The sequence below is a fragment of the Homo sapiens genome, chromosome X (genome assembly GCF_000001405.40).
Source record: "Homo sapiens chromosome X, GRCh38.p14 Primary Assembly".
NCBI classification, from domain to species: domain Eukaryota; kingdom Metazoa; phylum Chordata; class Mammalia; order Primates; family Hominidae; genus Homo; species Homo sapiens.
Genome location: NC_000023.11, coordinates 135,147,238 through 135,199,275, shown reverse-complemented (window position 1 = coordinate 135,199,275; position 52,038 = coordinate 135,147,238). Strand labels below are relative to the sequence as shown.

The following is a 52,038-nucleotide window of genomic DNA, read 5'->3' as shown; positions in this document are numbered from 1 at the left end:
TGATATGCAAGAGAACCCAATTTATTGGACGATTTTTGTTATAAGTTGCTCCTGTGGTCAGACTCCTGGGGACAGGTTGCAAAGCCAGGAAACAGCTGAGTTGAGCCGGGATCTAATGTCTTCTGAACTACAGCTCTTATGTTTACAGCCAACTGTAACATTATCCTGAATGAGGCCAAATCCTGTTTAGATAGATGCACGTAGGAAAGCAAAGTATTCAGATTTGGTGTGAATTGCCTTAAAACCAGATCCTTTCTCAGGTTGCCTGGAATGGTTCGGGATGTTACCCTTTTCTGATTCAATTAATTGCTGTGGTATTTATTGAGAACCTACCATGTGCCCAGCACTGTTCTAGATGCTGAAGGCCCAGAAGATGAAAAAAGCAACAACGTACAAAAGCTCTTCAGTCATGAAGCTGACATATAAGTGGGAAGAGACAGACAATAAATACTCTGATAAGCATATGAATAAGTAAGAATTTCTGTATAGCAGTTAGTGACAGAAAGAAAAGTAAGCAGGTGTTTGTGATAGGAGGTTTTTGATGGCAGTGACCACGGACTGATTGTTTTCAATATTTTCAGTCGGAGTCAGTCTCCCTGATTTGAGGGTGAAACATGCAGGTCATTAGAAGCCAAGAAGGCGAATCACATGTTTATATCTTTGCTGGAATCTGGCACTGAATGATTGCTTCATGGATACTTGTGAAGGTGTGCATTTTGTTCATGGGAGACAGTTAAAACATGAGAAGATTTAATGGGGTGCATGGCATCCCTGTTCAGAATTGCTGTTAATCTACTTTGTGTCCAGCCCTTGTATATGCCAAGCACTGGGCAAAGGGCCTTGGGACACACACGTCATTTAATGCTCACAAAGAATCCTATGAAAGAAGTCCCAGTAGCGTCGTGTCCATTCAACAGCCAAGTCAGGGACACAAACAGGAAAGAGGGGGCGCACAGCTGCTCTGTGGCCCAGTGGAATTCATCCCCTGGCATTCAGGTCCAGCAGCCATTTCTTATCTGATGTGTTCCGGGCCTCTGGAGGCACCTCCTACCACAAAGATCATTCACAGTGTTTCCAGCAGGTTGGTATAGAAGAGCCCCTTCTTTGTTCTGCAGTATTCTCTCAGCAGGGACCTGTCTTCCTGGTGCTGGAATCTACCTGTAGGTTGTCTGCCAGAGAAGATAGATTCCTACCTGAAGCTTCTGTTTGCAGAGAAGGCGATTTCTTAGCTCTTTCTAAGGCTATTCCTTAGCAGCAATCTCTCACTGCGGCATCCTTTATTAGCTCTATTTCTGCCAGCAGGGACACATGGAAGGGTTTTGGGCATATTTTTAAGTATCTGAGTGGCTGCTGTCTCTTTGGTTCTTTCTGCTTTCTTCTCTGCCATGATGGAAACTAAAAAATTTCACCCAGTGATGTTGTTTCAATCATTTGTTTTAGGTGCTGAGACTACAGGTATGTTTTCAAGGGATTGATAGTTTTTGCTGATGGATGGCATGGAGTGTGTAAAGAAAATGGAGAAAACTAAGGGTTATGGCAGGGATATGATGTTACCCACTGTGTGAACTGAGCTGACATCATCTGAGATGGAGCAGATTAAGGGAGGTTCAGGGGTTGGGAGAAGTTCCGGACATGTGAAATTTTGGACACCTTACCCTTGAGATGTCTACAGGACAAATATATGTGTGACTCAGTATATATATGGGATTGGGAGTTACCTGCATTTAGATGCCATGGGGCTGACATGTGGATAGAGAAGCCATTCAGGGCCTGGGCCCTGGAGCACTCCTGTGGGATCGTGATAGAGGGAAGAGCTCACAAAAGAGGCTGAGAAGGAGCCTTTCTGGGAGAGGGTTGTCACACAGAAGACCAAAGAACTTATTTCAAGAAATGGGGAGTCTACAACTGGGTCAAACACTAAGAGGTTGAGTGATGCGAGCCTAGTATATTGACCACTGGATTCGGTGACCTGGAAGTTTCCTGTCATCTTAAGAGCAAATTAGGGACATGATGTGGGTTAAAGCCTGATGCCAGAGGAATAAAGAGGGAATGGGAGCTCCGGAAGTGAGCAGAGGTGATTCTTGAAATAGCATTTGCTGTGGGGGGCAGGATGCAGAAGAATGGGACTGAAGGGGAAATGAGGCCAAGGAAGCTTATTTATCTATGTACATTTTTAAGATGGGAGTTATTTGTCTGTGAAGTTTTTAAGATGGGTGATTCTTGGGTATGTTTGCATGTTACTCCATTAGAGCCAAAGATAAAAAATGATTGTTGACACAGGAGGAAGAGAGGCAATAGCAATAGAAGCAACATCCTCAGAGAAAATGTGTCAAGAGAATGGTTCCATGTGCTCAGTGGAGGGTCAGCCCTGGGTAGGGGCTGAGATATCCTTCCATTGTTACAAGAGAGAAGGAAGAGGAAGCCAGGATGGGTGCCAGGAGGTTCACAGAGGAGCTCCTGTCTCACAGACTTTCTTTTCCCAGGAAATAAGAGGAAATGTCTGCCTATCTGTGTGTCTTAATTTTTTATTGACAATCATAGAATATTGGAGTAATCAAAATGTACAAGAGCAGTTGTTGTGGGTTGAATTTTGCCCCGAAAGAGATATGCTCTAGGTCTGAGTACCAGTACCTGTGAATGTGACCTTATTTGGAAATAAGGTCTTTGAAAAAAAAAATCAAGTTAAGATGTGGTCCTACAGCATTAGGGTTAATCATACACCCCTAATCCAGTGAGTGGTGTCCTTATATGAAGAGGGATATTGGTCACATAGACACACAGAGAGGAGCACCATGGGATGAAGGAGGAAGAGGTAAGACTGATGCATCTACAACCCAAGGAAAGCCGACCAATGACTGCTGGCAACCTACGGAATCTTGGAATAGATTCTCCCTCAGAGCTCGCCAGAAGGTACCAGCCTCACTGACACCTGGATTTCAGACACGTAGCCTGCAGAACTGCCAGAGAATAAATTTCTGTCATTTTAAGCCACCCAGTTGTAGTAATGTGTTGTGGCCTCCTTAGTAAATTAACACAGCTGTGTTATATTTTGAGCCATAGATAACCTTCAACTGATCCCTTCATCCAGATGATCATCTTTGGCAAAGATTTTGCCTGTGCTCACTGCAGGATAGGAAAGACAGGGTTTCACCCACAGTGCCCATGTATTGCATCAGAATCATCCAAACTGTTCTTCTTGTTTCATGCCCTGACTTCTTCCATCCTGTTCACAGCCAAGCACCTGGAGTGATCCCTGGAAGGCTCCAAACCCTTCAGGGACTTTACACATCATGGACAATAAAAGCCAGAGATATTCCAGTGCCCCACAAGGCCACACGCAGCCTGAACATCTATTACCTGTCTGTCCATAATTCCTACTCTTCTAGCTCTCACTGCCTCTGCTCCAACCACTTGGCGTTTCCTTGAACACATCAGGCACAGTCTTGCTGTACGGCCTTTGCACAAACTAAGCCCTCCATCTGAATGACTCTCTCCAAAATAGCTGCCAGGCTAACTCCAACATCTTTCTCAGCTATTGCTTTCCAATGAGGGCTACTCTGACCATGCTACTGTAAAGTGCAATCCAACCCACCATGCCCAGCACTGTGGATCCCTCTTGTCTTGCTATATTTTTCCACGGCATTTGTTGCCTTCCAACGTATCATATATTTTATTATGTGATGTTTGGTGTCGCCCTTTTGTCATCCTGTGAAAATACTACCCTCACAGGGCCAAGATTCTTGACTCTTTCATTCACTAACAAATTTTAAGAACACATAACAGTGTCTGGCTCACAGTTAGTGCTCTATAAATTTTTGCTGAATGAATGAATAAGGGTAATGTGTATAGCAGAATAATGTAGGTATAACTAGGTAAGCGATGAGTACATGGTAGCAATTATTATAAAAGGATTCGACTATAAATTATCACTGGACTCAAAACGGGAGTCCTAGTACAAAAGACACGTACTTGACATCACTAAAACATTGCATACCCACATGATGCCCTCTCTCCACAAAACTGATCCCTGCTGAGCAGTAACTATTAACCACCCACTGCCTAGTAAGTCCTTATGCTAAGCACCATGAATACAAGGGCAAGAGCAGGATTTTTGGTTGCACAGCTGGTGTTTCAGGCACCCATCCTGCCAGGGAACCTCACAGAAGTGCCCCGTGTCACCCGAGTACGCAGAACCCAAGCCCCCAAGCCATTTTCCCCATGCCATCCTAATGGCGCCCTCAGCCTTGATGGGAGAAGCCACGATGTTCCTGCCCACCACCTCTTAGTGGCGACAGGAACCTGCCCGCTCACTCACTGCATGCCCATTGGCTGGACAGTGGTAGAGGCAGGCCCTGACAAGCGCATGCCCAGAGGGAGGAGCCAGAGGGACACCTGCCAGCTCCTTGGGTGCCTGCGGTGTCCCTGGCTTTCCTGAGGGGGGCTCACTAACGGCTGGGTCCCGTCCCGCGGAGGCTGAGGAGAAGCAGGAGGCGAGTCCCTGAGGAGACGCCGTGACCTGAGGGCTTCCCTTACTGAGGAGGCCTCGTGCTTCATCTGTCACAAGCGGTGTCCAGGCCGGTGGTGACAACAGAGGCAATGCTCAGGCTTCTGAGACGTGCTTTGGCCTTCTTCCATAGTACAGCCCACCCCACAGAGCAGCAGCGCCCACAGCAGCAGGGCCCACAGCAGCAGGGCCCACAGCAGCAGGACCCACAGGAGCAGGGCCCACAGCAGCAGGACCCACAGGAGCAGGACCCACAGCAGCAGGACCCACAGCAGCAGGACCCACAGCAGCAGGACCCACAAGGAGCAGGGCCCACAGCAGCAGGGCCCACAGCAGCAGGACCCACAGGAGCAGGGCCCACAGGAGCAGGGCCCACAGGAGCAGGGCCCACAGCAGCAGGGGCTCCCAGAAGGTATTCCTCTGTGTGTTCCCTTGGCCCCCACCCCAGAAGCCTCCTAATAGGGGCTCTCCTCACCCCCGGTATGAGGATCTGGTGGCTCTGGCGGGTACAGCACGTGACGGCGGCTCCATCTTCTGTGCGTGCATGGGTAGGCGTCCTGCGTCCCCAACAAGTCCCTGAGAACCAACTCCCAAACTCTCCTGTCCATCTAAAGCGGGATGGTGTTGACAGAGACCACCTTGGGGGCTGTACCGCCTGTGGTTTTCCCCAACATGGATGTGCAGCACATGCCTATTTATATTTCCAGTAGGCAAGAAACTCCCTAATTGCGAGTGAATTTAGGCTTGTATCCCAAGCAGAAATTTAATTTGAAGCCAAGTGGATGCCTCATACATATCCGGTCCTGTAGGAGAGCAGAGAACCCGTTGTGCGGGCCAACTGCTGAGGTCAGATCCATAAATATTGCTGGTCAGCTAGGCTTGTGTAGAATTAAAAAGAGAGAGAGAGAGAGATAAAATGAAAAGGAGAAGGAGACCTTTTGGATGCCGTTTTGGGCTGGCCATCAATCTCCAGATATCTTTTAGTGCTTTGTCTGCTGAGATGGTTAAGTATCTATACAAGGTACTAGTCATTATGTTGGTGATAATGGTGGAGTGATATAGTAGGAGCAGAAGCTAAAAGACTCTCACATGTAGATATGGTGATAACAAGTAACATTTACACTCTCTTGTGCAAGACACTCCACAGCTCTCGACAGTTGATGTGCATGTGTCAGTTAATACAAGGCGGGCGCAGTGGCTCATGCCAGCTCTTTGGGAGTTCCAGGCGGGTGGATCACTTGAGTCCAGGAGTTTGAGACCAGCCTGAGATAACATAGTGAAACTCCGTCTCTACTAAAAACACAAAAATTAGCCGGGTGTGGCGGCATGCACCCGTCATCCCAGCTGCTCGGGAGGCTGAGACATGAGAACCACCTGAACCTGGGAGGCGGAGGTTGCTGAGAGCCGAGATCGCGCCACTGCACTCCAGCCTGGGTGACAGAGCCAGACTTTGCTCAAAAAATTAAAAATTACTTGAAAATTAAAAAATTTTTAAATTAAAAAAAAGAAAACTGCAACAACCCTATTAGGTGAAAATTTGATTGTTGTGGATTGACAGAAGAAAACAAAGTCAGAGACGTTAAAAAACTTCTCTGCCCAAGTTTATGCAGATGGTGAGTGTAAGACATATTTGTAGTAGATGTTTGCATTTGAGGCTAATAATGTGACTTTTGTTTCTTTATCTTGTAGGTGACACCCAGTTGACAACTGTGCAGGGAGTTGTCACAAGTTTCTGTGGTGATTATGGCGTGATTGATGAGTCGATCTACTTCAGTAGTGATGTTGTGACTGGCAACGTGCCTCTAAAAGTTGGACAAAAAGTTAATGTGGTTGTGGAAGAAGATAAAATACTTTATGGATTGAGAGCAATCAAGGTGAGATGTGCATGAGTCTGGGAATTGTGTCTTATCTCAATGGGTTTTCTTTCTCCATCTTTCTATTCTTGTATTAATGCAACATCTCTACTGTGATCCGTAGAGTGGATGTAGACTGCAATTTGAAGCCCCACCCCTCTGAAGCTGTAGGTTCTTGTGTTCTAATATTTGTAGTGATATCTGCTTTAAAACATAAAAATTACTCATCTATTATTCTAATCTTTAAACAACATGGGTAACAATAATAATTATTGAACTCTATACAATCCTTCAACTTCCCTTATCAGGTAAAAAACCATTTTCTGTAGTGTGCATTCATAGCAGTGGAATTGCTATGTGAAACCATGTGCCTTGTAAACATTTTAAAAAGAGCTTCATGGAGGTATAGTTCACAAACCACAGAACTCTCTTAAGGGTACAATTCAGTAACATTTGGCAGATTTACAGAGTCCTGAGAATATCACCTGAGTCCAGATATTTACCCATTCAGTGGCTATTATGAAATTATTCTTTAGGTCTACTGTACTAATTGATTCTCTCAGCAATAGGCAGTAAGACTGCCCATCTGCCCATATAGGCAAGGACAACAATATTATCAATCTGAAATCTTTGCAAATATGAGAAGGGAAAAGCAGTCTCATCATTCGTTTGGAATTATTAAGGATCTTAATGAGATTACAGCAAGTTTCCTTTCTTGGACTTATTATACAATAGGGATATTTATGGCTATCTCTATGGTAGGAACATTAGATTTGTAATAGGAAAGTTTGTATATGACGTCCTTGTGGCATTTCCTCCGATACCATCTTTTTTCTTTGCTTTATATCTTTCATTCTTTTACAGCCTTATTGAGATATAGGTCACGTGATTCACCATGCAATTCCCCCATCTACAGGGTACAATCCAGTGGTTTCTAGTTTGTTCACAGTGTTAGGCAACAATCACCACAAACAACTTTAGAACATTTTCATCACTCAAAAAGGAAGCTCCATAACCATTCATAGTCTTTTCCCATTTCTCCCTGATCCCCCAACTGTCCCCTCCCCCTGCAACATCCAGCCCTAGGAAATCACTTATCCATTTTCTGTTTATATATATTTGCCCATTCTGGACAGTTAAAAAAGGTTCCTTCTATATAACTGTAATGATATGTCCTTTCACCAACATCTCCTCATTCCTCCATCCACCCTAACAACCCAAGCATCTGGCAACCACCATTCTACTCTACACTGCTATGAGGTAAACTTTTTTTATATTATGCATGTGAATGAGACCATGCAGTTATTTGTGTTTATGTGACTGTCTTAGTTCACTTACATATCATTCTTCAGGTTCATCCATGTTGTCCCAAATGGCAAGATTTTATTCTGTTTTATGGCTGAATAGTATTCCATTGTGTATTTATACCACATTTCCTTTATCCACTCATCCGTAGATGGACACTTAAATTGCTTTTGTTTCTTGGCTGTTGTGAATAGGGCTGCAATAAACATGGAAGTGCTAACATCTCTTTGACACACTGATGACACTCTCTTTGGATACATGCTCAGTAGTTCATGGATTCATGTGATTCATGGATTCATGTGATAGTTCCATTGTTAATATTTTGGAGAACTTCCATACTGTTTTCCATAATGGCTGTAACAACTTACATCCCACCAACCGTGCATAAAGTTTCCAATTTCTCCACATCCTTGCCAATACTTGTTATCTCTTTTCTTTTTAATGTTAGCCATTTTAACATGTGTCAGGCAGTATCTCTGTGGTTTTGATTTGCATTGTCCTGATGACTAGAAAAGGTGAGCATTTTTTTAATATGCCTGTTGGCCATTTGTATGTCTCCTTTTGAAATATGTCTATTCAGGTCTTTTGCTCATCTTTAATAGGATTATTTGTTTTCTTGCTATGAGTTGTTGGAGTTACTCATACATTTTGGAAACTGACCCCTTACTAGATGTATAGATTGTCAGTGTTTTCTGCTATCCTGTAGATTGTCTCGCCACTCTTTGATCATTTCCTTTGCGGTACAGAAGCTTTTTAGTTCAAAGTAATCCTATTGTCTGTTTTTCCTTTTGTTGCCTTTGCTTTTGAGGTCCTATTTTTAAAATGTCATTGCCCAAAACAATGTCATGGAGCTTTCCCCCTATATCTCTATCTAGTAGTTTCATAGCTTTGGGTCTTCATTTTAAAGCTTTAAATCATTTTGAGTTGATTTATATACATGCTGAGAGATAAGGGTGGAAACTCATTTTACTCAGATGAATATCTAGTTATTTTCAACATCATTTATTGAAGAGAGTGTACTTTCTCAACATTGTGTGTTTTCGGGCCTTTTGTTGAATATCAGTTGACTGTAAATGCACGAATTTCATTCCGGGCTCTGTATTCTGCTCCATTCGTGGATGTACCCACTGGTACTATGCTGTTATGCTTACTATAGCTTTGTCATATGCTTTGACATCAAGTAGTGTGATGCCTCCAGCTTTGTTCTTTGTATTCCAGACTGCTTCGACTACCTGGAATCTTTTGCGGTTCCATACACATTTTAGGAGTGTTTCTTTTATTTCCAAGAAGAATGTCATTGGTATTTTCATAGCAGTTGCATTGAATCTATAGATTGCTTTAGGTTACGGACATTTTAACAATATTTATTCTTCCTGTCCACGAACACATGATACACTTCAATTCGTTCCTGCCTCCTTCAATTTGCTTCATTAATGGTTTATAGTTTTCGGCGTTGCAATCCTTCACCTCCTTCGTTAAATTTATTCCTATTTATTTTTTGAAGGTGTTTTAAATGGGATTGTTTCTTGATATCTTTTTCAGATAGTTCCCTATTGGTGTATAGAAATGCTACTGATTCCTGTGTGTTGGTTGTGTATCTTGCCACTTTCCTGAATTTGTTTATTAGACCTTGTAGGTTTTTCATGGTGTCTTCAGGGTTATTTATAAGTAAGAGCTTCCCGTCTTCAAACAGGGCCAATCTAAATTCTTCCTTTTGAATTTAGATGCCTTTTGTTTCTTCTTGCCTAGTTTCTCTGACTAGTACTTCCAGAACTATGTGCGATAGAAAGGGCAAAAGTGGGCATTTCTGTCTTGTTTTAGGTCTTAGAGGAAAAAAGACTGCAACATTTCCCCATTCAGTATGATGTTACCTGTGGGTTTATCATATATGACCTATATTGTGTTGAGGTGCACTCCTCCTATATCTAAGTTGTGGAGTTTTTATCACGAAGGGATATGGAATTCGGTTAAATGCTTTTCCTGCTTAAATTGGAATGATCCTATGGCTTTTGTGCTTCATTCTGTTCATGTGATATAGCACATTTATTGATTTGTGTATGTTGAAACTTTTTTGTATCCCAGGAATGAATACCTCTGGAACATGATGAATGGTGTTTTTAATGTGCTGTGGAATTTGGTTTACTAACACCTTCTTAAAGATTTTTGCAACTGTGTTCATCAGGAATTTTGGCATGTAGTTTTCTTTGCTTTTTTCTTTTTTGTGTTTCCTAGTCTGGGTTTTCTACCAGGGTAACGCGGGTGTGATAGAATGCATTTGGAAGCGTTCCTTTCTTATCATTTTTTTGGAATAGCATTAAAAGTATAACTATTAATTCTTCTTCTTTATATATAAATTTTGGTAGTATTACGAAGGGAAGCCATTCTGTCTTAGACTCTTCATCGATGGGAGATTTTTTATTACTGAATCACTTTCCTTACTTGTTAATGGTCTGTTCAGAATTTCCATTTCTTCATCATTACATCTTGGTAGGTTGCATGTGTCCAGGAATGTATCCATTTCTTCTAGCTTGTCCTGTTGTAGGTAGATGATTGTTCATAATAGTTCTTATGATGCGTTTTATTTTGGTGATGTCAGTTTTGGTTTCTCCTTTTTCAACTTTGCTTTTATTTATTTGAATTTTCTCCCCTTTTTCCTTTAGTCTAGCTAAGGTTTTGTTGATTTGGTTTACCTCTTCAAGAAACCAACTGATTGTTTCATTAATATTTGTATTGTTCTTCTCATGTCTATTTGATTTATTTCTGCTCTGCCCTTTATGATTTCTGTCCTCCTACTTTTGGATTGCATTTTTTTCTTCTTTTTTTTTCTAGTTCCTCAAAGTGTGGTGTGGGGTTGTTTATTTAAGATGTATCTTTTCTTTTGAGGTAGGCTTTATTGATGTAAACTTCACTTTTAGAATTGCTTTTGCTGTATTTCATGGGTTTTTGTATGTTGTGCCTGCAGTTTCCTTTATCTCAAGAAATGTTAACACTTCGCTTTTAATTTCCTCATTGACCCATTAGTTATTTAAGAGCATGTTGTTTAATTTCCATCCACTTCTAAAGTTTCCAAAGTTCCTAATTTTATTGATTTCTAATACTTTACCGTTGTGGTTAGAGAACTGATTTGATGTTATTTCAAATTCCTTTAATTTGCTAAGACCTGTTTTATGGCCTGCCCCATAATCTATCCTCGAGAATGTTCCACATGCAGTTGGAAAGAATATGTGTTTTGGAGTATTTGGATGGAATGTTCTGTAAATGACTGTTAGGTCCATTTGGTCCAGAGTGCAGATAAATCTCACTTTTTGTGGGGTCAGTGTTCTGTCTGGACAATCTACTCATTGTTGCAAGTTGGGTGTTGAAGTCCCCTACAGTTATTGCATTGCAATCTGTCTCACCATTTAGACCTTAATATTTGCTTCATATATTTAGGTGCTGCTATGTTGGATGCATATTTTTGGAAATCATTATATCCTCTTGATGAATTGATCCCTTCATCGTTATATAATGATCTTCTTGTTCTTTTTACCGTTTGTGATTTAAAGCCTATTTTATTTGAAATTAGTTTAGCTGCTCCCCTTCTCTTTTGGTTTCCCTTTACATGGAAGAATATCTTTTTTCATGCCTTCACTTTCAGTTTACGAATGTCCATTAAGGAGAAGTGGATCTCTCATAGGTTTGGTTGTTGTTGTTGTTGTTGTTGTTGTTGTTGTTTAAATACATTCAGCTACTCTGTGTATTTTAGTTGAATGTCATCCATTTCTATCAAGTTAATTATTGATAGGCAAGGATTTACTGTTGTCATTTAGATAATTTTTTCTACTTATTTTATAGGTAATTTCTTCCTTTCTCTTTTACTGTCTTTCTTGATGAATAAGAGATTTTTCTCTATTAATATGTTTTGTTTCCTTGATATTTTAAAATGTGTCAATTACATGATTTTTTTCTTTGTGGTTAGCATGAGGCGTACAAAAACATAATCACAACAGTTTATTTATTGATAATATAACTTTGATCACAAAACACAAACACTCTACCATTTAACTCCACCCCCAGATTGAGTTCTGTATTTTACACTTTACAACTTTTTATATTTTATATCCCTTAATGAATTATTGTACGTATTTTATTTTTACTAGTTCCTTTTTTAACTGTTACATGAAAGATATACATGATCTGGACACCACTGTTACCTTAATAGAGTATTGTGAATGTGTGTGGTTACTTTTACTAGTGAGTTTTATACCTTTAGATATTTTTGCATTACCCATTAGCGTCCCTTATGTCAGTTGGAAGAACTCTCCATAGGATTTCTTGTAAGACAGTTGTGGTGGTGAGGAAGTTTCTCAGCTGTGATTTCTCTGTAAAAGTCTTTTTCTGCCCTTCACTTCTTGGTACATTATTCTTGGTTAGTCATTTTTTTCCTTGATCTCCTTGAATGTATCATCACACTCTCTCCTGGCCTGTTATGCTTCTGCTGAGAAGTCTTCTGGCAGGCATATTGGAACTGCATTATATGTGATTTGCTTCTTTCCTCTTGCTGCTCTCAGGATTTTTTCTTTATTTTTCATCTTTGAGAGTTTGATTTTAATATGTCATGCGTAATCTTATTTGGATTGTATCTGAATGCAGAACTTTGGTCGTCCAGTACCTAGACGTTTATAACTTTCTCTGGGTTTGGATGGATCCCCATTATTAATTTTTAAATAATCTTTCTACCTCTTTTTCACTCCTCCCTCTTGAACATGAATGACTCATACTATTGCTCTGCTGATAATTGTCCCAGAAATTCAGTAAGTTTTATTTTCATTCCATATCCTTCCTTTTAATTTTGTCTCCTGTGACTGTATATTTTTAATGAAGCTGTCTCCAAGTTTACAGATTCTTCATTTTGCTCGACAATTTTCCTGTGGATGTTCTCTATTGTATACTTCCTTCATTGTATTTTTTGACTTTTGTATTTGTTTGGTTTTTTAAAATTCTTTCAATATTTCTTTCAATTTACTCTGATAAATTCTAATCATTTCTCTGTAGTTGTTTTCAAGGTTCACAGAGCATGTGGAAAATAGATATTTTGAATTATTTATTAAACAACTCAAACATTCCTATCTCTCTAGGGTCAATTACTGGCACCTTGTTTTGTCAGTTTGGTGATGTCATGTTTTCCTTATTGTTCTTGATCTTTGTGGTAATGTGTTTATATCTGCGTATTGAAGAAGTAGGTATCCATTTCAGTCTTTGCAGTCTAGCTTTTAGGGGACATCCTTTAGCAGTAAGCCTGTCCGGAAACTCTATATAGGTCTCTTTTGGTCCTTATGCTTATGAACACTACAGCTATTGAAGCACTAGGGGGCCTCCTAATCCCAGGGACACAGCGACAGATGCTGCAATGGCATGCATTCCCTTAGCTGTTGAGACTGGTGCCTTGCAAGACTGGAATCCAAGGCTCCACTCATTCACAGAGGACTCCCTGTTGCTGTAGAATATTCTGAGCATAAGGCCACTGGAATCACTCGGCAGAGATGTGGGACAGGTATTGAGTTTGTTTTGCTGTGGCTGTGGCTTCCTGTCTGTTGCCAGGGTGGGTCTAGAGACTCGGTCCACAAGTACCATCTCAGAGTCTGGGGCCATGGGCCATGGGCGTTTGTCAAGTGGTGGCATATAGTGTGGAAGGCCTGATATTGGGTTCCCAGGCAATGTCCTATGCTTGCTACTCTCTCTGTCCTCCGGGTGGATGGTATCTCTCTCCATGCTGTGCTGTTGAAAGTCGGGGAAGGAGTGATGTGGGTAATGTAAAACTGTCTTTACTACCCTCTTCAATGCATCTTTTCTTATTTTCATGCTATAACTGGGTACTGCGGTCTCTCACCTGGTTTCCTTCTCTCAAGTGATGGTATTTTCATACAAGGATAGTTTTTCACATTGATGTTTCTGCAGGAGGACAATCACTGGAGAGTCCCATTTCTCCATCTTGCTCCCCTCCTCCTCCATCTGTTTAATTTTTACATACTATAAATATGTCCATCTTGTCCATGTGGCTTCTGGGTTCAGGAAGTTTCCTTAGGCTAATTCTAACACATAATTTACACGAGTATTCACTTAGTTTTTCTTCTGAAAGTCATTCATTTATTTATATCTAAACGTACAGTCAGCCTGTGTTTACTTTCCATGTATAAGACTGAGAGAAGGATCCGCGTCTTGTTTCACTACTGGCTATTCAGTTGCCCTAAACGTTAATTGTATAATCCACTTTGCCCCTATCGTATTGAAATGCCACTTCTGTCATACAACGCATTATTGCAAACATTTCAATCTGTCCGTACCTGCTGTTGTGTTGGTGGTATTTCCAAGGCATAAGAAACAGAGTTGGGAGCCATGAAACATGGGCAAAGCTTTAGTCTGCATATGTCTGTGAGTTGGCGTGGAGTCAAGGAACAGAGAGGTCCGAGGGTGCTGTGGATCATCCACTGGGATACTGACGGAAGTGGTGGTAGACACATGGATGGGAGGCTAATGCCTCATTCCTTCATGACAGTAAGTGAGGGGAAAATAAACATCAGATTGGTATTGACAGCTGGAAAGACACCAGTTAAGAAATGAGAATAGCAGCAAACTAGGCTATTTTTAAAACCATGAAAAATTATTTACAACTCAGTGGCTCAAGTTTCCATCAGAAGTCTTTGATCTGCAAATTCCAACCCTAGGAGTTTATCCTATAGTTAAGTCAAGCAAGTAGTACAAATTTTAAGACAAAAGCGAAATGTCTAATTACGTGGAATTGGGTTAGTAAATTACGGCACATCCATTAATTGGGATTCTCTATGAGTGTTTCTGTCCTCTCTTGTTATTTGAAAAACTTTGTGTTCATTTAATGTGATACTTTACTACTGAATACCATGCTAATTTGCTTTTAAAATGAGTATTTACATATGTATATATATTTGTGCACAGACAAAAACATCAGGATGAGTGTTACTGAGAAAATGTAGTCCCTGGTGGTCTCTTGGTAATGGAATATGGATTATGGTGTAACCGCCTTTTGCTGTCTGCATATCTGTTTTTTTTTTCCCCTACTTTTAGTACAATGAACTTGCATTATTTCTGTAAGTTTTAAGGATTATAAAATAAGGACTATTACACTTCCAATAAGGAAAAAGGTTTGTATGCCTCTCTATTGTAGATAAAGTAAAGCCCTAATTTGACTTGGTTTATTGAACCTCCCCCAGTTGAGGTTATTGTTCCAACTTTAACTTGAACTTCTGTCTCCTAGACCTGGATCTGGAATGTTAGGGTTTTGCTCCCTAGGCTTCTAAATTGTGTTGTTTTTCCTCTCTGCCTTCCTGCTCCTCTACTCGTGTTTACAAGTTTACACCTCTGCCTTCTTTCACAACCCAGCACAAATCTGACTTCCCCCAAGCAATGCCGCTATTTTCTCCCTGTCTGAAATGTTCTCCGTTTAGGTAAGTCACAGAAACTATCTTTAAACTAGTCTTATATCATTCATCACAACCTGCTAAGACTACATATCTTTCCATTTTACCGTCATTTCACTGTGAATTCCTTTAGGTGAATGACGGTATTTTTTAAATCTGGGAATCTAATGGTACAAGGGCATTAAACTTGGGTATGCAATTAATGTTTTGGGATACATTTCACAATTCATGAAGCACACACATGATTTCTACCATCATCTCAAGTCTATGGTCCATTTAGCACGTGAACTATATTCACCAGTGTTAAGGATGGTTTTTGAAAATATTTTGGAATACCAGTGTTTTAACCATGTAAGTTCCTGTGTTTAAATTTGTATTATTTTTGAAGTAACTCTTTCCTAAATCTTACAGGTGGATGTTGTGCCTCACCCTCTTAACGATGATGGACCCTCAGACTCAAAAATCAGAGTTTTAAATGGATGTGTTACTTCTATAAGTGAAGATACTGTTTATATTAGTAACATCATTTATTTCCCTATGGACATTGTTTCTGAAGGTATGACTTACATTTTGTGATATATGATGTAATTCTTAATTTTTTGAGTGGATTTTAGTCCTAGAACAAATTTTACAGTGTACTTGGCTTCAGCCAATGGCTCTTCAATATTACAGGTAGACCTTTCCAATTGAAATTATGTACAATATAGGGGCAAATAGGAAGTATTTTAAAATGTCTGCTGTCGTCTATTGTGCGTTCATTTGTTCAATGCCCTCAGTAATGCCTGGATATATTTTTCATTCACATAAGAATTTAGTTTCTAATCATGGAAACAATCCTACAAGTACACAGAGACACTATTTTTAATACCCTTCAAAGACTATACTTGCAGGGATCATTTCTGTAGTTGGTTACTAGAGAAGTTTCTGTGACAGGGCACAGTACCAAATTTTAAAAGAATGCACTTCAAATCTTCAAAGTTAGGATTGGAGATAGTGCTTTGTGGCTGTGTGTGTGTGTGTGTGTGTGTGTGTGTGTGTTGTGGAATTCTGTTTGTAATCAGCCGATATGTTCTAATATTTCGCTTATAACCAAAGATACACTTTTTTTTTTTGCTATTTTTGTCCATTGCAACAGTCATATAGCTTGGGTATGAAAGGGGAGATTAGCTCCACTTCCCCAGGCAGCTTGCTAGTTTGTTTCCTTGGATGCAAAAACAGGACCCTGACCTGAATTTTGTTTTCAGATGTTGACTCTATCTGCTTTGTCGAGAAGAGACTATGAGGGAAGGGTGGAGTCAGGAAATTGGTCAGGAAACCGTTGTAATATTCCTGGTGAGAGATGATGGAGATGTGAATGAAAGTGGAGAAGTGGAGGACCTGAGGATTGAGTTGACTCTGGATATATTTTGAAGTTAGAGAAGAACCCAGGAGGTAATGGATTAGATCTTTGATGTGGAGGAAAGATGAGTCCAAGGTACCTCCAAAGTTTTTGGTTTGAGCAGTGGTGAGAGTGGAGTTGCCAGTTTGTGATGCAGACGACTGAGGCAAACAAAAGTTGGTGAATATGAAGAATACCAACAACTCAGCTTTGCACACATTAGATTGGTGTAAGCATATGGATAATTGACCCTGAGGTTGGTTAGAGCTGGAGGCATATACATTTTGGAGTTATTGGCCCATAGATATACAGTAAACGCACACAAAAGAAATGTATGCAAATTAACAGAGACAGACAGAGAGACAGAAGTCTAACACTGTGTCTTGTATCAGTCTACAATGCTGGGTCCTAAGGTGAATAAATATTTCACTTTGTTGATATTGCTAGTTTTCTGGAGTCACTGTGGCAATTTACGGTCTCAGTTGCAGTTGGGATTTCCATTTGCTCCAGATTCTTTCACGTACATTTGTTATCCTGTGAGTCACTTTTAACTTATCGTAAACTTCTGTTTCAACCTCGATGGTCTTAACGGTAACCCTTAAGGCACAGACTTAAGACACCGCATGTTCTCACTCATAGGTGGGAATTGAACAATGAGAACACTTGGACACAGTAAGGGGAACATCACACACCCGGGCCTGTTGTGGGGTGGGGGGAGTGGGGAGGGAAAGCATTAGGAGATATACCCAATGTAAATGACGAGTTAATGGGTGCAGCACATCAACATGGCACATGTACACATATGTAACAAACCTGCACGTTGTGCACATGTACCCTAGAACTTAAAGTATAATAATAATAATAATAATAATAATAATAATAATAAAAAGAGTTCATCAGCGGAACACAACACTAGGGGAAATTGATTCATTCTGAAAGTAACAACATTTCCTAGTGGTACTGCTACCACTACTACCAATCAACAGTTATTTGGTGGTTACTATGCACCAGTGATGATTCTGTGTGTATCAACGATATCTATTAAGTGTCACAGCAGCTCAGTATCTTGAAGGCTACTTATCGTGCTTCTCATTTTATAAATGAAGAAAACGAGGCACAGAGAGATTAAACATCTTGGCTAAGGTTACAAACTGAGTGAGTGGCAGTGTCAAGATTCAAATGCACATGGCCAGGTTCAAACTTGTGCTCTTACCTACATGTTTGACTGCCTCTCACTAAGGAGTTGTGAACACGAACAGTTGTTTAGTAAATCCTGTGCTGTTCCCTCAGATTGGCTGTGATGCACAGTTCACACTTTGCTCCATTTGACTTTGTTAAATCAGTAGAGGAGAGTCAATGCCTAAGGATTATAAACTTCTTCTTGAACTTACCGATTTACAGTGTGTCTGTTTAAATATGTGCAAAAATGACTTTAGGTGTTGCAGAACTGACTTTAAAGTAGTACACTATCAAATAACGTGTGCAATTCAAGATGACCTAGTTAAGAGATCATGACACTCACATTTCTCCATGGCTGTTTTAGATTTTGTGCCTTATAAGGGCAACTGGTTAAAAGTTGAATATTCCACTGAACCAGGCTTCTTAAACTTCAAGGCAAGCTCTGTGAAGCCCACTCGTTGTATTCATGCGGAAGCGGTAATTTCTTTCCTGTTGCTCCCATCATCGGTTTCTGTGAACCCTTCCTTTCGTGATAATTTTCGTGCCCAGGATTCTGTTGGGTGTAATGGGAATTCCAGAAAATATGAAGAAATACATTCTTTGCCAACAAAGGAGCCACTTTTCTTACTGAAAAGGCAGGACTTCCCAAAGGAAATAATTAGAAAATTATGTAGAACAAGCATATTAATCGATTAAGTTCTAAATTGTGCATTTTACTCAATACCCAAATTTTATTAGAATCTTCCAACAACAGGAGGAAGAAAAACAATCTTTGTGTCAGAAAATTGTAGGGAAAGAATGAACGGAGTGCGTTGTGGGACTTGAGCTTAACAGTAAATGTTGAGAATGATTTGGGTATTGGAGCCTGAACATGACCAGCAAATTCAGGGCAATAGAGGGTAATGGACATATTTTGGTAATATTTAGAGCTGGATTTCTCATCAAAGACCCATGCCTCATCCCTGGAGAGCCTGTTTTAATTGGTCTGTGGTGGAGTGTGGACATGGGTATTCTTACAAAGCACCCCTGGTGTTAGCAATGGGCCAACCAGGTTGGAAATCAATGATTTGCATTGAAGTGACCTGCACTCATGCAGGACCCAGAGTGAGGAGGTGCAAAGCTGGTTACAGTGATTATCGGGCTTTCTCATAATCATTTCCATTATTTATACTCACAGGTCCGCATTACTCACATACGTGGAAGAAGTGGGGTGATAAAGAATACTATCTTTTTCACCTTGGATTCTGTGAAACTTCCTGATGGATACGTACCTCAAGTAGATGATATCGTCAATGTGGTCATGGTGGAGAGCATTCAGTTCTGCTTTAAGTGGAGAGCGGTTTCTATCACCCCAGTACAAAAATCATGACAAAACATTTTTATTCTGTTTATATTTCCTTTTAAGAGCAGTAAAGGGGCTGGTTTAACTGAAAAGGTTAGCTTAGTAAGCCTAAATACTATTTTACATATGACTTTTCTGGCAAATCTAATTGAGATACTGGCTAGTTCAATTGGACCATGAACCCAGCTTAGGGAAGTGCCTTATCAATTAAAAGCATGCTAAATTAGCTTGCTAGTAGTCACTGGAGGAAAGGAGTTCTTAATTAAAATGAACACTGCCATTAAATTTGAATTCCATATTTCCTATTAGCAGCAGCAGATTCCAGGATGACAGAGGCCTAGGACGGCCCTAAAGGGAACATCAGAGCCAAAGTATTTAACAGAAAAGGCATCAGGGACAGCATGTTAAAGGCATGATTTAAAGTTACACTTCAGCTTTGAGTCCCCCTTATGCTGTCTGTACAACCTGTATTGTTCCATAGCCTCTTTCATCTTCTGTCATTCACATAATTTGCAATGTTTATTATTCCTTATGTTCCTTCTTCTCCATGCTAGAATGTAAACTCCACAATGGCAGGATGTCTTTTGGTCGGTTTTGTTTTTCTTTCTTTTTTTTTTCTTTCATTAAAGCATCACCAGCACTTAGAGGAAGGCGTGACAGACTCACTGAGCAGATAAAATGTTATTAAGTTCAATGACTGAATGATTGGGCCAGCAATGATATTTAGCTGTGGTTCATTCATCACTGGTTCCTTAGGAATAAAATTGTTGAGCAATGCACTAAGACCTCTGTTGATTTTTTTAACAACACCAACAACCATAGAAAGCAGACTCTGCTGTAAATGGGCCTCCATGAGCCACTTTGTTGCGGGGGTGCAGCTCATGTGCAGTCATGAAGAAACATACAAACACAGAGCTTTTGAAGGAAGGACAAGCTGCTTACCCGCTGGGAAGGGTTATAATAAAATCCAACAAGTACATCCCATGAAATTTCATGTTTTTGTCTAACAGAACATTTAACCATGTAGCTGTGACCTAGGGGAAGGGATGTATTCAGACCTATGAGTGTAGCTTGAATGTGGTTGGGAACTTACCCTGACTCCTCTGATTCATAATTCCACCATTACCCCCAGTCCTTGAATAAACAGGGTTGTGTTTTGACTTTCCACTACAGATCCAGTGAGACCTCCCAATCATCCAGGGATTTGTTTCCCGCTTGATAGGAACAGTGAAGGTATTATAGAGTTCCCATTTTCACTCATTGGTTCACTCTACAAAATCCTACTGACTCTCTTTGATGTGCCAGGCACTGTTGAACCTCTAGAGTTATACCCTTAACCAAAAGGACAAAATTCCAGGCCCTAATGGAACTTGTGTTCTTTCAATGCCCCCACCCCCCAACCATCCTCGGCTTCCTGACCCATGCAGCAGTAGCTCCTATGATTGAAAGGGGCAAGTGGGAGCTGTGGCAATACCAGGTCCCTGTGAATGTCGTCATTCAAAAGCAGCCCCACACCCTGTGGAATTACAGAGCAGTCCACGTTGGACTTGAGAGATGCAAGGGTCATGACTTTCACTACCTCCCCATTTAATTCTCCAGTTTGGTTGATGTAGAAGAATGTTATTTGGGAGCTATAATGCATTATGATAAGCCCAATCAGCTGGTGATTCAGTCACAGCTGCTGTTTCACAAACTTCCTCACTGGACTGAGGATCACCTGGGAGGCGGCAGTTCAGCTGGGCAGGGGGGCAGGGATTGGATACATTTCCTCTACCTTCTTTCAAATAGTAAAGCCCAGAACCACTTTGCTTTCATAAGGCAGACCAAGTGGCGGTATTTTTTGAATATTTTGCCTCAAGGATGTGTTAACTCCAAGGTTCTTTCCCACAGTTGAGAATGAATTGTGTTTGATCATCTCACCCTCATCACATCTGTGTCCCTAAATGTACGCCCTCACGGCACAAGGACAGAAGGGCCCAGGGAGCAGGAAATAGTGGACTCTGTCAGAAATGTGCTTTTCCCACGTGGGAAAGAATTGGCTTGAAAATACAGGGACCTGTCACCACGAGTTTCTGGGGCGCCAGTGTTCTGCCACGGAGCTTCCAACTGGCCCCACGCCATGAAGGCGTTGCAGATGTGCTGATATCAGATGCCTCTCAACTCATTTAGTGATACATGCAATGAAGAACATGAAATAAGATAATGATCTTTAGCCGGGTTTGGCAAACTATGGCCCTTCTGCCATTTCTGGCCTGAGGCCAGCAATGGTTCTCAAAACATAAAGTTATACTTAGGTACCCGGAGCTTAATCATGGCCCAATAGATTGAACCTAGTGTTCTCGTTGTCATGATTATGCATACTGTTAATCAGAGGGGTACATTGAAGCCTCTCATCGTGATTGTGGTTTCATCCTCTAACCACTTGTAGCTTTCAGAGGTTCTAGTTCATCATTTCACTCCTCTTGTGAGACGCATAAATCTTTAACTGTACATCTGCCAAAGGGATATACTCTGTGAATGTAAACAACTCCTCTTTGTTATGCTTAGGGTGTAGTTCTCTGTTTTGTCAAAATTTCAAATTCTACTTAATCAGCACCATTTACAAGGATCCCTGTTCCCTTGGTGTTGGAGAATACGATGTTTTGAATTGAAGTTCTTATATCTATTGGCAAACTTGAGGTTGCAAGTACACCTCCATTACCAGCCCAGGAATACAGAGTTTATTCTATGTTTTCTTCCCTTTCCACCTTTCCACGTGTATTGTTTCCTTCTCAGCTTTGGAGAACCCTACCTTCCATTATCCTCTGTGTATTTACTTCTTTGCACAATCCTGCTATATATGCTCTCCTACTGTGGACAGCCTTCCATCTGTTCTCTAACTCCCTCTTCTCATGCACCCTGGCTTGCAGGAGGCCTCCTTGGAACTGTTTTTTGGCAGGCTCCATGCCTGCCTTCCTAAACTTGGGTGCCCTGCTCTACAGGGATGGGAGGGCTAGATAAAAAGGCTCTCTGTTGCCTTTGGAACTCCTCACAGAACTGGTTTTTAGTCACCACTTCATTGTAATAGTCACCTAGGACAGCCTGGGTTAAGGGCTTCATGAGATTCTTTCCAGAGCTGCTGGCCTGGCCAGAAGAGTGAAGTGTTGGGGTTGGTTAAGGGCTATCAGTCTAAACATCCACAACTTAGGACTCAGATTAGTTAGCATTCTTGTTGGTCTCATAAGGTGGAGGAAGAGAGTTCACCCTGCTGGGGCAACGTCATCCTACAGTGGTTTCACTTCCTAAGAGCATTGCCCCAGTTGACCCTAAATGATGTGGATTAGAAACTTCATTCCCCCAATCCTATGGATAGTTGAAGGCCTATTGTATATACCAAAGATGAGAAGCATAACCTTATTATTGAAGTTCCATTGAAAGGAAACAAAATGTGGTTGGGCATGGTGGCTCATGCCTGTAATTTCAGCATTTTGGGATGCCGAGGCGGGCAGATCACCTGAGATCAGGAGTTTGAGACCAGCCTGGCCAACATGATGAAACCTCATCTCTACTAAAAATACAAAAAAAAATTAGGTGGTCGTGGTGTCGGGTGCCTGTAGTCCCAGCTACTCGGGGTGGCTGAGGCAGGAGACTCCTTTGAACCCAGGAGGCTGAGGTTGCAGTGAGCCAAGATCATGCCAATGCAGTCAAGCCTGGGCGACAGAGGGAGACTCCACCTAAAAAAAGAAAAAAGAAAAAAGACAAAGAAAGAAAAAGAAAGGAAACAAAAGGTACAAGTTATTTTGATAGTATAATGAACATACCTCACAGTGGTTAGGGGCACTGAACATCTGTGTTCCCCTAAAATTCCTTTGTTGAAGCTGTAATCCCCAATGTGATCTATATGGAGATGGGGCCTTTGGGATGCTATTAGGCTTAGATGGGATCATGAGAGTAGAGCTCCATAATGGAATTAGTATCCTTAGAAGAAGAGGAAGAGAAGCCACTGTTTGCTCCCACTCCTCCATGGGAGGAAACAGCCAGAATTTGACAATCTTTGAGCCAGAAAGAGGGCCCTTGCCCCGAACCGAATCAGTCAGCACCTTATTCTTGGACCTGCCAGCGTCCAGAACTGTGCAATATAAATGTCTGTGGTATATTGTTATAGCCGACAAAGCTAAGACAACGGAGAGCTGACATTGACATTCTGTAACAAATAAAAGCAATCCAAACACTTATTGTGTTTTGAAAAACAAAGATATGAATTGGAAAAACTCCCATCACATGAGGAAACCAAAATTCCCATCGATGGGAATTGTCCCTATCCATTAAATCATAATGAATAATATACTTATTGATACATGTCATTTAAAGCCTTGTCACTCTATTCTTATAGAAATATTTGTCTAAACACTAGTCCAACACTTATTTCCAGTGTAGCTTTTGTAATGAAAGGAGTAACATTTTACTCCATGGTGCAACTCATGTGCACGAGGGAGGCTGGATCACTGATCTGCAAGAAAACTCAATTTATTGGCTGATTTTACTTACAAGTTGCTGCTGTGTCAGACCCTGAGGACAGGTTGCAAAGCCAGGAAACAGCTGAGTTGAGCTGGGATCTAACGTCTTCCGAACCACAGTTCTGACGTTTACAGCCAGCTGTAACATTATTCTGAATGAGGCCCAGTACTGTTTAGATAGATGCACAAAGGAAAGCAAAGTATTCAGATTTGGTGTGAATTGCCTTAGAACCAGATCCTTTCTCAGGTTGCTGGAATGGTTCAGGATGTTACCCTTTTCTGATTCAATTAATTGCTGTGGTATTTATTGAGAACCTACCGTGTGCCCAGCACTGTTCTAGATGCTGAAGGCCCAGCAGATGGAAAAAGCAACCACGAACAAAAGCTCTGCAGTCATGAAGCTGACATACAAGTGGGAAGAGACCGACAATAAATACTCTGATAAGCATATGAATAAGTAAGAATTTCCGTCTAGCAGTTAGTGACAGAAAGAAAAGTAAGCAGGTGTTTGTGATAAGAGGTTTTTGAGGGCAGTGACCACGGACAGATGGTTTTCAATATTTTCAGTCGGAGTCAGTTTCCCTGATTTGAGAGTGAAACATGCAGGTCACTAGAAGCCAAGAAGGCGAATCACATGGTTATATCTTTGCTGGAATCTGGCACTGAATGATTGCTTCATGGATACTTGTGAAGGTGTGCATTTTGTTCATGGGAGACAGTTAAAATGTGAGAAGGTTTAATGGGGTGCATGGCATCCTTGTTCAGAATTGCTGTTAATCTACTTTGTGTCCAGCCCTTGTATATGCCAAGCACTGGGCTAAGGGCCTTGGGACACACACGTCATTTAATGCTCACAAAGAATCCTATGAAAGAAGTCCCAGTAGCGTCGTGTCCATTCAACAGCCAAGTCAGGGACACAAACAGGAAAGAGGGGGCGCACAGCTGCTCTGTGGCCCAGTGGAATTCATCCCCTGGCATTCAGGTCCAGCAGCCATTTCTTATCTGATGTGTTCCGGGCCTCTGGAGGCACCTCCTACCACAAAGATCATTCACAGTGTTTCCAGCAGGTTGGTATAGAAGAGCCCCTTCTTTGTTCTGCAGTATTCTCTCAGCAGGGACCTGTCTTCCTGGTGCTGGAATCTACCTGTAGCTTCTCTGCCAACAGAGTTTGAACCCTGCAGAGGAGGCTGAGTCTGACTTAGTGAAGTTTGCCAGAGAAGGCTATTTCTTACCTCTTTCTAAGGCGATTTCTTAGCACCAATCTCTTGCTGCAGCATCCGTTATTAGCTCTATTTGTGCCAGCAGGGACACATGAAAGGGTTTTGGGCATGTTTTCATATGTCTGAGTGGCTGCTGTCTCTTCGGTTCTTTCTGCTTTCTTCTGTGCCATGATGGAAACTAAAACATTTGACCCAGTGATGTTTTTTTTCAATCATTCTTTAGAGGTGGTGAGACTACAGGTATGTTTTCAAAGGATTGATAGTTTTTGCTGATGGATGGCATGGAGTGTGTAAAGAAAATGGAGAAAACTAAGGGTTATGGCAGGGATATGATGTTAACCCACTGTGTGAACTGAGCTGACATCGTGTGAGATGGAGAAGATTTATGGAGGTGAAGGGGTTGAAGGAAGCTCAGGACATATGAAATTTTGGACACCTTACCCTTGAGTCGTCTATGGGATAATCACGTGTGTAACTCAGTATACATATGGAATTGGGAGTACGTGCACTTAGATGCCATGGGGCTGGTGTGTGGATAGAGAGGCCATTCAGGGTCTGAGTCCTGGAGCACTCTTGTGCAATCCTGATAGGAGGAACTTCTCACAAAAGAGGCTGAGAAGGAGTCTTTCTAGGAGAGAGTGGTCACACAGAAGACCAAAGAACTTATTTCAAGAAATGGGGAGTCCTCACCTGCGTCAAACACTGAGAGGTTGAGTGATGAGAGCTTAGCATATTGACCACTGGATTTGGAGACCTGGAGGTTTCCTGTCATCTTAAGAGCAAATTAGGGGCATGATGTGGGTAAAAGCCTAATGCCAGAGGAATAAGGAGAGAATGGGAGCTCAGGAAGTGAGCAGAGGTGATTCTTGAAATAGCATTTGCTGTGGGGGACAGGATGCAGAAGAATGGGACTGAAGGGGAAATGAGGCCAAGGAAGCTTATTTATCTATGTACATTTTTAAGATGGGAGTTATTTGTGAAGTTTTTAAGATGGGTGATTCTTGTGTATGTTTGTATGTTATTCCTTTGCAGGCAAAGATTAAAAAAAAAAAAGATTGTTGATGCAGGATGAAGAGAGGCAACAGCAATAGAAGCAACATCCTCAGAGAAAATGTGTCAAGAGAATGGTTCCATGTGCTCAGTGGAGTTTCAGCCCTGGCCAGGGGCTGCGATGTCCTTCCATTGTTACAAAAGAGAAGGAAGAGAAAGCCAGGATGGGTGCCAGGAGTTTCACAGAGGGGCTCCTGTTTCATGGCCTGTGTTTTCTCAGAGAAATAAGAGGAAATGTGTGCTTACCTGTGTGTCCTAATTTTTCATTGATAATCATAGAATATTGGAGTAATCAAAATTTACAAGAGCAGTTGCTGTGGGTTGAATTTTGCCCTGAAAGAGATATGCTCAGGTTCTGAGCTCCAGTACCTGTGAATGTGACTTTATTTTGAATAGGGTCTTTGCAAAAAAAAAAAAAAAAAAATCAAGTTAAGATGAGGTCCTACAGGATTGGGATTAGTCATATACCCTTAATCCAGTGAGTGGTGTCCTTATAAGAAGAGGTGTATTGGACACACAGACAGATGGAGAAGAGCACCATGATATGAAGGAGGAAGAGATTGGAGTGATGCATCTACAACCGAAGGAAGCCAACCGATGACTACTGGCAACCTACGGAATCTTGGAATAAACTCTCCCTCAGAGCTTGCCAGAAAGAACCAACCTCACGGAAACCTTGATTTCAGACTCATAGCCTGCAGAACTGCAGAAGAATAAATTTCTGTTGTTTAAAGCCACGCAGTCGTAGTAATGTGTTGTGGCCTCCCTAGGAAATTAACACAGTTGTGTTACATTTTGAGACATAGATAGCCCTCAACCGATCCTGTTAACCAGATGATAATCTTCAGCAATGCTCTTACCTGTTCTCACAGTAGGAGAGGAAAGACAAACAGGTTTCATCCACAGTGCCCATGGATTGCATCAGAATCATCCAAACTGTTCTCCTTGCTTCCTGCTCTGACCTCTTCCAGCCTGTTCACAACCAAGCACCTGGAGTGATCCCTGGAGGCTCCAAATCCTTCAGGGACTTTACGTGTCATGGACAATAAAAGCCAAAGGACTTCCAGTGCCCCACTATCCCACATGCAGCCTGAACCTCTATTATCTCTCTTACCATACTTCCCACTCTTCTAGCTATTCACTGCCTCTGCTCTAATCACTGCTTTTCTTTGAATACATCACGCACAGTCTTGCTGTATGGTCTTTGCACAAACTGTGCCCTCCGTCTGAACGGCTCCTCCAAAAATAGCTGCCTGGCTAACTCCAACATCTTTCTCAACTATTGCTTTCCAATGAGGGCTACTCTGACCATGCTATTGTAAAGTGCAATCCAATACCCCATGCCCAGCACTGTGGATCTCCCTTGTCCTGCTATATTTTTCCATGGCATTTATTGCCTTCTAACATACCATATATTTTATTATGTGATGTTTAGTGTCACCCTTTCGTCATCCTGTGAAAAATCTACCCTCACAGGGTGAAGATTCTTGACTCTTTCATTCATTAACAAATTTTAGGAACACAGAACAGTGTCTGGTTCACAGTTAGTGCCCTACAAGTTTTGCTGAATGAATGAATAAGGGTAATGTGTATATCAGAGTAATGTAAGCATAACCAGGTAAGCGATGAGTACATGGTAGCAATGATCATAAAAGGATTCTATTATAAATTATCACTGGACTAAAAATGGCAGTCCTAGTACACAAGACACGTACTTGCCATCACTAAAACATTGCCTACCCACATGATGCCCTCTCTCCACAAAATTGATCCCTGGTGAGGAGTAACTATTGACCGCCCACTGAGTGGTGACTCCTTATGCTAAGCACCACGAATACAAGGGCAGGAGCAGGATTTTTGGTTGCACAGCCGGTGTTTCAGGCACCCATCCTCCCAGGGAACCCAAGAGAAGAGCCCTGTATCTCCTTAGTAAATGCAGAACCCAAGCTCCCAAGCCATTTTCCCCAGGCCATCCTAATGGCTCCCTCAGCCTTGATGGGAGAAGCCACGATGTTCCCACCCATCGCCTTTTAGTAGCCACAAGAACCTGCCCGCCCACCCACTGCACGCCCATTGGTTGGACAGTGGTAGAGGCGGGCCCTGACGAGCGCATGCTCAGAGGGAGAAGTCAGCGGAGAAGCTGGGAGCTCCTTTGGAGGCTGCGGTGTCCCTGACTCTCCTGAGGGGGGCTCACTAACGGGTGGGTCCCATGCCACAGTGTCTGAGGAGAAGCAGGAAGTGAGTCCCTGAGGAGACGCCGTGACCTGAGGGCTTCCCTTACTGAGGAGGCCTCGTGCTTCATCTGCCACAAGCGGTGCCCAGGCCGGTGGTGACAACTGGGACGATGCTCAGGCTTCTGAGACTTGCTTTGGCCTTCTACGGGAGGACGGCCGACCCTGCAGAGCGACAGGGCCCACAGCAGCAGGGCCTCCCACAAGGTATTCCTCTGTGTGTCCCCTTGTCCCCCACCCCAGAAGCCTCCCAATAGGGGTTCTCCTCACCCCCGGAATGAGGCTGTTGTAACTCGGGTGGGTACTGCACGTGACGGTGGCTCCATCTTGTGCGTGCATGGGGAGGCAACCCGAGGCAACCCGAGTCCTCAACAATTCCCTGAGAACCAACCCCCAAACTCTCCTGTCCATCTAAAGCGGGAAGGTGTTGACAGAGAAGACCTTGGGGTCTGTACCGCCTGTGCTTTTCCCCCACGTGGTCGCACAGCACATGCCTATTTATATTTCCAGTAGGCGAGAAACTCCCTAATTTGCGAGTTAATTTAGGCTTGTATCCCAAACGGGAATGTAATTTGAAGCCAAGTTGATGCCTCATACTTATCTGATCCCAAAGGAAGGCAGAGAACCCCTGCCGGCGACTGCTGAGGTTTGATCCCTAAGTATTGCTGATCAGCTAGGCTTGTGCAGAATAAAAAAAAAAGAAGAAGAAGAAGAAGGAGAAATAAAGAAAACCATTCAGATGCCGTTTTGGGCTAGCCTTCAATCTCCAGATATCTTTTAGTACTTTGTCTGCTGAGATGGTTAAGTATCTATAGAAGGTGCTACTCATCATGTTGGTGATAATGATGAAGGAATATAATAGGAGCAGAAGCTTAAAGACTCATATGTAGAAATGCTAACAGGTAACATTTACACACTCTTGTGCAAGGCACTCAGAGCTCTCGACAGTTGATGTGCATGTGTCAGTTAATATTCGTAAGCTGGGCGCGGTGGCTCACACCTGTAATCCCAGCTCTTTGGGAGTTCCAGGTAGGTGGATCACTTGAGGCCAGGAGCTGGAGACCAGCCTGGGCAACATGGCAAAACCCCGTCTCTATTAACAATTCAAAAATTAGCTGGGTGTGACGGTACACACCTGTAGTCCCAGCTACTGGGGAGGCTGAGACATGAGAACCACCTGAACCCAGGAGGCAGAGGTTGCCGCTAGCCCAGATTGCGCCACTGCACTCCAGCCCCGGCGACAGAGCCAGACTCTGCTCAAAAAATTAAAAAATAATTAAAAATTAAAATTTTTAAATTTTAATAAATTTTTAAAAATATTTTAAAAACCTACAACAACCCTATTAGGCGAAATTGTGATTGTTGTGGATTGACAGATGAAAACAAGGTCAGAGACGTTATAAAACTTCTCTGCCCAGGGTTATGCAGATGGTGAGTGTAAGACTTACTTGTAGTAGGTGTTTGCATTTGAGGCTAATAATGTGACCTTGTTTCTTTATCTTGTAGGTGACACCCAGTTGACAACTGTGCAGGGAGTTGTCACAAGTTTCTGTGGTGATTATGGCATGATTGATGAGTCGATCTACTTCAGTAGTGATGTTGTGACTGGCAACGTGCCTCTAAAAGTTGGACAAAAAGTTAATGTGGTTGTGGAAGAAGATAAACCACATTATGGATTGAGAGCAATCAAGGTGAGATGTGCATGAGTTTGGGAATTGTGTCTTATCCCAGTGGGCTTTCTTTCTCCATCTTTCTTTTCTTGAGTTAATCCGACATCTCTGCTGTGATCCGTAGAGTGGATGTAGACTGCAATTTGAAGCCCCCCTCCTCTGAAGCTGTAGCTTCTTCTGTTGTAATATTTGTAGTAATTTGTGCTGTAAAACATAAAAGCTTACTTATCTATTATTCTAGTCTTTAAACAATATGAGTAACAATAATAATTATTGAACTCTTTATAATCTTACAACTTCCCTTATCAGGTAAAAAAACATTTTCTGTAGTGTGCATTCAAAACAGTGGAATTTCTATGTCAAGCCATGTGCATTGTAAATATTTTAAAAAGAGCTTCATGGAATTATAATTCACCAACCACAAAACTCTCTTAAGGGTACAATTCAATAACATTTGCAGATTTACGGAGTCCTGGCAACATCACCTGAGCCCAGATATTTGCCCATTCAGTGGCTATTATGAAATTATTCTTTAGCTCTATTGTACTAATTGATTCTCTCAGCAATAGGAGGTGAGACTGCCCATCTGCCCATATAGGCAAGGACAACAATACTATCGATCTGAAATCTTTGCACATATGAGAAAGGAAAAGCAGTCTCATCATTCATTTGGAATTATTAAGGGTCTTCATGAGATTACAGTAAGTTTTATTTCTTAGACCTACTGATACAATAGGGATATTTATGGCTATCTCTATGGTAGGAAAATTAGATTTGTAATAGGAAAGTTTGTGTATGAAGCCCTTGTAGTATTTCGTCTGATACCATCTTTTTCCTTTGCTTTATGTCTTTCATTCTTTTACAGCATTATTGAGATATAAGTCACGTGACTATACAATTGGCCCACTTAGAGGGAACAATCTAGTGGTTTTTAATTTGTTCACAGAGTTATGCAATCATCACCACAATCAACTTTAGAACATTTTCATTACTCAAAAGGAAGCTCTTCGTGCTCCCCCAACTGTCCCCTCCCCCAACAACATCCAGCTCCAGGAAATCACTTATCCACTTTCTGTTTGTATATATTCTGGACAGTTAAAAAAGGTTCCTTCTATACAACTGTAATTATATGTTCTTTCACCAACATCTTCTCATTCCTCTGTCCACCCTAACAACACAAGCGTCTGGTAACCACCATTCTACTCTACACTGCTATGAGATCAACTTTTTTATCTTCTGCATGTGAATGTGACCGTGCAGTATTTGTCTTTGTGTGACTGGCTTATCTCACTTACATATCATTCTCCAGGTTCATCCAGGTTATTTCAAACGGCAATATTCTGTTCTGTTTTATGGCTGAATAGCATTCCCTTGTGTATTTATACCACATTTCCTTTATACACTCATCCGTAGATGGACACTTAGATTGCTTTCATTTCATAGCTATTGTGAATAGGGCTGCAACAAACATGGAAGTGCTGACATCTCTTTGACACACTGATGACACTCTCTTTGGATACATGCTCAGTAGTGGGATTCATGGATAGTGTGATAGTTCCATTGTTAAAATATTGGGGAATGTCCATACTGTTTTCCATGGTGGCTGTAACAATTTACATCCCACCAACCGTGCATAAAGCTTCCAATTTCTCCACATCCTTGCCAACACTTGTTATATCTTGTCTTTTTAATGTTAGCCATTCTAACATGCGTGACTCGGTATCTCTGTGGTTCCGATATGCATTACCCTGATGATTAGAGAAGGTGAGTGTTTTTTCACATGCCTGTTAGCCATTTGTATGTCTCCTTTTGAGAAATGTCTATTCAGGTCTTTTGCTCATTTTTAATAGGATTATTTGTTTTCTTGCTATTGTGTTGTTGGAGTTACATTTTGGAAACTGACCCCTTACTAGATACATAGATTGTCAATGTTTTCTCCTATCGCATAGATTGTCTCTCCACTCTTTGATTGTTTCCTCTGTGGTGCAGAAGCTTTTTAGTTCAATGTAATCCCATTTGTGTATTTTTCCTTTTCTTGCCTTTGCTTTTGAGGTCCTGTTTTTAAAATATCGTTGCCCAGAACAATGTCATGGAGCTTTCCCCCTATGTCTCCTTCTAGTAGTTTCACAGCTTTGGGTCTTCATTTTAAAGCTTTAAATCATTTTGAGTTGATTTATATACACGCTGAGAGATAAGGGTGGAAATTCATTTTTCTCAGATGAATATCCAGTTATTTTCAACATCATTTATTGAAGAGACTGTACTTTCTCAACATTGTGTGTTCTCGGGCCTTTTGTCAAAAATTAGTTGACTGTAAATGCACAGATTTAATTCCGGGCTCTGTATTCTGCTCCATTGGTTGATGTGTCCGTTTTTATACTGGTACTGTGCTGTTATGCTTACTATAGCTTTGTCATATGTTTTGACATCATAGTGTGATGCCTCCAGCTTTGTTCCTTGTATTCCAGACTGCTTCAGCTGTCTGGAATCTTTCATGGTTCCATACAAATTTTAGGAGTATTTCTTCTATTTCCAAGAAGAATGTCATTGGTATTTTCATAGCAGTTGCATTGAATCTATAGATTGCTTTAGGTTACGGACATTTTAACAATATTTTATTCTTCCTGTTCATGAACACATGATATATTTCCATTCATTCCTGCCTCCTTCAATTTGCTTCGTCAATGGTTTATAGTTTTCAGTGTTGCAATCCTTCACCTCCTTGGTTAAATTTATTCCTATTTTAATTTTTTTGAAGGTGTTGTAAATGGGATTGTTTCTTGATATCTTTTCCAGATAGTTCCCTATTGGTGTATAGAGATACTACTGATTCTTGTATGTTGGTTGTGTCTCATGCCACTTTCCTGAATTTGTTTATTAGACCTAGTAGCTGTTTGGTGGTGTCTTCAGGGTTATTTATAAGTAACAGCTTCCCGTCTGCAAACAGGGCCAATCTAAATTCTTCCTTTTGAATTTAGATGCCTTTTGTTTCTTCTTGCCTAATTTCTCTGGTTAGCACTTCCAGAACTATGTGCGATAGAAAGGGCAAAAGTGGGCATTTCTGTCCTGTTCCAGGTCTTAGAGGAAAAGCCTGCAACACTTCCCCATTCAGTATGATGTTATCTGTGGGTTTATCATATATGACCTTTATTGTGTTGAGGTGCACTCCTCTTATACCTAATTTGTGGAGTTTTTAGTCACGAAGAGGTGTGGAATTCAATCAAATGCTTTTCCTGCTGAAATTGGAATGAACCTATGGCTTTTTTCCTTCATTCTTTTCACGTGATATAGCACATTTATTGATTTGTGTATGTTGAAACTTCCCTGCATCCCAGGGATGAAGTCCTCTAGAACATGGTGAATGATTTTTTTAATGTGCTGTGGAAATTGCTTTACTAATACTTTGTTAAAGATTTTGCAACTGTGTTGATCAGGAATTTTGGCATGTAGTTTTTTTTGGTTTTCTCTTCTTTCTGTTTCCTCATCTGGGTTTTCTACCAGGGTAATGCGTTGTGACAGAATGAGTTCGGAAGTGTTCGTCTCTTGTCCGTTTTTTTTTTTTTTTTTTTTTTTTTTTTGGAATAGGTTTAAAAGTATAGCTATTAATTATTCTTCTTTATATATAAATTTGGTAGTATTAGGAAGGGAAGTCATTCTGTCTTGGACTCTTCACTGATGGGGGATTTTTTATTACTGAATCACTTTCCTTACTCATTAATGGTCTGTTCAGATTTTCCATTTCTTCACCATTACATCTCGGTAGGTTGTATGTGTCCAGGAATGTAGCCATTTCTTCTAGCTTGTCCTATTTGTAGGCAGATGATTGTTCATAATCTTCCTTATGATACGTTTTGTTTTGGTGATGTCATTTGTGCTGTGTCCTTTTTCATCTTTGATTTTAGTTATTTGAATCTTCTCTCTTTTTTCCTTAGTCTAGCTAAAGTTTTGTTGATTTGCTTTACCTCTTCAAGAAACCAAGTCATTGTTTCATTGATATTTGTATTGTTCTTCTCATTTCTATTCATTTATTTCTGCTCTGACCTTTATGATTTCTGTCCTAATTTTGCATTGCATTTTTTTCTTGTTTTTCTAGTTCCCCAAGGTGCAGTGTGAGGTTGTTTATTTAAGATGTATCTTTTCTTTTGAGGTAGGTTTTATTGATGTAAACTTCACTTTTAGAATTGCTTTTGCTGTATTTCATGGGTTTTCGTATGTTGTGCCTTCATTTTGCTTCAACTCAAGAAATGTTTACACTTTGCTTCTAATTTCTTCATTGACCCATTGGTTATTTAGGAGCATGTTGTTTAATTTCCATCCACTTCTAAAGTTTCCAAAGTTCCTACTTTTATTGATTTCTAATACTTTACCGTTGTGGTTAGAGAACTGATTTGATGTTATTTCAAATTCCCTTAATTTGCTAGTACCTGTTTTATGACCTGCCCCATAATCTATCCTCGAGAATGTTCCACATGCAGTTGGAAAGAATATGTGTTTTGGAGTATTTGGATGGAATGTTCTGTAAATGACTGTCAGGTCCATTTGGTCCGGAGTGCAGATAAATCCCACTTTTTGTGGGGTCAATGTTCTGTCGGGACAATCTGTTCATTGCTGCAAGTTGGGTGTTGAAGTCCCCTACTATTACTGCATTGCACTCTATCTCACCATTTATACCTTAATGTCTGCTTCATATATTTAGGTGCTGCTATGTTGGGTGCATATTTTTGGAAATCATTATATCCTCTTGATGAATTGACCCCTTCATCATTCTATAATGATCTTGGTCTCTTTTTACAGTTTGTGATTTAAACTCTATTTTATTTGAAATCAGTTTAGCAGCTCCTGCTCTCTTTTGGTTTCCCTTTACATGGAAGAATATCTTTTTTCATGTCTTCACTTTCAGTTTACGAATGCCCTTTAAGGAGAAGTGGGTCTCTCATAGGTTTGATTGTTTTTGTTGTTGCTTTTTAAATGTATTCAGCTACTCTGTGCATTTTAATTGGGGGATGTCATCCATTCCTATCAAGGTAATTATTGATAGGTAAGGATTTATTGTTGTCATTTAGATAATTTTTTTCTATCTATTTTGTAGGTAATTTCTTCCTTTCTTTCTCTTTTACTGTTTTCATTGATGGATAAGAGATTTTTCTCTATTAGTGTGTTTTGTGGTTTTGTTTGTATTTGTTTTAGTGTGTCTATTACAGGATGTTTTTCTTTGTGGATAGCATGAGGCTTACGGAAACATAATCACGGCAGATTATTTTACTGATAACATAACTTTGATCACAAAATACAAACACTTTACTATTTAACTCCACCCTGGGATTTTGAGTTTTCTATTTCACACTTTACAATTTTTTATATTTTGTATCCCTTAACAAATTATTGTACTTATTTTATTTTTACTAGTTCAGTTCTTTAACCTTTACATGAAAGATATAAGTGATCTGGAAACCACCATTACCTTATTAGAGTATTCTGAATTTGTGTCGTTACCTTTACTGGTGAGTTTTATACCTTCAGATGTTTTTGCATTACTCATTAGCGTCCCTTACGTCAGTTGGAAGAACTCTCCCTAGCATTTCTTGTAAGACAGTTGCGGTGGTGAGGAAATTTCTCAGCTGTGATTTCTCTGTAAAAGTCTTTATCTCCCCTTCACTGCTGGGTACATTATTCTTGCTTAGAGATTTTTTTCCTTGTGTTCCTAAAGTATACTATACTACTCTCTCCTGGCCTATTATGCTTCTGCTGAGAAGTCTTCTGGTAGGCATATTGGAACTGCCTTATATGTGATTTGCTTCTTTCCTCTTACTGCTCTCAGGATTCTTTCTTTATTTTTCATCTTTGACAGTTTGATTTTAATATGTCATGGGGTAATCTTATTTGGATTGTATCTGAATGCAGAACTTTGGTCTTCCAGTACCTAGACGTTTGTAACTTTCTCTGGGTTTGGATGGCTCTCCATTATTATTTTTTAAATGATCTTTTTACCTCTTTTTCACTCCTCCCTCTTGAATGTGAATGACTCATACTATTGCTCTTCTGATATTGTCCCAGAAATCTAGTTTTTTTTCATTCCGTGTCCTTCCTTTTAATTTTGTCTCCTCTGACTGTATATTTTCAATGAACCTGTCTCCAAGTTTACAGATTCTTTCTTTTGCTCAATCAATTCTTCTTTGGATGTTCTCTATCGTGTACTTCCTTCACTGTATTTTTCAACTTCTGGATTTGCTTGGTTTTTAACAATTCTTTCAATCTTTCCTGCAACTTACTTTGATAAATCCTGAATCATTTCTCTGTAATTGTTTTCAAGGTTCACAGAGCATGTGGAAAATAGATATTTTGAATTATTTGTTAAACAACTCATATATTCCTGTCTCTCTAGGGTCAATTGCTGGCACCTTGTTTTGTCAGTTTGGTGATGTCATGTTTTCCTTATTGTGTTTGATCTTTGTGGTAATGTGTTTATATCTGCGTATTGAAGAAGTAGGTATCCATTTCGGTCTTTGCAGTCTAGCTTTTAGGGGACATCCTTTAGCAGTAAGCCTGTCCAGAAACTCTATATAGGTCTCTTTTGGTCCTTATGCTTGTGAACACTACAGCTATTGAAGCACTAGGGGGATGCCTATTCACAGGGACACAGCGGCAGGTGCTAGGATGGCTGGGATTCCCCTAGCTATTGAGGCTGGTCCCTTGTGAGACTGGAATCCAAGCCTCCATTCACTGAGAACTCCCTGTTGCTGTAGATTATTCTGAGCATAAGGCCACTGGAATCACTAGGGAGAGATGTGGGCCAGATATTGAGTTTGTTTTGCTGTGGCTGTGGCTTCCTGTCTGGTGCCAGGGTGGGTCTAGAGACTCTGTCCACAAGTACCATCTGAGAGTCAGGGGCCATGGGCATCTGTCAAGTGGTGGCCTGATATTGGGTTCCTAGGCAATGTCCTATGCTTGCTACTGTCTCTCTCCTCTGGATGGATGGTATCTCTATTTATGCTTTGCTGTTGAAGGTCGGGGAAGGGGTGATGTGGGTAATGTAAAACTGTCCTTACTACCCTCTTCAGTGCATGTTTTCTTATTTTCATGCTATAACCGGGTACCATGGTCTCTCACCTGGTTTCTTTATGTCAAGTGACGATATTTTCATACAAGGATAGTTTTTCACATTGATGTTTCTGCAGGAGGACAATCACTGGAGAGTCCCATTTCTCCATCTTGCTCCCCTCCTCCTCTATCTGCTTAATTTTTACATACTATAAATATGTCCATCTTGTCCATGTGGCTTCTGGGTTCAGGAAGTATCCTTAGGCTAATTCTAAGACATAATTTACACAAGTATTCACTTAGCTTTTCTTCTGAAAGTCATTCATTTATTTATATCTAAACATACAGCCAGCCTGGGTTTGCTTTTCATGTGCAGGACTGAGAGAAGGATCCACATCTTGTTTCACTACTGGCTACTCAGTTGTCCCTCAACATTAATTGTATAATCCACATTGCCCCTTTTTATTGAAATGCCACTTGTGTCATACAACACATTATCGTAAACATTTGAATCTATTTGTACCGGCTGTTGTGTTGGTCGTCTTTGCAAGGCATAAGAAACAGAGCTGGGAGCCATGAGACATGGGCAAAGCTTTAGTCTGCATATGTCTGTGAGTTGGCGTGGAGTCAAGGAACAGAGAGGTCCGAGGGTGCTGTGGATCATCCACTGGGATACTGACGGAAGTGGTGATAGATATGTGGATGGGAGGCTAATGCCTCATTCCTTCATGACAGTAAGTGAGGGGATAATAAACATCAGATTGGTATTGACAGCTGGAAAGACACCAGTTTAGAAATGAGAATAGCAGCAAACTAGGCTATTTTTAAAACCATGAAAAATTCTTTACAACTCAGTGGCTCAAGTTTCCATCAGAAGTCTCTGCTCAGCAAATGCCAACCCTAGGATTTTATCCTATAGTTAAGTCAGGCAAGTAGTCCAAATGCTATGACACAAGTGAAATGTCTAATTATGTGAAATTGGGTTAGTAAATTACGGCACATCCATTAATTGGGATTCCCTATGACTCTTTCCGTCCTCTCTTGTTATTTAAAAACTTTTGTGTTCATTTAATGTGATACTTTAACACTGAATACCATGCTAATTTGCTTTTAAAACAGGCATTTACACATGTATATATATTTGTGCACAGACAAAAACATCAGGATGAGTGTTACTGCCAAAAATGTAGTCCCTGGTGATCTCTTGGTAATGAATTATGGATTGTGGGGTAACTGCTTTTTGCTGTCTGCTTATCTGTTTTCTTTCCTACTTTTAGTATAACAAGCTTACACTATTTTTGTAAGTTTTAAGGATTATAAAATAAGGACTATTACACTTCCAACAAGGGAAAAGGTTTGTATGCCTCTCTATTGTAGATAAAGTAAAGCCCTAATTTGACTTGGTTTTTCGAACCTCCCCCAGTTGAGGTTATTGCTCCAACTTTATCTCATGCTTCTGTCTCCTAGGCCTGGATCTCGGATGTTAGGGTTTTGCTCCCTAGGCTCCTAACTTCTGTTGTTTTTTCTCTCTGCCTCCCTGCTCCTTTACCCCGTCTTCTTTCCCAACCCAGCACAAATCTGACTTCCCCTAAACAATGCTTCTATTTTCTCCCTGTCTGAAATGTTCTCCCTCTAGATAATTCACAGAAACCATCTTTGAACTAGTTTTATATCCTTCATCGCAACCTGCTTATGACTATATACCTTTCCACTTTACCGTCATTTCACTGTGAATTTCTGCAGGCGAAGGACGGTATTATTTTAATCTTGGAATCTAATGGTACAAGGACATTAAACTTGGGTATGCAATTAATGTTTTGGGATACATTTCACAATTCTTGAAGCACGCACATGACTTTTACTGTCATCTCAAGTCAATGGTCCACTTACCAAGTGAACTATATTCTCCAGTGTTTAGGATGGCTGTTGAAAATATTTTTGAATACAAGTCTTTTAATCATGTAAGTTCCATGTTTAAATTTGTATTGTTTTTGAAGTAAACTCTTTCCTAAATCTTACAGGTGGATGTTGTGCCTCGCCATCTTTATGGTGCTGGACCCTCAGACTCAGGAACCAGAGTTTTAATTGGATGTGTTACTTCTATAAATGAAGATAATATTTATATTAGTAACAGCATTTATTTTTCCATAGCCATTGTTTCTGAAGGTATGATTTATATTTTGAAATATATGATGTAATTCTTAATTTTTTGAGAGGATTTTAGTCCTGGAACAACTTTTACAGTGTACTTGGCTTCAGTCAATGGCTCTTCAGTGTTAGAGGTAGACTGTTCCAATCGAAATTAAGTACAGTATAGGGGCAAATAGACAGTATTATAAATTGTGTGCTGTTGGTTATTGTGTGTTCATTTGTTCAATGCCCTCAGTAATGCCTGGATATACTATTCATTCATATGAGAATTTAATTTCTAATCAAGAAAACAATCCTACAAGTGCATAGAGACACTATTTTTAATACCCTTCAAAGACTATACTTGCAGGCATCATTTCTGTAGTTGGTTACTAGAGAAGTTTCTGTGACAAGGTAGACTACCAAATTTTAAAAGAATACACTTCAAATGCTTCAAACTTAGGATTGGAGATAGCGCCTTGTGGTTGTCTGTTTGTGTGTGTGTGTGTGTGTGTGTGTGTTGTTGTTGAATTCTCTTTGTAATCGGCAGATATATTCTAATATTTAGCTTCTACCCAACGATATTTTTTTGTCTGTTTTGTCTACTGCAGCTGTCGTATAGCTTGGGTATAAATGGAGAGATTAGCTCCGCTTCCCCAGGCAGCTTGCTAGTTTGTTTTCTTGGGTGCAAAAGCAGGATTCTGACCTGCATTTTGTTTGACGATGCTGACTCTGTCTGCTTTGTTGAGAAGAGACTATGAGGGGAAGGGTGGAGTCAGGAAATCAGTCAGGAAAACGTTGTAATATTCCTGGTGAGAGATGATGGAGATGTGAATGAAAATGGAGAAGTGGAAAACCTGAGGATTGAGTTGACTCTGGATATATTTTGAAGTGAGAGAAGAACCCAGGAGGTAATGGATTAGATCTTTGTTGTGGAGGGAAAATGAGTCTAAGGTACCTCCAAAGTTTTTGATTTGAGCAGTTGTGAGAGTGGAGTTGCCAGTTTGTGATGTAGACGACTGAGGCAAACAAAAGTTGGTGAATATGGAGAATACCAACAACTCAGCTTTACACACGTTAGATTGGTGTAAGCATATGGATAATTGACCCTGAGGTTGGTTAGAACTGGAGGCATATACATTTTGGAGTTATAAGCATATAGATATATGTCAAATCCACACAAAAGAAATGTATGTAAATTATCAGAGAGAGAGAGAGAGAGAGAGAGAGAGAGAGAGAACAGGTCTAACACAGTGTCTTATGTCATTCTACAGTGTTGGGTCCTAAGGTGAAGAAATGTTTAACTTTGTTGATATCACTAGTTTTCATTGTGGCAATTTACTGTCTCAGTTGCAGTTGGGATTTCCACTTGCTCCAGATTCTTTCACGTAACTTTGTTATCCTGTGACTCACTTTTAACTTATTGCAAACTTCTGTTTGAAACTTGATGGTCTTAACTGTAACCTGTAAGGCACATACTTAAGAGTTCATTAGTTGAACACAACACCAGGGGAAATTGATTCATTCTGAAAGTAACAACATTTCCTAGCGGTACTGCTACCACTACTACCAATCAACAGTTATTTGGTGGTTGCTATGCGCCAGCGATGATTCTGTGCGTATCACACATATCAACTAATTCTCAAGGCAGCTGTGTACCATGAAGGCTACTTACTGTGCTTCTCATTTTATAGATGAAGAAATCGAGGCACAGACAGATTAACCACCTTGGCTAAGGTTGCCAACTGAGTGAGTGGCAGTGTCAAGATTCGAAGCCACATAGCCAGGTTCAAACTTGTGCTCTTACCTATATGTTTGACTGCCTCTCACTAAGCAATTGTGAACACTAACAGTTGTTTAGTAAATCCTGTGCTGCTCCCTCATATTGGCTGTGATGCATGCTTCACACTTTCCTCCATTTAAATTTGTTAAATCAGTAGAGGAGAATCAATGCCTAAGGATTATAAACTTCTTTTTGGACTTAGAGATTTGTAGTGTCTGTTTAAATATGCACAAAATGGACTTTAGATTTAGCAGAACTGACTTTAAAGTAGTACACTATCAAATAACATGTGAAATTAAAAGTGACCTAGTTAAGAGATCATGACACTCACATTTCTCCATGGCTGTTTTAGATTTTGTGCCTTATAAGGGTGACTTGTTAGAAGTTGAATATTCCACTGAGCCAGGCATCTCAAACATCAAGGCAACTTCTGTGAAGCCCATCCGTTGTATTCATACGGAAGAGGTAATTTCTTTCCTGTTGCTCCCGTCAGCAGTTTCTGCTAACTCTTCCTTTGGTGATAATTTACGTGACCAGGATTCTGTTGGGTATAATGGGAATTCCAGAAAATATGAAGAAATACATTCTTTGCCAACAAAGGAGCCACTTTTCTTATTGAAAAGGCAGAATTTTCCAAAGGAAATAATTAGAAAATTATATAGAACAAGCACATGATTAAGTTCTAAATTGTGCATTTTACTCGATACCCAAATGTTATTAGAATCTTCCAAGGACAGGAGGAAGAAAAACAATCTTTGTGCCAGAAAACTATAGGGAAAGAATGAACGGAGTGTGTTGTGGGACTTGAGCTGACCAGTAGATGCTAAGAATGATTTGGTTATTAAAGCCTGAATATGCACAGGCAATTCAAGGCAACAGAGGGTAATGGACATATTTTGGTAATATTTAGAGCAGGATTTCTCATCAGAGACCCAGGCCTCATTCCCAGAGAGTCTGATTTAATTGGTCTGAGGTGGAGCGTGGACATGGGTATCCTTACAAAGCACCCCTGGTGTTAGCAATGGGCCAACCAGGTTGGAAATCAATGATTTGCATCGAAGTGACCTGCACTCATGCAGGACCCAGGGTGAGGAGGTGCAAAGCTGGTTACAGTGCTTATTGGGCTTTTCCATAATCATTTCCATTATTTATACTCACAGGTCTGCATTACTAGCGTACATGGAAGAAATGGGGTGATAGATTATACTATTTTTTTCACCTTGGATTCTGTGAAACTTCCTGATGGATACGTACCTCAAGTAGATGATATCGTCAATGTGGTCATGGTGGAGAGCATTCAGTTCTGCTTTATTTGGAGAGCGATTTCTATCACCCCAGTGCATAAATCGTAATGACAAAGCATTTTTATTCTGTTTATCTTTCCTTTTATGAGCAGTAAAGGGGCTGGTTTAACTTAAAAGGTTAGCTTAGTAAGCCTAAATAGTATTTTATATATGACTTTTCTGGCAAATCTAATTGAGACACTGGCCAGTCCAACTGGACCAGGAACCCAGCTTAGGGAAATAACTTATTAATTAAAAAGCATGCTAAATTAGCTTGCTAGTCACTGGAGGAAAGGAGTTCTTAATTAAAATGAACACGGCCATTAAATTTGAATTCCATATTTCCCATTAGCAGCAGCGGATTCCAGGATGACGGAGGCCTGGGACGGCCCAAAAGGGAACGTCGGAGCCAAAGCATTTAACTGAAAAGGCATCAGGGACAGCATGTTAAAGGCATGATTTAAAGTTACAATTTGACTTCAGTTTTGAGCCCCGTTATGCTGCCTGTACAACCTGTATTGTTCCATAGCCTCTTTCATCTTCTGTCACCCACATAACTTGCGGTGTTTGTTGTTTTACTTGTTCCTTCTTCCCCATGCTAGAATGTAAACTCCACAATGGCAGGATGTCTTTTAATCTGGTTTTTTTTTTTCTTTTTTCTTTCTTTTTTTTTTTCTGTTGTCATTAAAGCATCACCAAGCACTTAGAAGAGTGCCTGGCAGACTCAATGAGCAGATAAAATGTTATTAAGTTCAATGACTGAATGACTGGGCCAGCAATGATACTTACCTGTGGTTCATTCATCACTGGTTCCTTAGGAATAAAATTGTTGAGCAATGCACTAAGACCTCTCTGTTGATTTTTAAACAACACCAACAACCATAGAAAGTCGACTCTGCTGTACATGAGCCTCTGTGAGCCACTTTGTTGCAGGGGTGCAGCTCATGTGAAGTCACGAAGAAACGTACAAACACAGAGCCCCTTGAGGGAAGGACAAGCTGCTTACCCACTGGGAAAGGTTATACTAAAATCCCACAAGTAAACTCCAGGAAACTTCATGCTTTCTTCTAATAGAATATTTAACCAGGTAGCTGTGACCTAGGGGAAGGGATATATTCAGACCTTTGGGCATAGCTTGAGTGTCGTTGTAAACTTACCCTGAGTCCTGTGATTCATAATTCCACCATTACCACCGGTCCTTGAATAAACAGAGTTGTGTTTTGACTTTCCACTACAGATCCAGTGAGACCTCTCAGTTATCCAGGGATTTGTTTCCCGCTTGATAGAAACAGTGAAGGTCTTGTAAAGTTCCCATTTTCACTCACTGGTTCACTCCACAAAATCCTACTGATTCTCTTTGATGTGCCAGGCACTGTTGAGGCTCTAGAGTTATATCCTTAACCAAAAGGACAAAATTCCAGGCCCTAATGGAATTGTGTTCTTTCAATGCCCCAACCCCACCCCCCCGGCACCCCCACCGTCCTCGGCTTCCTGACCCATGCAGCAGTAGCTCCTATGATTGAAAGGGGTAAGTGGGAGCTGTGGCAACACCAGGTCCCTGTGAATGTCGTCATTCAAAAGCAACCCCACACCCTGTGGAATTACAGAGCAGTCCACGTTGGACTTGAGAGATGCAAGGGTCATGACTTTCACTACCTCCCCATTTAATTCTGCAGTTTGTTTGATGTGGAAGAATGTTCTTTGGGAGTTACAATGTATTATGATAAGCCCAATCAGCTGATGATTCAGTCACAGCCACTGTTTCACAAACTTCCTCACAGGACTGAAGATCACCTGGGAGGCAGCAGTTCAGCTGGGCAGTGGGGCAGGGATTGGATACATTTCCTCTATCTTCTTTCAAATAGCAAAGCCCAGAACTGCTTTGCTTTCATAAGGCAGACCAAGCGGTTCATTTTGAATATTTTGCCTCAGGGATGTGTTATGCCAAGGCTCTTTCCCACAATTGATAATGAATGGTCCTTGATCATCTCACCCCCATCACACCTGTGTCCCTAAATGGATGACCTCACGGCACAAGGACGGAAGGACTCAGGGACTAGGAAATAGTAGACTGTGTCAGAAACGTGCTTTCCCCACGTACAAAAGATTTGGATTGAAAATACAGGGACCTGTCACCACGAGTTTCTGGGGCGCCAGTGTTCTGCCACGGAGCTTCCAACTGCCCCATGCCGTGAAGGCGTTGCAGATGTGCTGATATCAGATGCCTCTCAGCTCATTTAGTGATACATGCAATGAAGAAAATGAAATAAGATAATGATCTTTAGCCGGGTTTGGCAAACTATGGCCCTTCTGCCAATTCTGGCCTGATGCCTGCAATGATTCTAAAACATAAAGTTATACTTAGGTACCCGGAGCCTAATCATGGCCCAATAGATTGAACCTAGTGTTCTCGCTGTCATGATAATGCATACTGTTAATCAAAGGGGTACATTGAAGCCTCTCATCGTGATTGTGGTTTCATCCTCTAACCACCTGTAGCTTTCAGAGGTTCTGGTTTGTCATTTCACTCCTCTTGTGAGATGCATAAATCTTTAACTGTACATCTGCCAAAGGGATATACTCTGTGAATGTAAACAACCCCTCTTTGTTATGCTTAGGGTGTAGTTCTCTGTTTTGTCAAAATTTCAAATTCTACTTAATCAGCCCTATTTAGAAGGATCCCTGTTCCCTTGGTGTTGGAGAATATGATGTTTTGAATTGAAGCTCTTATTTCTGTTGGCAAACTTGAGGTTGCACGTAAACCTCCAGTATCCAGCCCAGGAATACAGAGTTTATTCCATGTTTTCCTCTCTTTCCACCTTTCCATGTGTATTGTTTCCTTCTCAGCTTTGGGGAACCCTACCTTCCATTATCCTCTGTGTATTTACTTCTTTGCACAATCCTACCGTATATGCTCTCCTACTGTGGACAGCCTTCCATCTGTTCTCTAACTCCCTCTTCTCATGCACCCTGGCTTGCAGGAGGCCTCCTTGGAACCATTTTTTGGCAGGCTCCATGCCTGCCTTCCTAAACTTGGGTGCCCTGCTCTACAGGGATGGGAGGGCTAGAGAAAAAGGCTCTCTGTTGCCTTTGGAACTGCTCACAGAACTGGCTTTTAGTCACCATTTCATTGTAATAGTCACCTAGGACAGCCTGGGTTAAATGCTTCATGAGTTTCTTTCCAGAGCTGCTGGCCTGGCCAGAAGAGTGAAGGGTTGGGGTTGGTTAAGGACTATCAGTCTAAACATCCATAACTGAGGACTCAGATCAGTTAGCACTCTTGTTGGTCTCATAAGGGGGAGGAAAAGAGTTCACCCTGCTGGGGCAACGTCATCCTACCGTGGTTTCACTTTCTAAGAGCATTGCCCCAGTCGACCCTAAATGAGGTGAATTAGAAACTTCATTCCCCAAATCCTCTGCATAGTTGAAGGCCTACTGTATATACAAAGGGTGAAAAGCATAACCTTATTGTTGAAGTTCCATTGAAAGAAAACAAAAGGTGGCCAGGTGCATGGCTCACACCTGTAATCCCAGCATTTTGGGAGACCGAGTTGGGTGGATCAACTGAGGTCAAGAGTTTGAGACCAGCCTGACCAACATGGTGAAACCTTGTCTCTACTAAAAATGCCAAAAAATTTAGGGAGTCGTGGTGGCGCGCGCCTGTAGTCCCACCTACTTGAGGTGGCTGAGGCAGGAGAATCCTTTGAACCCAGGAGCCCGAGGTTGCAGTGAGCCAAGATCCTGCCACTGCACTGCAGCCTGGGCGACATAGGGAGACTCCATCTCGAAAAAAAAAAAAAAAAAAAGATAAAAAAGAAAAGGAAAGGAAACAAAAGGAAAGGTACAAGCTATTTTGACAGCATAAAGAACATACTTCACAGTGGTTAGGAGGACTGAACATCTGTGTTCCCCAAAAATTCCTTTGTTGAAGCCGTAATCCCCAATGTGATCATATATGGAGGAGGGGCATTTGGGAGGCTGTCAGGCTTAGATGGGGTCATGAGACTAGAGCCCCATAATGGGATTTGTATCCTTAGAAGAAGAGGAAAAGAAGCCAGCATTTGCTTCCACTCCTCCATTGGAGGAAACAGCCAGAAGTTGACAATCTTCGATCCAGAAAGAGGGCCCTTGCCCCGAACCAAATCAGTCAGCACCTTATTCTTGGACCTGCCAGCCTCCAGAACTGTGCAATATAAATTTCCGTGGTATCGTGTTATAGCAGACCAAGCTAAGACAACAGAGAGCTAACATTGACATTCTGTAACAAATAAAAGCCATCCATACACTCATTGTGTTTTCAAAAACAAAGATATGGATTGGGAAAACTCCCATCACATGAGGATCCCAAAATTCCCATGGATGGGAATTGTCCCCATCCATTAAATCATAATGAATAATACATGTATTGATACATGTCATCTAAACCTTGTCACTCTATTCTGATAGAAATGTTTGTCTAAACACTAGTCCAGTGTTTATTTACACTTATTTCCAGTGTAGCTTTTGTAATGGAAGGAGTAACATTTTACTCCATGGTGCAATTCATGTACACAAGGGAGGCTGAGTCACTGACATGCAAGAGAACCCAACTTATTGGCCTATAATCGTTATAAGTTTCTGCTGTGGTCACACTCCTGGGGACAGGTTGCAAAGCCAGGAAAAAGTTGAGTTGAGCCGGGATCTAGTGTCTTCAAAACTACAGCTCTTACATTTACAGCCAGCTGCAACATAATTCTGAATGAGGCCCAATACTGTTTAGGTAGATGCACAAAGCAAAGCAAAGTAGTCAGATTTGGTGTGAATTGCCTTAAAACCAGATCCTTTCTCAGGTTGCTGGAATGGTTCAGGATCTTACCCTTTTCTGATTCAACTAATTGCTGTGGTATTTATTGAGAACCTACCATGTGCCCAGCACTGTTCTAGATGCTGAAGGCCCAGCAGATGGAAAAAGCAACCACGAACAAAAGCTCTGCAGTCATGAAGCTGACATACAAGTGGGAAGAGACCGACAATAAATACTCTGATAAGCATATGAATAAGTAAGAATTTCCGTCTAGCAGTTAGTGACAGAAAGAAATGTAAGCAGGTGATTCTGATAAGAGGTTTTTGATGGCAGTGACCACGAACAGATGGTTTTCAATATTTTCAGTCGGAGTCAGTTTCCCTGATTTGAGAGTGAAACATGCAGGTCACTAGAAGCCAAGAAGGCGAATCACATGGTTATATCTTTGCTGGAATCTGGCACTGAATGATTGCTTCATGGATACTTGTGAAGGTGTGCATTTTGTTCATGGGAGACAGTTAAAATGTGAGAAGGTTTAATGGGGTGCATGGCATCCTTGTTCAGAATTGCTGTTAATCTACTTTGTGTCCAGCCCTTGTATATGCCAAGCACTGGGCTAAGGGCCTTGGGACACACACGTCATTTAATGCTCACAAAGAATCCTATGAAAGAAGTCCCAGTAGCGTCGTGTCCATTCAACAGCCAAGTCAGGGACACAAACAGGAAAGAGGGGGCGCACAGCTGCTCTGTGGCCCAGTGGAATTCATCCCCTGGCATTCAGGTCCAGCAGCCATTTCTTATCTGATGTGTTCCGGGCCTCTGGAGGCACCTCCTACCACAAAGATCATTCACAGTGTTTCCAGCAGGTTGGTATAGAAGAGCCCCTTCTTTGTTCTGCAGTATTCTCTCAGCAGGGACCTGTCTTCCTGGTGCTGGAATCTACCTGTAGCTTCTCTGCCAACAGAGTTTGAACCCTGCAGAGGAGGCTGAGTCTGACTTAGTGAAGTTTGCCAGAGAAGGCTATTTCTTACCTCTTTCTAAGGCGATTTCTTAGCACCAATCTCTTGCTGCAGCATCCGTTATTAGCTCTATTTGTGCCAGCAGGGACACATGGAAGGGTTTTGGGCATGTTTTCATATGTCTGAGTGGCTGCTGTCTCTTTGGTTCTTTCTGCTTTCTTCTGTGCCATGATGGAAACTAAAACATTTGACCCAGTGACTTTTTTTTCAATCATTCTTTAGAGGTGGTGAGACTACAGGTATGTTTTCAAAGGATTGATAGTTTTTGCTGATGGATGGCGTGAAGAGTGTAAAGAAAATGGAGAAAACTAAGGGTTATGGCAGGGATATGATGTTAACCCACTGTGTGAACTGAGCTGACATCGTCTGAGACGGAGAAGTTTTAAGGAGGTGCAGGGGTTGAAGGAAGCTCAGGGCACGTGAAATTTTGGACACCTTACCCTTGAGTCGTCTATGGGACAACCATGTGTGTGACTCAGTATATATATGGGATTGGGAGTTACCTGCCGTTAGATGCCATGGGGCTGGCGTGTGGATAGAGAAGCCATTCAGGGCCTGGGCCCTGGAGCAGTCTCGTGGGATCCTGATAGGAGGAAGATCTCGCAAAAGAAGCCGAGAAGGAGCCTTTCTAGGAGAGGGTGGTCACACAGAAGACCGAAGAACTTATTTCAAGAAATGGGGAGTCCTCAACTCCGTCAAACACTGAGAGGTTGAGTGATGAGAGCTTAGCATATTGACCACTGGATTTGGTGACCTGGAGGTTTCCTGCCATCTTAAGAGCAAGTTAGGGGCATGATGTCGGTAAAAGCCTAATGCCAGAGGAATAAGGAGGGAATGGGAGCTCAGCAAGTGAGCAGAGGTGATTCTTGAAATAGCATTTGCTGTGGGGGACAGGATGCAGAGGAATGGGACTGAAGGGGAAATGAGGCCAAGGAAGCTTATTTATCTATGCACATTTTTAAAGATGGGAGTTACTTGTCTGTGACGTTTTTAAGATGGGTGATTCTTGTGTATGTTTGCATGTTATTCCATTAGAAGCAAAGATTCAAAAAGAATGGTTGTTGACGCAGGACGAAGAGAGACAATAGCAACAGAAGCGACATCCTCAGAGAAAATGTGTCAAGAGAATGGTTCCATGTGCTCAGTGGAGGGTCAGCCCTGGGAAGGGGCTGATATGTCCTTTCACTGTTACAAGAGAGAAGGAAGAGAAAGCCAGGATGGGTGTCAGGAGGTTCGCAGAGGAGCTCCTGTCTCACGGCCTTTGTTTTCTTTTTTAAAAAAAATTCTTATTATTTTTTGAATTGGAGTCTCGCTCTGTTCCCCAGGCTGGAGTGCAATGGCGTGATCTCGGCTCACTGCAACCTCTGCCTCCTGGGTTCTAGCGATTCTCCTGTCTCAGCCTCCTGAGTAGCTAGGATTACAGGCACACACCGTGCCCAACTAAATTTTTGTACTTTTAGTGGAGACGGGGTTTCACCATGTTGGTCAGACTGGTCTCCAACTCCTGACCTCAGGTGATCCACCTGTCTCAGCCTCCCAAAGTGCTGGGATTACAGGCGTGAGCCACGGCGCCCGGCTATGGCCTTTGTTTTCTCAGAGAAATAAGAGGAAATGTCTGCTTATCTGTGTGTCCTAATTTTTCATTGACAATCATAGAATATTGGAGTAATCAAAATGTACAAGAGCAGTTGTTGTGGGTTCAGTTTCGCCCCTAAAGAGTTATGCTCAAGTTCTAAGTCCCAATACCTGTGAATGTGACTTTATTTGGAAATAGGGTCTTTGCAAAAAAATAAAATAAAAAACGAAAAAGTCAAATTAAGATGAGGTCCCACAGCATTAGGATTGGTCATACACCACTAATCTAGTGAGTGGTGGCATTATAAGAAGAGGGATATTGGACACACAGACACACAGGTAAGAGCACCATCAGATGAAGGAGGAAGTGCTTGGAGTGATGCATCTGCAACCCAAGAAAAGCCACCAATGACTACTGGTAACCTCCAGAAACTTGTAATAGACTCTCCATCAGAGCTCACCAGAAGGAACCAACCTCACTGACAACTTGATTTCAGACTGGTAGCCTGCAGAACTGCCACAGAATAAATTTCTGTTGTCTTAAGCCGCCCAGTTGGGGTAATGTGTTTTGGCCTCCCTAGGAAATTAACACAGCTGTGTTACATTTAGAAGCATAGATAACCTCAGATTGTGGAAAATCATACTTCCTGGGGGTAATACAGTAGGATTATTGGGTAGTATTGAGTGGTCCCTGTGAAATGTGTGTCCCTATTTTGGTATGGGTCTATATAGCTGCATTTGGTGTTATAATTTATGCAGCAGAGTTCTGTTACTTGGGTGCAGGTGGAGAATAGTTGGATAGCTGGGCCTTACTAGACTCCAGTTTTGCCAGCGGAGAATGACAAAGTGAATGAAGTTTGACAGGTGATGGTGTTTGCAAAGGAGATGAAACAGAGGAGGGAGGGTTGGGGATGAGAAATGAAACTTGAGGGGAAGCCTGAGGTTTGACTGTGAGGACGAGAGGAGTCGGGGAGCAGAGAGGCCGGGGTGTCTTATGGGTCATCCACTAGGAGAGTGACACAAGTAGTGGTATAGAGAGACACAAGACCTTGGTGCACAAGACCTCAGTGAAAGCAAATACAGGGGAAATACCATGACATTGGTATGGACGGTTGTAAAGACACCAATTGTGAAGTGGTATGTGCTATGAACTAGGCTATTCAAATGAGAAACATGAAAAGTGATTTAAAACTCAATGGATTGAATCTTCATCAGAAACCTTTGAACAGGAAATTCCACTCCTAAGAGTTTATGCTGGAAACATAAATGAAGCAGGAGAATTTATTTCTCTGTGTGTGTGTGTGTGTAAGATAATAAATATACATGTTAAAATGTACATACATGCATATACACACACACATACATACATGCGTATTATGTGTCTTCATTATCAACCTATAATCAGTTGTATTCCATGTAAGCCACCTCCTCTTTTTAAGAAACATCATGAGATGTTTCAGGTCTGTACATATGAAGATGTACATATAGCCTACTTGGCCAGCCCCACTGACCCTGATACCCTGCACAGTTTGCACAGATAGGCCACAATGACCACTGCTCAGTCATAGTGTGACCTCCTGAAACATGTGTCTGCCTGCTTTAAGCCCACCAATTAAAACTCCCCACGGGAAACCCGTTTGGATAACCCCTGGGATGCGCATAAGGTTGTTGGCCCACGGGTCCCTTTCTCTCTCCCTGCCTGGGCTCCCTGCCACACATGTGTGCCCTCCAGGTGTGCCAGGTACCCTCCAGGATCGGCAAGTGATAAAATGCCTATTTCCATCTGTGTCTCTTCTAATCATTGGAGGGGTGCTCTTTACCTTAAATATCCTATATTAAAACAGGTATTCAGTCCCACAGGGGAAGAAATCTCTCCAGGGGATTCAGGCTGGGATGCAAGCAACCATAGCAGGCAGTAAGGGGCAGTGCATGAGGGTGTTTGTGCAGCATATCAAGACATGTTATGTAGATCACGACAAGCCACAAGAGGAGGTTCTTGCCAATGCACAGTGGTGTTCTAGAGAGAGACCATGCTCCCTTCTTCTTTTCATTAACTTCACTTGGATTGATGCCAGAAAGTAAACATCTGTACTTCTCCGTAGTCCAGAAAAGACTGGTCTTGGAACTTGAGTTTGGGGGTGAGCACAGAATCGTTGGGAACATCTCACCATGATGGCATGTCACCAATTGCCACCCACAACTGTATATTCCCGAATCTGGGCAAAGCGACACATTTTCAGACAACCCCATCAAGTGGATCTTGTGCAAATGGGACCTGAAGGCACAAGCAGGAATGACGAGTAATTTGCTCACACCTCTCCCCTTCTCATGCTTTATTCAAAACTATGTCTTCACAGGGAGTTATACCTGATCTTTAGTACTTTTGATACACAGAAGCTGAAAGAATAGTTGGCGCCAAGTAAGGACCAGATTCTGTGTTGGAGTTATTTGAATAGGCAAGACTCTCAAAACGTGTCCAGAGAATAAACACACACACACACACACACACACACACACACACACACACACACACGTGTAATTTTGGTAATCTCCCCTATGTTCCTATGCATTGGCATTTGCCCTCTCAGCCCATTGTGCTTACTATGATATCCCAAAATAAGGAAGACTGACTGCCATCCTAGCTGGCCTCCTAATGTTGTGGATTTGGGTCGGTGTTCTGAGCTCCCCTCACCTCCTCTTATTTGTATGCAGAACTGCTGTACTGCTTCTGATCCACTTGGCCAAGAACAGCAGTGGGCTGTGTCT

At 41.4% G+C, this 52,038-nt stretch overlaps 1 protein-coding gene and 2 pseudogenes across 2 annotated transcripts; all 3 read left to right on the top strand.

The window, feature by feature from the left end:
• On the top strand, positions 3,943–19,777 carry LOC728470 (cancer/testis antigen 55 pseudogene; annotated as a pseudogene).
• Positions 15,970–16,086, top strand: LOC124905295 (uncharacterized; annotated as a pseudogene).
• On the top strand, positions 27,449–42,740 carry CT55 (cancer/testis antigen 55). 2 transcript variants are annotated; one of them, NM_001031705.3, is made up of 6 exons: positions 27,878–28,198; positions 29,498–29,682; positions 38,721–38,865; positions 40,965–41,077; positions 41,773–41,960; positions 42,248–42,736. In NM_001031705.3, the coding sequence occupies exons 1-6, from the start codon at positions 28,105–28,107 to the stop codon at positions 42,315–42,317; spliced, it is 795 nt and encodes a 264-aa protein (NP_001026875.1). In that variant the 5' UTR covers positions 27,878–28,104; the 3' UTR covers positions 42,318–42,736. The 2 variants fall into 2 exon arrangements, with proteins under 2 accessions (NP_060333.1, NP_001026875.1); NM_017863.2 differs by having other exon boundaries at positions 27,449–28,198; positions 41,773–42,740.
• The last annotated feature ends 9,298 nt before the right edge of the window (positions 42,741–52,038 follow it).

Bases quoted from the DNA above. Each gene is read 5' to 3' on its own strand.
- CT55 (NM_001031705.3), top strand. From the start codon at position 28,105: ATGCTCAGGCTTCTGAGACTTGCTTTGGCCTTCTACGGGAGGACGGCC. The intron at 28,199-29,497 runs GTATTCCTCTGT...TTTATCTTGTAG, and splicing joins GCAGCAGGGCCTCCCACAAG to GTGACACCCAGTTGACAACT. The intron at 38,866-40,964 runs GTATGATTTATA...TGGCTGTTTTAG, and splicing joins CATAGCCATTGTTTCTGAAG to ATTTTGTGCCTTATAAGGGT.